Source organism: Ambystoma mexicanum, chromosome 13, assembly GCF_040938575.1.
Source record: "Ambystoma mexicanum isolate Mex_15411 chromosome 13, UKY_AmexF1_1, whole genome shotgun sequence".
Classification (NCBI taxonomy): Eukaryota; Metazoa; Chordata; class Amphibia; order Caudata; family Ambystomatidae; genus Ambystoma; species Ambystoma mexicanum.
In genome coordinates, this window is record NC_090938.1 from 733,219,883 (window position 1) to 733,291,971 (window position 72,089).

A 72,089-nucleotide genomic window follows, 5' to 3' on the forward strand; every position below is an offset into this window, starting at 1 on the left:
GGCTTACCTGGTGACAATCTATCCCTTCTTGTCACAGGGTACTGAACCCCAACACCCTGCTGTCATCTACCTCCTCGGCATGTCGGAATAGTCTTGTGCTAAGTGAGACATATCCCATTGTCCTCTCCTCACTATTACTGCCCTTCCTGATCCGCCACCTGCTTGTACCTCACGTTGCCCCGATTTCCTTAGGTCAGACTTGTAAAGTGCTTGCACCTCCCTTCCTGTTCCTCTCCGCTCTCCTAGTTTCTCCACAAATTATCTCCTGCGTTTCCATTCCAACCATTTGTATTTGTCCCCAAACGCCTTCCCTATGCCGCTTCACCTCTTTTCTTCCGATACCTCCTTACTCCTGATCTTTTCGCCTTCTCACTCCTCTCCGCCTACTTTTTACTTTCAAACCTGCTTGTACCCCCTTCCCTCTACCCTTTCCCCTCCAGTCTCCTTCCTCCTCCAGCAATCTCCAGTATCGCTTCTCTCCTGCCAAACACCCACACAACTATAGGAAAACCCAAAGTTTATGTAGGGCCAATGCCCCACTCCCTGTCCCTCCTCAATTTACCATCCACTGGCGTTTGTTTGGATTGGATTGGATTTGATTCAATGCTGCATTGGTTAAGCTGGAATAGTTGCCAGGTTGTCTTCTGCCCGAAGCCCCGACTTCTCTTGCACGGGACCGGGGGGGGGGGGCTTGCAAAGCCTAGATGTGGGACAGCGACCATTTTGGATTTCCATTCTGCCAATGCATGGAGCAAGGTTGCCATGGTAGAACTCCACCCGGCACCGTCCCACATGGTATGACTCGACTGCCTACGTGGCTCATCATACTGAAGTCGTTTCCGTGTAGGACTGCATGCATGTGCCATTTGATTAGAGTAATTGGGGCTTCTATTCACCATCAAATCCTTGCTCTCCGCTCATTCTTTTTTTGTAAGTCAGAATTCATGATGCAGCCTTCCCGCCTGGTCGAAATAACTATCATTGCCCTGCAGGAGCTCATGGAGTTGGGGGAATATCCAAGCTAGGAATGGTCCTTAAAGGGGCAGAGGGATGCCTTTGACTGCTGTGGCAAGCACCCGTCTACTAGTCAGGGCATGTTGTGATGGGCCAGGAGATTCTCCCTGCACCAGCCCAATGACAGCAGTGTTTTGTAGCTGGCAGCAGCATCCTTTGCCTTTAGCCCCAAGCCCTAGCCAGAGGGAATTCACCAGAGGGGTGAATTACCGGGTGGGAATTGACATGCAACTTCCCAGACCAAAGGCACAAGGGGAAAACGTGCTCATTCGCCAGATAAACTTACAAGACTGAACCACCCCACACATCCTTCAACTAAAAAAAGCCCATTTGTGTCAGCCAGCCATATCCTGCATTTAGCCTAGTTGTGTAAGGTAGCCTTACCTTGCTTTTAGCCCATTTGTGTCAGCCAGCCATATCCTGCATTTAGCCTAGTTGTGTACGGTATTATGCATTCACCTAACACTTATATCGCCTGTGAACCGTAGCACTGCGCCATCTAATAAGATGGAACCCAGGAAGTAGACATTGCTAACTCCTTTGTCCACACACACACACACCTAAGCGCAGGGCACAGGCTCACTTCCACTCACATATAACAAACACTATTGCACATCGTTACCATTACTGGTATCGTGCGGAGCAGGACAAGCCTTAACACATCACCTCTGCCATAAGAATGAAGCTACTTTTAATAAAAACTGACCTATAGCTTCCCACATAACCATCTCCATAAACACAATCCCTTTTAGTCCATAGTATACCTCCACTGTGCCCATAGTATACCTGTGCCGCAACCATACACACTCCCATTTAGACATGGGTTACTAGTAGGGTCTTGGCCACCTCCATTAATGGCTGAAATACACACATAATGGCACCTCCCAAATTGTCAGACTCCGGTCCATCTGAGGGCATTCAATCAAAAGAGTTTTGGGATCATAATTATGGTGAAAGGCACTATAACAAAGGACAAACTAAAATACTAATGGGTTGAGAATGTTCATAAATAAAAGAGTCCACTGTGGTGTGTCAAATCCTACATCTGTCCCTTGCACTTCAAACTAAGGTCTCAACTCAAACTTCCGGTCCCCAGGGACTCCCTTCTCCTGGTGTTGGATTAAAAAAGTCACAAATTAAACAGGAATGTCTCCTCTTGCAGCCACAAACCAGGGGGGGAAATGGCACCCTTCCCCTGGCTGGAAGGCCTTCGTAGCGTTACAGTGCATACAAATAACCAGGGGGAATGCCTCCGTTCCCCTGCCTTGGTTTACCAAATGTTCCTGGTTGGCGAGTACCAGGAGATTGACACCCTTCTTGTGGTATGACTTGGCATGACCACCAAGTCCAAGGGGAACAACTACCTTCCCCTGGACTTTCTCTTTGCCATTTTTCTTCTCCTCGTACTTGAGCTACCAGGTTCACTCCTATGCCCAGTACTGCCACGAGGAAGAGGACTCATCACCATGCAGATTACTTTGCATTGGGTCCACAACCCTCGATTCTCTTCTTTCAGCTGCCTCCCTCGGTGCAATCTCCTGCCAAGGACTGCCACGAGGAAGGTGTCTCGTATGGTGGCTTCTTCGGGTCCTTCTGACCCTTCCCTGGTGGTCAGTGGTATTGCTTGATGTTCAGGAACTCATGGTGGCAACAGTAAAGACAGACACAAGTGATCACAGTTAAGAGGGTGAAACTGTATAAAAGGGTAAAAAAAATGCCTAATTTAACATGAGAGCAAGCTACAACCATCAAATAAATAAGGTAGTCCTTGTGGCATCTTGTCAAATAAAAAAGGGACTATACTAAGAAAATATGATTGCCAATCCTTACTGCTAAGTTACAAAATAGTGTGGGGTCGTTTTCACCAGAAAAGAAAGAAGTGTTCACAAAATGATAAGTCAGGATGGTATGGCTGGAGTCTCTCTCCCCCACGTTTTAAGCACAGGAGAAGGCAGGACTTTGAGCACAGCACACTCCTGTACCTCGCTAGCACAAGGTTACAGTTCAGTTCCAGATATCGGGGCATTCTGTGGCCAAATCACTTTTACACAAAGTCTCTTGCCTCATAGGACCTTAAGTGCCAAGAGAAACTAAAAGTTCCTTCAACAACTTTCACGTTGGACGATTATCCCTCACCTTAAGATCCCCCTCTGTCGGGTTTCAATCCTTCGCTCAGTCGGCCACCCTCCACCGGGTTCCCTACAGCCTTTCAATCACAAGTTCAACAATCATTCACTGTGGATATCCCTCGGCCGGGTTCACACTTGCCAGATATCACAGTACGGGATTCACTCTTGGCATCCCTCCGTCAGGTTCACAAAGCCATTAGAACGCAATCTCATCAGAAAGCGGGGGTTTCCCTCCCCCTAGCTGGAGTGAAGGACGGTAACACGATAGCCTGCATGCATCCCTGCTTGGGCTATCATTGCGGGAGAGCCCCCCCCCCCCCCCCCCCCCCCCCCCCCACCCCCCAGCCCCTCCCCAGCCCCCCCCATGCACAGTTGACATCTGCTGCGCCACACACCGGCTGTTAATACCAGTCTTCTGATTCCTTCCACAGAGGCTTTGCGGGTCTGGGTTGAAAAGGGCATGGGCACTTTTCCTTATCGTTCTTTCAGGTCTCGTCAACTGTCATCTCAGTTCGAGCTGCAGGTTCGCAATAGCTGATGCCTCGTGTGGGTGGGTGTCCAGAGATTTGGTCGACCTAAAACTGGTCGAATGACATTTGGTCGAATTTTTTTTTTTAATTATATATTTATTTTTCGGGTTTTCGTTTTTTACAAAAATAGGTTTTTAGAAAAAGAAAAAAAAAAAAGGGGGGGTTGGGGGGACCCCCCCCCCCAAAAAAAAAAGTGAAAAAAAAAAAAAATTGACCATTTGATTTTCGACCAAATTGGTCGACCAATTTTTTTCGACCAAATGTCTGGTAACCGTGTGGGTGGCCTTGCTCATAGTGTGCTCTCGTGCTCTGCCTTTTATCCCTGTGGGGGAAGGTAAAATAGGTGTGTGGTTACTGTCAATTGCCTGACTCTGCCCGACACTTCTATTTGAACAGGTCAGGTCAACGGCTCTGGTGTTAGTCTTTCAGTGTCGGAAGGGGGGGGGGGGGGTCGAGCTTGTAAATATCAGGATGGAAAGGACAGATGTTAATGGGAAGGGGTACCACATCTCACCCTTCAGTGTCCCACTTCCACTCTGCAAAGACCTACCCCCCCACCCCCCACCTGCCAATCCAGGCGATCCTCCCCCACTGGTGCACCTCAGGAAATGGATCCAATAGCGATGGCAGTTTCCTGGCCACCTGGATGACAGATCTCTGGGGACTAGTGGGCAAGACACCTTCAGGTTTCTCACATGGACCACCCAACTGAGTAAGATTTCCTCTTAACCCTCTTCTCGGTTTCTCTGGGTTCCAGACCCTTCCTCTCAGCCCAGCGACCCTTCCGCAATGCTCCAGAGACCCTCATTCACTCCCTGTGTCCATTGCGGCCCTGGACTGGAGCTGGTCTTCCACTTGCTTCCTTTGGTCGTCTGCTTCAGCAGTTGTCTGCTCTGCATGGTTTGGTTCATGCAGTATCAGGATGAAACCGGGCAGTCCCTCTTCTCACCAGTTGAGCATCACTGCCTCACCTGTGTTGCTAGACCCATAGCCTTTGTGTCCTGGAGAACTGCCTTCTGCTTCCTGCCAGCGTACTTTGCTCACTGGTCTTTGGCACACAACAGCGCCCACCGTCTACAGTTTCCATGTTGCTGCTACTCCAGGGCAGGCTCAACCAAACCCAAGTCCTTCGTTGCTCTTTATACAATGTTGACAGCCTGGTCTGGGCCCATTGTTTAAGTCCTTCATCTGTTTCACAGGACCCATGTTTATTATAACTCTGGGGCCCAACTCATCCCAGTACTTTGGTTCCTGTAGCTCTTCTTTGTCTCAGTAGTTTCCAGAATACTAAGGTCTTATGCCTGGCAATAAAAGATGGATCTGGATCTATGGTCTACAAAGAGGTTCGCAGAAGAAAGAGGGGCCAGAGTGTGCTGTTCATGGAAGGGCTGTAGCCTAGAAAGTCGTCCTTATCCCCAGAGGTGAAGGGCTCCCCCTCAGGGAGAAGTGACATATACCGACTTGCCACAGTTACTACGCTCCCATCTCTTACTGACCTGAATCCTGATACAGCTCCTTCTGGCCTGGCAGTTGCTTCTGCTTTCTATTTCTCCTACCATCTGTCTTGCTAGGCTCTCCCACGTTCTGATCAATTTATAGATTGATCTGTAAATAACAAATATGAGCCAATAGTATAGCTCAGTGGCAACGCGCTCATCTTGGAAGCAAGACAGAGCAATACAGGAATTAATCCCGGGTCCGCGCTTATAAACTTCTTCGGGATCACGTGCATTATAAATAACCAATTGTAACAGCAGTAGGCAGTGCATCTGAATTATGATCCTGCAGCTATTTCTTTGGGAGGTTCCAAGATTACTTCTAGAACAGTCTTTCTGCCGTTGTAAACTTGCAACTACAGAATCAAAACGTTTTACAGCTAGCGGGTGTATTATGCAGATTTAAAAAGTTCCGGAACAGCAAATGTTCAAGGAAAAAGCATATTGCTACATTTGTGGAACCACACACGACCAAGGGAAACTTCCTTGAAGCTCGCCAAATAGTGCTAAGACCAAACTCGATTCAAGAAAATCATTAATATGCATAAAGAGAGACATGTAATACAGTCCAAATAATGATTGTTATTTACTGCAAATACAGGAGATTAGGAACAAGACTCAGTGGAGTAACTTTGCTGAAAATGTTGGGGGTCAGGGGTGCGGTGGAGGGAGGACAGATGGTGGCTCTTATGTTTTGGGCTATTTGTTTGAAAAAAATTGGTCGATCGTAGATTTTGACTGAATTCAGTCACCATTAGTTCGAAGCCGAAGATACTTAACATGAAGAGCTGGGGTTGTGGGGGGTGTCCCCCATGTTCGGTATTTTTGGCTTTGGCAGTTGCAGGGGTGTCCCCCGCTTCCCCAGTATTGGTGGCAGGGGACCGAACAAAAATAAATATAAAAAGTTGAAAAAGGGACCCTGCAGCATCAGATCTGACCCACGTTAGATGGATGGATCTGATACTACAGGATACAGAAAAGACGGCGGATGGAGAAAAGGTAAGTAGTGGGGTTTGGGGGTGTACTGGCGGTTTGGGAGAGGGGTGTGGGTGGGGGGCATGGGCTTGTTTTTTTTGTACCAAGGTAAAAAAAATATTTGCAGCGAAAAGGACTACAGTCAATTTCCCTGTGATATTGTACCTCAGTCAAACAACCTAAATCCCTGAGGGATAATACTAGACTACTACACCACAAGAGTCATTGCCAACGCTCTCTTATAACTTTCATAAGACTAGTGGCCTATCAATTGGGCCCCCACACATCTTCAGCCAGCCTGCAATGCACCCAGTGAAACATAACATTCACAAACTTAATTACAGTGGAACAAACAATGCATTATTTATCATGCATTCCGACACAAAAGTCACACATTTACACTCACTCACAGAAATGCACTCAGCACTTCCATTGACATACACTGTGTGCACACAACCTTTAAATGTACATATACAATAACACATGGCAACAATGGTATAACGTCCATGGAGCAGACCAGACTCTCACTCTTTGATCCCTGAAATGTTGGGCTTAGTTGACCTAGCTGAACTATAAAGCCATGGCCAAAATGTCAGCAATTCCCTTGATTTTTCCTTTCATTCAATGGCAGATGGCAGAAGCCATCGGTTAATGCAGTTGTTGACCAAGTATACTTGGTATAAATGTTTAAACTTGGGTTCTGCACAGCACCTCATGTGAACATGCCGATATATTTTTTCTACAAGATTCTGACTGATTAAAATGAAGGCATCTTTTCATGTGTTCAAATGGCTGCAAGTGGTGTAACGCGCCGGGAGTGGTGGTGGGAGTAGCGGGGGGGGGGGAGAGAAAATGCTGCCCCCATGGCGCTTTAGAGCCAGAACAGGACATTTGTCATTGGGACACCTCTCCCATTCATCACATCAAAGAGGAAACCCACGGGCAAAGGTGTCCCGCTGGCAGGACAATGTGCATGCTGAGCAATTCCTGCTCAGCACGCTCATTGTCCTGGCAGCAGCACACCTTACCCGTTCCGAATGGTAGAGGGGACCCGCTGCCAGGACAATGTCCCAAGGAGCTTCGGGCAGCAAGGAGTCCTCACGTTGCTCTGTATCAGAGCATTACAATGTGAGCCATTAGGCACTGATGGGAGGGGGGCAGGGGTACTATTAGCAGGGAGTTTTGTCCCTTTAGAAATGTGAATGAGAGGGAGAGATCAGAAGTGAGAAGGGTGCATAATGTTGCATGCTTTATGAAATAATGACTATGGCTTTAAAACCCAAGGGGAATTTGTTGGCTCACATTAATCTATTGTGACTTTGCATGCAGAATGGGGAGAATAAAACTAAAACCATACTCCCATTGCTCAACATATTTCTATGTCAATGCATATAGTGTGTGGTTAGTTTACTATGAAAGGCTAGTTTATTATGTAATGTGGTTTGCTTCCAAGGCATTGCTATAAATAATTATTTAAAAACACATGAAATGTAAGGCAAAACCTTAATATCTATATCAACTAAACCTGGAAAGATGTGCGCAGTCGCTTAAAATTGTCCACATCCCAGTTTCACCATTTAACCAAGTGTGTGATCCTGAGCAAATCCTGTAATCACCTTGTGCTTTATCTGCAGCTCTGCAAGTGACTGATTCACTTCAAAGCTTATGTTAATGTATAATGGAAAAGCCCAATGACCATAAAGTGACTAACATAACAATTTAGGTATTTTGCACCAATGGTATTTGTCACTTGGTTTATTTATGGCAATCTATTCTAAAGTCGCTCCATGGGGCCTCCGGGTATCAAAGACTGATGATGCGCCTTGCAATGTCCTTTTCTATGAAGTCACTTCTGTTGGTGCAATGCATTAAATTAGGAGGTTTGCATGCATTTTTCCTCAGAGGGCTTGGACAGAGCTCTAATAAGTGAGGTTCCTGCATCTGGAATGATCCTGCAGTTTTTTTTTGCTGGGTGTTAAAATGCCATCTCCCACTAATGTTACCAAAAGAGTTGGGGCAAGGGTGGGCGGTTTGGGGTTGCCAATGAGACCATGTGGAATTCCACACTGCATTTTGTTGACCCCCCCCCCCCCCCACTCTTGCAATGCTGGATACTCCCCTGCTTAGTTTGGGGAGTGTAGCAGTTTTAGGTGACCTGTAAATTGAACCATGATATGATAGTTTATTTATATAGCGCCTATACACAATGTGTTTCAAAGCGCTTCAAGGCAAGGGAGGGGCAATAAATTACATTCTTACAGGCCATGAACAGTAAGGATGTGAAAATTAACTATCTTACTCAGCCTGACAACATTTCAGATAGTGCAAGAGCTAAGACATAGATGAGGGGGGGGGGGGAAAGAGTGGGAAGGAAATGGAAACAGACAGGCGACTACCGTACTATGCCTGACGACATTTCTGGTAGAGCCAGAGAAAAACAAAAAAGGTGAGGGAGAGGGGTGCAGAAAGGGAGGGGATGGGACACCCATTTACTAATTTGCACCAAACCGTCCTGAAAGTGTCAGCAAAACTAGAAATACTTTCTGCCAGTTGGGTGAAAATTATTTTTGGAGACAGGGGGAAAATTTATACAAGGCTCCTGAAAATTTGCTTTTAACACAAAGTCCCATACGGTTCCTTCTGCGCACCTAGAGCAAAAACTGCTTAACAAAAGTTCACCATGTTTGTAAGGCACATATCACTCAAATTCATTTCACAGAATTTGCAGATTACGACAGTTTTGGGTCACAGGTTCTCAGCTTGACTCCTTCCACTCTACTTGGGGAGGGCACACCTTCCGCCAACTTCATTTTGAAATTAGGATGGTGGTGCTTTAGTAGCGTCTGAAAACTGGCAAGACTAATTTTAGAGGTGTTGCAGAGCTGTGGCTTGCCACAGAGAATGCACCATTTGTTATTGTTAGTGTGTATTCATACCTGGGGCCTTAATGTGTACTGTGAGCTCTGCTCACATTGTCCAAATGTGACATGCACCCTGACTAGGGTCAACCCGCAGCCCAGCCCCCCCCAACAAACATAAGTACCTCAAATGTCACCCAGGCCACGTCTCATGTTACACCAACCTAACCTCTTAGCACTCACGCAACCCCAGACAGAAACCAGCAAGCTGAATGAGCGTCCTAGTTCCTGTCTGTCGCACGAACACAAAGCCGGAAAGTGATTCTCTGAGCGTGGCCCCTGGAAGTGTTGCCGCTAGCGTGGCAAGACAGGCGGACAGGCCTTGCAACACCAAGTTCAGCACCCTGGCTGCTGACTTTGAGTCAGGCCAGCCAGGGTGACGGACTGAGCCACGCAGGGCATGCCGGCCCAGAATGTGTTGCAGCACGGCTGCCAGACATCTCAGCATTATATAGTGAGACAGCACAAGCCTTGCTGGACACCCCAGCTGGGCTTTCGCTGTCCAACTACATAATTGATGATTGCGGCCCCCTTGCCCTCCCTCCAAAAGATGGGGACAAAAAAAAGAATGCCACAGAAGTTGGTTGGGGGATGGGGGGGGGGGGGAACAAAAACCCCTGTCCCCCCTATAATTACACCCATGACGAGACTCAACAGCACCAATGCATTTCGGACTGATGTCATCCAGGCAAGGCTTGCATTCTCATTAGGGGTGTTGCTAGGTCTGGAAAAGATCAGGGGCCAAGCATAATGTTGGGACTGGCTAGATTTGGGGCTAGCTATATCCTTTTGGTTGTAGTCCCCGAGCTTCTATCCAGGGCTACAACCAAAAGACCAGGGGCTATAGCCGCCCCTTAGCAACGCCTCAGATTCTCATATCGTAAACCTGATTCTTCGATGTAGAAAAGATCGGAGGCTGTGCCACCTGTGTTGACTCTTGAAAAGCTCCACTGATGGGTAAAGATTTAGAGCCAGCTCTACCCACAGAAAATCGAAGGTGGGTCATCTCACGGGCCAAGTGTCCCAGATCGAGAGCACTAACTTGCAAACACTGCCTCCTTTGTGCAAAATGGATGTGGATGGCTCCAACAGGGAGATATCCTCTGACACAACTCCTTAGATTAGCAAACGGGTGCAATCGCTGGATTCTCTGCTCGTGGAGAATGAGGGACTGGCGAGCATGGATCAGGCTTATGGTAAAATACCCACAGTTTTGAGTAATCTGTAGGGTGTCAGCGGTCTGGCCTGCAGGTTCTGGGTGTGAGCAAACAGGATGGCTGTAGTTCCCGGTTGAGAATGCCGACAGGTGACCATACCCCTCCACCCCCGAAATGTGGCAGAAAAGCTTGTGTGTCTGTTGCCTAGGAGAACACATGTGGCTACGAGGTGTGGCAACATTACAAGGGACGGTTAAAGCGGGTACATGTGGGGGAGGCGTTACATGATTGCAGACTGTCCACTAGCATCCCATGCATTGCGCCAACTGGAGTAGATCTCGAGAACAGAGGAAGGAGGTGAGCAGACACATCTGAGGCATCTTGGCTCAGAAGCAAGAACAAGCGACACCCAAGATGGGAGATGGAATGTTTGGGAATTTCATCCACTCAGGCCTAGAGAAGGATGGGAAAAAGGCCTACCTCTCACTGGACACAGACCCCATTGGTTTAAGGAGGTGGGAGTGCAGGCAGGAGTTCAGTACTATGCCTATGGAAAGTGAGGCCTAGCAGAGGGTTGCGAGCAGAACTTTATCAGTAACATTTCCTGGATTTGGGAAAGGTGTTTAACGCTGGGGTCTGGTTCAGTTGGTGGTTGTCGGGTGGTCTGACTGTTAGCTTAGAAGGTGATCAACAATTGCCACTTTGCCCTTATAATGGAACCAATGCAGCAAACTCCAAGACATGCCTTGCTCGAGTTCGCCAATGGACACTGAAATAATACCCAAACACAATGCTCTACTGTTTCCACAGACTTTTATTCCTCCAGATACAGCATGTAATCTTCAGTCCTCAACAGCAGGGTGCTGTAACGCATCTCCAACCCACTCATTCCCCGCCGGACGGGAGTTCTGAGCAGGCCTTCATTCTCTTGCCACTAGAACTGAAGAGGTTTCTGGAAGCAGAGTGGCCTCGTTTCTACTCATACCATGCGCTCGGCGGCCATTGCACAGCCCAGCAGCCCAAAAGACACAGAAATAGGACCAGAATGACAATGCTCGTCACTAGTGCAGGTAATCATGGTGGCCATTTTAAACTTATGACAAAAGCTCACCCCTTGGGGAAATCTCAATGACACTTCTTAACATGGTACTTTGAACATGCTGCAGTATAAATTAAAACTAACACATGATTTTGTATTAATATTGCATACTGGATTGATAGGTTAGCAACTGTCATTAAAGGTTTGTTGTTGGCATGGAGGGGTGGCTCAGAAAGGCAAAGTAGACTCAGTTCAAAATGGCTGCCGGGCGTTCTTGTATTCCAACTCTCCTTGTGGGTGCTTGCCATTTGGAACAGTTGTCTGCGTCTATGCTGTCACTTGGGATAGCAGGGAGTGGTGGCTATCCGGCGCATGAGCTTTACCCTCAGGATCCACCACTGCAGCGCTGGACTGCCATTTCTGGGGGCGGGCCAGGCTTAGGGTCCGAGGACTCAAAACTCGAGGAGGCCGGTTGGTACTGTACATCTTTCTTACGGCCTGTTAGGGGGAAAAACAAAAGAAAGTGAGTGGCGAGGGCACCATACAGGCGAATACTCTTGAGGCTTTTCATTGTCAAAGTTTGGGCCTAGTACCGTACAACCAATTGCTTCAAGTTTTAGCTGAGAAACAGAATGAATATGTCCATCCCTCCAGAACTCAGGCATGTGCCAACCTCACACCAACCCATAGGGATTACTGAGCCCCCACCACCCCTGCCTAAAGATTTAGGCAGCTGAATCCAGTGCGCAGGTGTCTCGACCCAGCCATGACCCCATGCTACCCATTTAGTCTAGCACTCCGTCATCGATTCTGCACCAATATTAGCCCATGTGTTTGCCACCATTGTTCAATTCATGCCACCATTTTGTGATGTTTGCACACTCCCGCCATGGGGTTGTCATGGCGAGCAGGATTGTTTAATATGTGGAAACCTGGAGTCTGGCACCGGAGGGTCTGCTTGCAGTGGCATGGACAGGCGTACATCCCTCATTGTTTCTAAGCGAGCGCACAGGGAGAGCCCGGGAGACAGCCCCAACCAAGCAGAGGAGAGCTTCCTTGTAAGAATGATGGAATTGTGTCACAGGGGCAAGGTACGGGGCAGCTGCTCTCCACTGCCAACCGAGCTCTCCCCCAATGAAAGACTGCCAGCACCCTCTTTCTCATCACCAAATTGTACACCACCACCAGACCCCTACACTCTCGCCTCAGCTTCCAATCATATACTACAACAAGGACAGGGTTTGAGGCTGGCCCGCTTTGCTTAGACTGGCTGTTCCTGGACTGATGGATTCATTCATACTTGGCCTCCAGCTGGACTGCCAAAGTGTCTCCCCCTCTCCAACTGGACCTCTACTCTGTCGTGTTATGTAAGCAACAAGAGACCACCTTTGTCCAACATGCATAGACTAAATGAAAATATTCTGCACCCCATAAAAGGTTGTCCTCCTGGGCATGGCATGATTTTCCATTCTGCCCACTAGCATGAATTAAACTTGGGTCAGAATGAGGAGAAGGAGAATTCGGATAATAAGTCCATTACATTGTTGGTGTCTGTTGACAAACACCACAAGCAGCCTTTGTTTATTTTCAGGGCGAGTCAGCATCACCTGAATTTAAATTCAGGGTAATTTGGAGATTCTGTACAATTCAGTTAAGATTCAGGCAGACGACATTGGCAAGGATGTCATGTAGTGTTGACCACTCCAGCACAGAGTTCCCCCTTAGTCTTTGGCAGCATGTGACCAATTTGCCACCACATTGGTAAGGATGTATCAAATCTGTCTGTGAAGGACCAAATATCTAGGAATAAATAAATGAACACATCCACCAGGGTTCGAAATTGAGGGGAGCTGTGAGCCATTCAGCTCCTGGTAGGACATAAAAGAGCCTGTACCTCGACACCAACAGCTGCCAGGAGCTACTTTTGGCTCCCCAAGCCATCCGATGCCAAACAAACAACTATGTGAATTTACCTCTGTGCACTTGGGACAATCTATAAACATTCAAACACATCTGTGCAACATTTAGAGCATAAGAGGTCATAAATAATGGACAAAATGATATCTTTGCATTGTATGTGGAAAGTTAGAAGTACTAGCCCCTCGTTGCCCAGTGGTAGCTCCTGGTCACTGGTTAATTATGGATACCAAGGAGCTGATTTTAGCTCCTGCTTATCCAGTCTTCATTCTGATCCATCCACCTAGGGGTTGGATAGTCGGCAAGGGCACTTCTGGCTGAAAAGTCTTGTTACGTGACTTCGGCACTTAACCAGGAGCCTGCAGGTGCAGCCGAATATCCAAAAAAGGCCACTGAATCCCGAACAGAACTACATCAGAATTCCCCACCAAAGAGATAGGAAGACCCATATAACGATGGGCATTCCGATCACCCTGGTGACCAACGTCTTAAACGTTCACCTGACATGAAAAGCACAGTGTTTAGGTTACCCTCCATCCCTAGCCGCACTAGTACAATCACGTATGCCAAGGATTAGCAACGTCACATATGCGTTGGTGCCCACTTAGCCACTAAATGCCCAGGGCAACATTTGAATGGCTGAACATAGAAGTTGACTGTACTTAGAGAGGGTGCGTTTTGTAATAGTGACATTACTTGAAGCCTCCCACCGCATCACAACTTGGCTTGGAACACCCTAGTTTCTTGGAAATATTATGAGCACACTTTCACCATTTGCCAAGTCACAGTTGAACCTCCCTAGAAGAAAGCGGTCCCTTTCTAAAGGGAACAGTATCTAATCCAAGCACCTTTTTGCAGAATTCCCCCCATCCATCAAGGGTCCCGAGAGCTTGCACGTAGCCCCTCTGAAGCCTGCATCTACACCCCGAACCCTGCTTTTACCCTACTCTAAAAACATTTTATTCGTCCTGAAAACCATGCATCTATAGAAACTTTTTGTATGGCGCCTATACACAGGGATTTTCAGGTTCCACAAGACAAGATGGGTGGAGGGGTGGGGGGGGGACAAGGGAATCAAAACAAACGGTTATATTGGCCTTGTGACAATCCTACCATGCAAGTGCATGACACGGTGGTAAGTGCAGGGGGAGTAGGAGGGGGGGGTAGAAGGAGAAGTGCTGGGGTGGGGTTGCCCCCCCCCCCAGGGTGGATGAGTGCTGTGGACAAGGACCAAGCTGGGTTAGTTCAGGGAAGGGAACCAGAGGGCAAGTGCTGGTAAAGGAGCTTAGGGTACTGGCAAGGGGTGGTCTGGTCCCTGTATGACTCAGAAGGGACCAGGCCCCAGTCGCAGCAGAGTTAGCAGGGAGGCAAGGAAGTCAGTTTCTGAAACTTAAGAAGATCGGCTCAAGTCTGAGGGGGGAGAAGGGGGGGGGTGGCATTGCAGACGAGGAGCCAGCTGAGGAAAGGGATCTCCCCTACTCTCCGCTTGGAGAAACTTTTGACCTGCAGAGAGTTGGAGCCGGAAGACCGAAAGACACTGGCCGGGAGGCATTTAGGGTGGGAAAGCTGGATGTAAAGAGGTCCCAGGCCCCAGACAGCCTTGTGGATGATGCAATGGGTCTAGAATTTGATCCTGGTGGTCACAGGGAGCCAGAGGAGAGATTGTAGGGCTGGAGAGATGGCCAAGGATAAGTCTTGCAGTCCTGTTCTGGATTAGTTAAAAGGGGGCGGCGGAGGCAGGCTGAGGAAGAGGCTGTTACAGTATCAAGCCTAGAGAGAACCAGGGCTCTGGAGACATTGAGCTTCTGGGGGGGGGGGAAGGTGGGGAAAGGTAGAATGCCCCTGAGGAGGTGCAACTTGGCAAGGTCCATGTGTGGAAAGAGGTCAAGTCAAAATGATCCCAAAGTTCATTGCCGCAAAGGTGGGTGAGAGGAGAGGACGCAGGGAGTCCGGCCAGAGAGTGGGAGGGGGGCCGGAGCAAAGGGAAGGCGTCCCAATGAGAAGGATCTAGGTCTTTCTGGCATTAAGGCAGAACTCCATGCCTGACCAGCAGTAAGGCAGTCAGGTATGAGGGAGGAGGTAGACAAAGGCAGCCTGAAAGAGCTGTGTGTAAAATATGATAGACACCGTTACCTTTGTCAAATATATGCACATGTATTGGTCTGTAAAAAGAGCATGGACGGCTACTGTCTTTACTGTACCAGTGGCAAATGCTTTCAAATGTACAGCGCTTTAGCAAACAACGAAAACAAACAATGCCGCCCACATGCCCGCCCGCCCCCCCTTGAGATAGCTGAAGCACTCACCTTTGGCTAGACTACAGGATCCTTTTACCGCCGGTGAGGCCACCGCGGGATCCTCGCCGCCGCTGCGGACGGACGAGGCAATTTTACGTGCCACATAGCGGCACGCTGTGGAAAGAGAAACAGACAGAAGTTATAACCACAGCAACCAGCAGGGTCATTATCTGCACACATCATTGGTGCTCACTGGGAGGCATATGTTCAGAATATTAGAACCTACAGGTGGCATGGGTTATACAGGCTTTGGAAGCTATGGGCGGAGCCGGCTTACAATATCTTGTGGTACCATGAAATACACATCTCTTTATGAAATGAGCCTATCACCACATCAAGATTAATGGAGAAAAAAAATCTGGATTAATATGTATTAATCAGCACTAATAAAAAACAGTGATGCCACTACCAACAGAAAGTATGGAATGTACTTTTGGGGAGGTCAGTATCAAAGCCCCAAGAAGAAGGAATAATAGTTTAATGGCTGGGGGAACGAGTTGTGTTACAAGAAACATGTAACCACTTGATAAATCCATCAGAGCAAATATTTCATTTTGGCATGCTTAGGTGGCGCTTTAGCCCCAGCCACATGAGAGATAAGGTACCAGATGTGTAAAAATGAAGGTTGGCTAATCAGAAGCAGATGAAGATCCTCTTTGCTTACATTGAATCGTGCCTCAGTCGCAGCAATTTACAGCAAAGCATTGAATTTTATTTCTCAACCTATTGCCAACCATCGTTGCCCATGGCCAAACCCTGCCAGACCATGCTTGGCCACTGCTAACAGTGGCCATGCCATGCCCGACCATATCTTCACTGACCAGGGGTCTACCATTGCAATGCTGTACCATAGCCACGTCATACTGCAGTATCGCGAGACCATGGTTGACTATGTCCAACTGGCACAGCGGCTTCCCATTAGCTCCTAAAAGTAAAACATACAAAAAAATATGGCTGCCATGACATGGGGAAGGGACTACTGGTAGTCTATTTTGGGGGAGGGTGGGGGACCTTGGCTGGGTTTAACGAGCAGGGAACGTCCAGAAGTTCGGGAAAGTGAGTTCGGTAGGGAGGCCAGCGGGTGATGGGAGCCTGAGAAGGATGCTATCAGAGTTCGCTGGGAGCAGAAAGCAGGAGTGACATAGTGGATGGTTGCAGGAGGTGCGCCTCACCAACTGAGGCTTGGATTGAGGGACCAAAGTAATCGGAATCTGGGGTGGTAACATTTAAAGATCAGTGAGGTTTGCACTTGGCGATGTGGGCACTGAAGACTTGGTGAGGAATCATAACGCTCTGTATGGGCAGAGTTGTGGGTCTATAATGCTATTATAGACAGTGTTCGATAATAAAACAATGGCCTGTGGATAGTATACAAATCCACCTGGGCGGTATGTGGCAAATGTGGGCAATCTGTCAGCTACTTCAAGCGTTAATTGATGGTAAGACTTGAATTAAGCGAGCTCAGATATACCAGGAGGATGTGCTCTAGGCAGGGAGGGGCAGAAGTGAGTTGGAATGGCCATCAGGATTGCCATGGGTAGCCAATGGGTGGGTAAATAACCAAACCCCTACAAACTGTCTCTCCACATATGCCATTTCGCTTTAGCAGTACTCCAATGAACTAGTTTTGGCTGATAAGGAAGGTTCACATATAAACTAAGGTACAAGGTCAAAAGGAGGAGCATGGGCCATAAGGGAAGACTGTTCAAATGGTGGCTTGGTCAAAGCACCAGAGAAAACAATGATGCTGAGCACTGTAAATTGGCCTGGCTTCCAGGGACCCTTGGTTATTTACAATGAGCTTAATACCCAGAGGTTTCTAAGCACGGACCCGGGGATCAAACTTGTGTTGCTCCACGTCGTTCTTGCTTCCAAGGCGAGCAGGTTGCCCCTGAGCCATCCTCCCGAGACTAAGGGTCTTAAACAATCCCAGCAAGAACAGTACAAAGGGGGCTTGGGAAGTTCTCTACATTATCCTTGAATGAGGGTGGGCTATGCAGACTCAGAGGGAACCAACATTTGGGATTTTTCTCATGAGACAAGACCTCATAGCCCTAGATGCTCGAGGGGGTGGCTTAGGATAACACAAGTTATATCGGAGGCAGCGACAAAAGCAATCAAGGCTGTCCAAGCTAGTGGGGGGCAAAGCAATCATTGGAGACATGAAGCCCTGCAGGGTTCCATCCTATCCCCAGTGATCTTCAATCTATACATGGAGCCACTGGCAGCCTCAGACACACAACAGCCACATCCACCAATACACAGAAACACAGCTATACTTCAAGATCAACTCCATCAAGAACGACCACAGGCTCAAAACGTTCCCCTCGTTGATCCAGTCTTTGATGTCCAGTGCATACTTGAGGCTCAACCCCTTAAAGACGGAATTCCTACTCCTCAGCAACAACACCGAACACCCAGACATACAGACCTGGCGATCAACCATTAATTCCGAGGGCTTCACACCAGAGCTCCCCTCCAGCGCCAAGTCCCTCAGGTTCCACATTGACAAACACCCCTCCAAGATACACATAACAAGTAGTATCAGCCCTTCCTCGCTCCAGACAGCTTAAGATCCAGCATTCAAGCACTGGTTCTATGCCCTCTGGATGGGGGCAATGAACGCCTCAAAGGCTTCCAGTCATTCTCCATCGTCATCCTCCCTTGTGCCCCTGAGAAGTATCCTACATGCAGTTGCACGCCCCATCAAGGGTCTACGCAGATACGACCACATAACCACGGCACCATCGACCTTCACTGGCTCCCACAAATCACCTTCAAGTCTTGCTGCATCATCTAAGGCAGTCACCCAGCCACCTCGTGGAGAAACTCAGCTCCGACGGACAGTGCACCACCAGAAGCCAGGATATGTGCAGACTTGAAATCTGCCGCTGCAAAAAGCAAAGGACCAGAAAACAAGCCTTCTCTGCAAGACATCAGAAAAGGTATTCAAAACCCACCTCTTCAAGGAGTCTCTCCTTCTCAACACCTAGGCCATCACGTCACCCCCCCACCCCCCCATGCCACCCGACTAGTTTTGCCATCCGCCCCTCTCCTCCCTGCCACCCTCTGTATCCTACCCTCGCTGTCTATCGGTTCTCGTTACCTCCGAAAAGCGCTCCGTTATGCATCTGTATTGTTTCATAGCACTGCGCTGCTTCTTGGAGGTAGGTATGTGCTCAATAAATAGCATAATAATATGTTTATTGAAAAACCATGGATTAATATTTTAGCAGCTCAGGATGCCCCATTATAAAGGAAAGCGTGAAGATGGGCGCCATTTTAGCGACAATCTACAACCATTGAATGAATACATGGCCATCTTCAATGAAGCTTCTGAAACCACAGGTGCAGAAGTGTATGCCTACACTTGCTACTTCAATCTTTCAGTAGCAAAGCACAATTCAACAGTGAACTCCATGTCCCAGTCACATCCGGTCTATGTGTTAGTTTAGTTTGAAACGTAGTCGGTCAGCAAGCATAGCCCAGTCATGTGACATGCCCCTCTATGACCCACGTCTTGTCCCCACCTCCTCTTACTTTGCTGATCTTTCAGCCGATAAGTACCCACTCATTACAGCTCCATTTTTCCGATGCGATTGTAGATTAATGTCACGCTGGATATGGTTTTATTTACTAGAGACATCCGTTTTGTGTTCGTTTTATAAAAAACTTGCAAGGAAATGTGTTCATTAACCCTTTCGTGTGGGAACCATCCCATGGAACAGGTTATTTGGCAGTGCAAGTTCTCTGTAGAAGGGCTCTCCAGTGTTTGCAAATTTGGGGATTTAACTGAAGTTACTACAGAAAGCGAGATGTGGACGCCTTTTGTACAGTGCGCAACAGCGCTTCCCACATGGCACCCTCACTCGCTCCGGGTGTAGCGAAGGTCCGTGTCTTACACAGCACGCAACAGACTTTTCATATTATTGGATTTAAAGCTACTGCAGCCTATGCCTTCCTCTGCAGCTCCTTGAAACGGTCTTACAGGCAAACCACCACCAGCTCTTCAGCTAGACCTTGGTCCTATGTAGAGTAAGAAGAGCTGGACGAGGATGGGAGCAGGCTTACAGTCTACTCCCACCATTTGGAGGGTCAGGACTATGGCCATGCTCCAGATGCTGATGGGGATAGCACACTGGCCCAGAGTTTGAAGAGGGTCGTGGACATGTCCGTGGGCAGAACTGCGTGTTCCGCCGTGCTGCAGTGTATTAACCAGTTCAGCTCAAACAAAGTAGGATTAAAATCCAATTTCCCACCCAGCACTTACTAAGGAAGCCTACTCCCAAAGAGACCCTGAGCAAGAGGTCCGTGCTGCCAGACAACAGCATCAAGGTAATTGTAGGGGGCAGTAACCTACCCGAGAGGACCTCCTCCCTGAGAATGCATCAGCCTTGGAGACGCTCAAAGCGACGCTCATACGGAAACATACACTGCCCAGCCTCAGGCCCTCAGCTGTGGGGGGGGGGGGGGGGGGGGAGGGGGAAATACAGGTGCACCCCACTCCCTTTGGCAGGACAATCGATGCACGAGGAGAGGATCTGTACTCCACTTTGGATAATGCGGATGAAACGTGGCTCACAAGAGGATTGGCGAGATCACAAGAGCAGGAGAATTGACACTACAGTTCCCTGGCACATCAATCTCGCTCTCCAAGATGGGCTATGCTCAACCCCAATGCTAAACACCACCCAAGGACATCACAGTGTATCTGGTTGCCTAAAGAGACCAATTGCATAGCCTCCAGGCTGATAAATTAAATAGACATGGTAAGGCCCAAGGTCGCGCGCACCAGACCCGCAGGAGGGCAAAGCGGCATCTGCCCCAGATATACCACAAACATTCTGTGAAGTCCTACAAAAGGCATGGACTGCTCTTGGAGGTCGTCAGGATAAATTGTTGGAGCTTCTCGGCCATTTGGCAAAGATTATGGATCTTTCAGAATGAGCGAAGGACATCAGCGAGCCAGATGACCCCGCCATTCTAGCTGGAATTTGTGGGCGGTCTGCCTTTTGGGCAATGTTAACTGTGCCATATCGACTGGACATCAAAGAGGTGCGCTTATAAAAAATGAATGCCAAGTTTGGCGAGTGTGCTACTTGGAAGCTAAAGTCGATGGGATAGTGTTTGGGACCCTTCTGTAAAGTTTGTGAGCACTTACAGTTCTGGACAAAAGGTCACGCCTTCTCTAATGGAGTCTCTCCGTCCCATGGTTTTTGGTGGTACTGGCTAAGCAAGGCTGCTCAGCTAGCTGTACACACAATACCTGTCAGATTCCAAGGAAGCCATACCAAGGGGTGGACAGCGCAGTTATTAATTATTGGTGTCTAGTATCAGACAATGATTGTGTGTTATTGTCAAGTCTTCACCTAATATTGATGCCCAACCCCACTCTGGTTTGACCCCTTAAGCCAGTGCATTTATTTTTCAGCAGAAGAGAGATAATCGAAGGTCAGGGAAGTTTAAGCTCCATCTGCAAAAGGTAAGTGGTTCAGGCTCTCCGAAATCCCACGCGATTCCTGAGCAACTCGTTTCTCGAGCACCAAAAAGGGAACATATGGCCAGGCATAAATCTGAGGGTGTTCAACAACTGCATGTTGTATGTGAGGCATCACAAGTAAGATTCAGACACAGAGACATACTGTGGATGGTTATAAACTTATTCAAAGAAATGGGTTGGAGAAAACCCCATCTTTACCCATCTCCATGAGGGGGATTTCCCTGCCTCAACAAAACTATGATCTCTGTCAAGATGTCCACAGTAAAAGTCTTTTGTACTGTGTCCAAAACCCTAAACTGACCCGCACATGCTAAACCCAGCACAAAAGGGGTTAATGTCCTCTAGCTGCAACCTGAAGCTGTACTTCACAAGGTCAACTCAAAGTGCAAAAAAACAGTGCCAAAGAAATAAACAACCAAAGTTTCACAGTGATGAGAAGGGGGTTCCTTTCCCCTAAGCGTCTTAGTTTATAGTGTCAAAATTGCCAAGAAAGTGCTCCCCTCTTGGCTTTTCAACTAAAAAGGAAATAGATCATAGTGCCAAGAGAGAGTATCTTCTCCTTACAATCTCTTCCTTCTGAGGGACAGGAGTCCCTTCCCAGGGATTAAGCACATTCACGAGATTTGCTTTCTGCTCTTACTTGTTTGCTTTGATCAATAGAGTTCTAAAGTACATCTCTAAATTCATGAGCAAGGGGCCCGATATACTTGCTTGGTTCCAGGATTTGGGTGCGGGTCCCATACTTGCAGTCAAGGTGCCTGGTATACTCTCCTGACAGGACTTTGCCAATATTTTTAACAGTTTCACAGTTCTATTCTTCTCCACTCCAGCATTGGGGCTTTCCCTTACTTTCTTCACAACTTGCCAAGCTTGCCCGCTAATCCCAGCTCCCCTTTTCTGGTTCTCCCAGGCTTTCCAATCTGTCTGCCTGCAGTACACGCCATGAAGTGACACGGTATCCCGCTTTTCCTGTATGGGCTCACCGGTTTCCCCTGGCAGCTTCAGCGTGGTCCGCACCTTCCCCAGTAGTAACCTTTGTCTTCGGGTAAGCGCCTATACATGTGTATAGGCGTGTTATAAATGCCATATACCATATCCCCCTCAACCCCCGGTCCTCACACTGAAACAGCTTTCATTATTGAGCGACTCCTGCTCTTTGCTTCCACGCAGCGGACTTCAGGTGTTGCAAGCCTGCTCTTCCGATGCTGCCACGATCTTGCCTGCCGTTCGGTTTCCCGAACGGCATCAGGAATGGTGTGGCTCCCTCTTCCTTGCTGGTCGGCGTTTTAAACTTGTCGGCATTGGTCACTGTCCAGAATGGCTAGCCTGCACTGTGTGGTTGTCAGAGACTGTAAACCTCACTACTCAAGCCATCTTCCTCGGCCAAGTAAGCCCTTAAGAACAAGTGGGCATTAGTTTATGGTTCTTAACAGGATGTTCTACTTAACAATGTGCCATAGTTGGTGGGAAAGCAATGGATGCTGATCATCTTCTATAAGAGCGGGGCATGCCAAGTCTTCGTCTCGTGAGTGATTTTCACCCCACGAGGTTGGTCTACCTCAAAGTGGTCCTCCCGCAGATAGCCACCCACATGGTCGAAGTCCAGTAGCTTCTGCCCTTCCCTGGACACATGGGTGAAGAGTTTGCCCAGGAAGTTAGAAGAGTTTCCCGAGGGAGTTAGTGACGATTTCTCCAGAGGCGTCACATACCACCACAAGACTGTAGGCATACACATGCTCATGGACAGTCTCCTAAAGACTGTGTGGGACTGCCTTGATCTCAAGGATGCCTACATCAGAGTTCTGATCATTCAGTATCTGCAGTTCTCTTGGCCCCACTATACGGGTCCACATGCCTCCGCATTGGGCTACCCTCAGTCCTGCGGCGCTCCAGGAAACTCATGAAGCCCATCATAGCATCTCTCCACGCCCAAGGAAGTAATATCTCTCTAAATGCATTTTATTGTCTGTTAAAAAGTGTAGAATAGATAAGAAGGCACATTAAGGGGCCAGTTGTACGCAGTGTCTGCAAATTTCCCATCTGGTGCAAACCACATTAAGAATCTGTAAAGATAATTTGCAAAGCTCCAAAAGGTGTTTTCATAAACACCGTAGCTCTGCGAAAAAGTGGTGCAGTGATCAATTTGCAAAGAAGGAATTTATATAAATTCTTGTGCGAATACTCGCAACAAGGAAAAGCATTCTAAAGTTACCACTACCCTCCTCCCCCATAGTTGGTGTTAATCAGGTGCAAAGTATAAAAATAAATATATACATATACATATACACACACTCCTGGAAAGCCTTCAGGGCACTCAGGACGGCAGACATTTTGTGGTGTGGCGTATGAGGATACAGAATGCCAAACATGGGACCAGGCAGAGGAGAAGGGGGGGGGGGGTGACTGTGTACACAGGAAAGCAGGTATATCGGCGATACAGGTAGAGCAAGCAGGTCGTGTATGACAGGACCCAGGTTTTAGGCCCAGTTAGGTCAGGACAGAGCGCAATAAGTCCATCCCAGTACATAATCGCCTACACCTGCTCACCTCAGGGAGATACTGGTCTACAGTGAATACCACAAAGTGCTGAGTCATGCTGTCAACTCTTAATGCTACGTTCGCTCGCAAGGGTACTTATGTATTCAGAGCTGCAGTGACTGAAGGAAGATCAATATGCCGTGGCCTACATTTGGCATCAGATCAGCCCCAAGGAGAGGGGGAGGGGGGGCGGGGGAAGGGGGGTCAAAGTTGAGATTTGATGAGCAGGCTCTAAAAGCAACGCCTGTGTATTGGGCATCACCTCATAGACAGGTTACACGTTGGTAGAACCAGGAGCTAGTACACAGTGCATCGCAAATCTAACTAGCACATGAGATGCAAACACTACATTTCTGTCCATGATGTTTATTCCATTCCGCTTTAAATGTCCCATAGATTACCACATATACAGAGTTAATATCACATGTATGTTTGGACGGCGCCAGTTGCCAACTGATTGTGTCAAGCTAACCAAGCTCCGCTAAGCTTGAAACAGGAGCCAAATTGCGAACCCTGAGCATGCATGGCGTTTATGGATTACAGAAGCAGCTGGTCTTCACTGGTAAAACGCTATCTCAGGATCACTGCTCTCCAAATCTTGGATACTGAAAGGAGCATGGTCCAGAGAATCCACCCCTTCCTTTCAATGCTCATCAGCCATTGCCAGCAAAGCTTCAGCCCTCACAAGATGGCCTCCAAGTTCCCCTTATAGATGCAAGAGGTGCGGGCTAGTGGTGTATTGCCTCCTAACGGAATGTTGTCACTGCTCCTTCTGCCAGTGTCAGTGTCAGGATGGTGAAGAGGGCAGCTAGGTATGCCCTACAAATAGCGAACATCACCATCAGAGATCAGGTCACAGGTGCGAGGGCGTCCATATTCCTCCGGCATGCACACCATCCCACCGCAGGTCAGCTTTCTCACAGCGTTTCCTCCAGCAGTCTAGCTCACCCATCCCATTAACAGAGCTCTACAGCACAGCACTGCTGCCACCGTGCTGGAGAAGCACGGTATGCCTCGTCAACGATGGGATGAGGGCTGGACACTACAGTTCATCCACACAGTAGGGGCCCTCAGCAATGGCCCAAGAACTGCTGCGCGCATTCAGACTTCCACATCACTCACTACAACAGACCCATCAAGCCCCATAGCTGGGCCAGACTACACATGTCAGGAACCCTTCCATGGTGGGCACAACATAGAGTCCATCTTGCACTCCATCCGGTTCTGACCCCACACTCAACTATGTGGTTCATCACACACACACACAGCATCCATCAGGTCCTGGATTTGGGGTGAGATAAACCCTTTGCCCCCCCCACTCCCCTGCCCCCACAGACAGGCGCCTTATGGGAGGAAGTCTTCCCACACAACTTGTCATGCTCTCCACCTCCACGACCAGGATGGTCAGCTCCTCCTTGGAGGAATGTGTTTGCACTGAAGGGTGGGTGTTTTTCTAGATTCAACTCCCAAGATCCTTCACCAGGGTGGCTGAGGCTATTGGGAGTTGTAGTCCACAAACTCTGATGGCCATATAATGTGTAACCATGTCCCAGACCCTCTATGGGTCTTTCCTCTAGGTCCAAGCTCATCTCCTGACTCTCGCGGAGTTGCACCACTAGCCGTGATGGACGATAGCAAACAGCATTTAGCAGACGCTTTCTCAACTAACCAATAACAACTCTTTTGTACTGCTCTGAATGTTTGTGAGACAGTATACTTGGCCACTCCCTCATACATTTCGGTTACAAAATCATTATTTGCGAGTCTCAAGCGTTTGATATTTTTGCATGCCAACAAGGCGAGTTCATACACTTGGATCGTCTGGAGAGATGTTCTCAGGGGAGGCGAGGTTTCCAGATAAGAATGGGAAGAGAATAGTATTTTAGGGATTTTTAAAGCGCAATTCTCACCCTAGGGGATATTGGCACCAGTGAGGACCTTGAGATGAGACCGAAAGGTGGGAAAGAAGGGGCAGATTGATGGCGTGCATAGCCATGATTGCAATGGGCTCCTGAAGTCTAGAGCTGGCGGATGCCTGTTGGAGGAGAGTTACAGGTACTGCACGCCAGGACTGAGAAGATGGTCTCCTTTTCTTGCGAGACAGTACAAGGACTCTGGTTTGCAGATCCGACCGGTCTTATTTCTGTGTTTGTAGAATTTCTCCAGGTTGAAACTAGGCCTTGTGCCATTGCCCGCGGTAACCTTGAATTTGCTGCTCTGCAGAATGATTAGGCAATGATTTAACAAGCCACGTTTTGAATTAGTAGGAGCCTGCAGATTTGGGTCTTGGTGCAGCCCTTAAAAATGCTGTGGTAGTAGTCGAGATGAAATTGCCCACAATTATGGATTGGGAAGAGGTTAATTATAATGAAGTGATCTGAGACAGGACACAATTTTTCGTGAACAAACTGATTAGGGCGTCGAAAGGTAGCTTAGAGTCCATAATGATTACCAGTTTGGAATTTCTACACTGGGATGGGGCAAGGGCCAGTTTAGCAACCAGGTTTGTGGGTCAGGAATAAAAGCGACAATCTCAGTTTTCGTCATATTAACAAACCGTCTGTGAAGATGGTGGTCGAGGCATCTCTGAGCGGAAGGAGTAGCTGTGTATCATCAGCCTATGGGAGGAAGTGGAGATTGTAGGTAGGCACTCACGAGTTCAGCCAGTGGTCACAGGTAAATATTGAAGGGTGGGGAAAGAATGGAGCCTTGTGGGACTCCAAAGGGTAAGGCTAAGTACTCAGAAATGAAGGGAAGTAGAGCGTGGCTGGAGTGGGGTCTCAAAGGAAGGATTTGATCCAAGTGAGGGGGAGACTTTGAATCTCTGCAGTGTAGCTGGATCACATTGTCGACTATCGAAGGTGGCAGAGGAGAATTAAGGCACATGGACATACGTATTAGAGTGTCCTGATGTTGTCCTTCACTACTAGTAAGAGACTAGTCTTCTCCCGGGAAGGAAGCCATAGTGGAATAAGTTGAAACTTGCAATGACATAAATTACAGATCTCTCAAGAGTTTTCCAGAAATGGCACATGCGAGATGGACCAGAAACGGAGGGTTTTGTTGGAGAGGGAGAAGTACTGCCTGTTCCTTTTGGAACAATATTTGTCAGGAGGGACCTGCTCACTAGGAAACTGAGGTTGTTCTGGATGAGAGGGGCCGAGGAGGATTGCAAGACTTTAGGCAGGCACGGTCTCCAGGAGAGTCACAGGGTTTGCAAAAAGTGAACAAGATGGCCAAGGACTCATTGAGAGGGAAGATGGGGCTGTATGTTGCAGCGGGGGATAGTGGCGTCTGATTGGGGACAGGAGTGCCTATTATGCAAATGTGGGGGTAGCGCAAAGCAATTTTTTTTGTGATTAAAAACGTAGCTCTCATGCCAAACTAACATTTTAGGCTTGAAAAGATGTATTCGAATATGAAAACAAAATGTTCCGTCATCCATTCTTTGTAGCTGGCAGTTGCTACAAATGGGGCATTTTAATCATCTCTTTAGACATTTTCTTCTGCAAACCAAAGCCCGATGCCCCCTGGCAGATACACAATAAGCCAATGTCAAGACAAGCCTAGGAGCTCAGAGACTATTATGCTGCTAATCTGGCACCGTGCAAGACTTGCAGCTTAGCGGCTGTCTCCAGTCACATCAGGCAGTACTAAAGGGGAGGGGCCCCAGACGGTGCCGCTCATGTCATTGGTCGGAACACATCACCTGAGCAGTGCCGGCGTCACAAGTGGGTCAGACATATGCACACCTGTTACTCATTTTTTTGATTTTAGGGAGTAAAATACGGTCTGCATGACAATTTAATGTATTATGTGACTGTATGGAAAGCATCTATACATTTCACTTATGAAACTGAAGGATGCATGTACTATAGTTGGATAATTTAAGGTTCCTTTTGGAAATCAAGTTAGAATAACCTTTCTGATATATAAAATGAAGGGCAGTCTATTTTGGTGAAGACTTCAGTTACAAATGGTTTCTTCTGGGTACTGGTGCAGCACATGGGCTTTACACATTGGGCTCTTGATGTCCAGCACACGTACACATGGGGGGTGGGGGAAACAGCAGGGTTCGGAACTGCTGGGAGCCACTTCGCTCCTTCTAGCCTAGGAGAACCTGGTTAGCTTGAAACCAACAGCAATTTCTGACTCCCCAGCGCAGCTGCTGCCTTATAAACATACATACGTGACATTAACTGAGTATTTGAGAAGGTTAATAAGGAGTCATGGACACAGCTAGTACTCCTTTAAACACAATGGATCGCATGATGAGCAGAAAGTGCATGTTTGCTTCTCCTGTAGAAGTGAGATCGGCACTGCCCTATGTACACGCTCCTGGTTGCCCTGCGGTAGCTCCTGCCTACTGGGTGATGCCAGACACCCAGGAGCCGATTTTAGCTCCTGCTCATTGAATCTTAATTTCGAACCCTGTAGAGGTTATGCTGGATAACTAAAAAAAAAATACAAACTGGCGCAAGAAAAACAAAACAAAAGGACGCCTGTAACCAGTTGCAAGATGAGCCCGGCATTGGCACCCTCACTCTTCTGTGCATAAACTGGATCCCAGAGTACCCATTCGGTGGCAAGTTCCGTTGGCCATTTACAGAGTTGTACTCCTCGTGCCTAAATGAGGAACCTTTTTTTCATTACACAATATTCCAGTGCTTCATTTACTGAAATTAGAGTGGGATGTATTAGAGTGGTGCAGAGGGACCGGGCACGACTGAATATATTTTCACAAATTGAAGCATTTTAAAGGCCAGGAAACCAGGGGAAACTAGTATCCCAAACGGATGAAAGCCCCCATCCCACCCGATGACTCACCACCACCATTTCCACAATTTCTTAGAGGAACCCTTCGCTCTGGCTACAGACACTGGCCCTGCGATTTTCTCCAGGAACCAATTAACGCCGGCGAGGAAGCACATTCCCAGCAATCATCACCGCGCATTTGATTTCTCTCAACTCTGCTTGACTCAGCACGGCTATGCCCAAATGCAGACAAGCGTTTTGCTTATGTTGTTAAGACAAGGTGCACTTCCATTGTCAGTATTTGATACCCGATACTGCTTGTGTATGGTATATTGCTTTCGATTATCCATACCATCCTACTGACCAGTATTCGTCCTGCAGCAGTGTGTTAGGCTAAGGCAGTTGTACACAGTGTATTACAACAATCCAGTGCCATTCTGCTCCGAAGACTTCAAACCTTCTTTATCCCTGATGAATTTCCACATAAATAGTTTAATAATGAAGATGGAAAGAAACAGGTCGGTCTTTTGATTTTTGTCCTGATTAATGTGACAAGTTTTCTAGTTTTGGGAAACTTTATATTTAGCAGTACAGTGCTGTTTGTCACTGGCTAGATTTTGTGAATGGTGTTAAAATGTTTACGTATTTCTTTGGCAACCATTGTATTTTAGGTGTGCATGAGTGCAGTATGGATGAGTAGTTGGTGATGCGAGTAGTTCTGGGTCTGTTGCACTATGTGTGGTGAATGCTATTAGGAATTATTAGGTGCATTGCATCTTATTGTGGTTTATCCTTTATTCTATTTTTTGATACATTATGAGATTTTATAATCCTTATGGTATATTTTAGTAAATACATTTATTTTACCAATATGTTTATGGATGTGAATTGAATCCTTTCACCTCCCATTGAGTGATGTGTGTACTTAGTTGCGTTGATAACAGGTTGTATAAGCAATGTTTCCTGTCCTGCCTTTCACCTAAATAAGTTTGCTTATCCCGGGCTCCTAGTTTTTTTATACACTTGTTCTTTCCAGGCACGGCCGTGGATACACTTGGCCTGGAGTCCACATTCTAGTGCTATTCCTTTTCACCACCACCCTCCACCCCAGTATGGGGGTGAGGTGTGCCACTCTCCCTCGACCTTGGCTTTGGTGACAATGGGCACCCATAATGCTGCAGAGCTCTGCACCAAGGTATGTGGGGGCGGCTCCTGGATCTGGGGGCCGCTTGCATTAGACGCAAGTGTTCTTCACGTAGCTCAAACCTACAGGGTTCCAAAAGTTAAGAAAATTGTCCCCACGTTTTCTACGATTAGAATAGTGAATTGTACTGTGTTCTATTGTTGCGACTACAGAGGCCATCCCATCACCTTGACTGGTTCTGGGCTCCCATTTACTCACCCCATGGCTCGCCCTCGGCTCCCGCCACCCTCACCTGTCTGTAAACACTATTCTGCCAACTGGTTTACGCTCCTCGCGCTCTGATAATTTCTCCCAAGTTGTAAAGCAGTCAACCATTGGATTGCTTCCATCATGCTTTGTCCCATGTGCCTCCAAACAATATCAGCACGATGCATATGTTTTGCAGGGAAGCAGTGCTTGGAGGGGTAATTATAAACGTATAAAGTTAATACCCAGAGGTTTCTAAGTACAGCCCCGGGGATCGAACCTGTGTTGCTCTGTGCCGTCTTGTTTCCAAGGCGAGCGCATTGGCCCTGAGCTATCCTCCCGGCGAAGCTTGCGAGTGCCCTGGTTTTGTTTAGTGTAGTTTGGGGGGGGGGGGGGCGAAGAATACAAAAATATGTAAACATTTTTTTTTAAATAGACTGAGGCAGGCTAGAACAGTGGGTCTGCCACAGGCACACTGCTGCCCGACTTCCTGTTTCCTGTCCCACCCCTCTGCAACTCATTGGTTGATCCATTTCCTAGTTGAGGGGTGCCATCATGGAACTGTGTCGAGCAGTGGCGACTTGGGTCCAGTTTGCCAGGTAAGTGTGCTGGCTGCGCCATGCGGTGTTCCACCATCTGATGCCATGTTGCAACCTACGCGATGCCCAGCCCCCCTACGTCACCATCCAGTGCTTCACACGCCCCAACACCCCACAGCATCATGACCATATCCCCAATCCCCATCACTCAATATGTGACACTGGAACGGATGGTGCGTGAGTACTGGTGTTGCAACAAAGACCAGCAGTTTCCCATCCTGCTCTTCCACCATCAGCCCTATCCCGTAGGTGCAAAGCTGCTCTATGCCATGCGTGATGCCTCAATCCAGTCCTGGCTCCAAGAGTTGGGCCCCCCACCTCCATTATAATTATGGGCCTTTAAGTCGCACCACACAATGGGTAAAACCAGGACTGGATTGAGGTGCCACGCATAACAGGGCAACTTGGCAGCTATGCCACCAGTGTTCCCCGCCCCAAGACACTTCATAACTCCCCCGGCCTTCCAGGGGAGTTAAGGATTAGGAGACCGGCAAGAAGTTGCCAAACCATTCGTTTCTTCATAAGATGGAAACTAAATCACTGATAAAACGGTGAGAATAAATTTGCGCAGGCATAATCTCACAACTTGTAGTGGACCTGGGATTTGAACACAGCCTGCAGTGCCATCGCATAGTGCTAGCTCAGGTTTGTTCAATTATTTGTGAGCATAGCCCACAAAATTCCATGGTCACGGCGCCATTTTCCTGGCTTGGCTCCTGTCTGGACCGGTCCTTTGGCTCACCTTTACCCATGAACTCCCAGCACTATACATTTGGGGCAGATGGGGTACATGGTGGGTTTTTCTTATTCGCGCATTTCCTCCTTCACCCTTCTGCTTTCTCCTACTCCACCCCCCCCCCCCCCCCACCCCACCCCACCCCACCTCACAATTCCCCTCTATCTCCCGTGGCTTTGATGTAGCTCCAGATGATACAAGTGGTAAATAAGCAACACAGTAACATTATGAGGCCACCTCGCACTCTCCCGTTTACTTCTTCACGCCTTCGCCTACCATGCTCATCTCTACCCTCAGCGCTTTGAAGCTGCTCCATGGCTGTGGAAGCGCCACATAATCACCCAACAGTGTCCTCTCTGCTACCAACTTTACCTCCCTTAGGTGCTGAGGCTGCTCGTCCTATTTGCATAGAATTTCATAGAGCTCAGCATTTAAGGGGTTTATCTCAGTGCCTCTTGCGTTTTTAAATAATTGGTGCGTTATTGCCTAGTTCAGTGCAACCCATTTTATCTCTGTCAGAAGGATGAAAGGCTGAGTCAGCCCCAACCAGATAGAAGCATGCTTCTGGCAGTGCTCAAGCGGAACTTGCCTACAGACATTTCAGGTCTGTGGAAGGGTATAATTACCAGAGCTGGCAATGTACCCGTGTTAGCAAGTGATACCAGCTTTATCAGACCGGGTGGCAGAAGCAGACTTTGGCCCTAGCACTTCTAGGCCATGTGGCAGAAGCATAGACTTTAGCCCTAGCTCGCCAGGCCCGGGGCGGACCATTCCATGCAGAACCGGCGTCACCAATTCAGGGCACTCTGCTGCCGAGTCTAAGACTCCTCACAATCAGCAGAGGAAGTGGGTCTGAACAAGAAGAGTCTTTCCGTGGAGGCCAGAGGCCCGAAGCATGCGTGTTGGAGTATTAGGGGCTATTGAACCACTTCCGGGTCAGACCCTATCGAAGGTGGGGGGGTGGGGACGACTGCTTATGTGCTCACAGAATCCTACCACTGTCGAGCGGTCCTAGTTTGTACCGGGGCACCTGCCTGGTCACTGTACTGGGGCTCACTGAATAAAGGAATAAAACTGTTCATTCAATACCTTTTCAAAGTTAGGGATACCGCGACAGGAAGTGACCAGATACGGCATCTACATGGGCCTTGCGTTGGAGTCATTGTTCGTGCTCAGCTCATTAAGGTTGAAGTCTGAAAATATATAGGGAAAAGTCTTTGGGAGGATCTGGGTGCCAACATCTTTGGGCTAGCTCCCAGCACGTGCAACCAACCATCTAGTGGACGGCGTAGATCGTTCTAGATGGAGAATTGCCAGCGTGCCACAACCTTAAGAAAACGTTTCTCTCTGTTCAAAGGAAACTTCTTCTTACAGATTAAAAAGACACCTATAAGCAGCAGTGGGGTTGCCAGGAATCAAGTTTAGGAGGGGCACAGAGGGGGGCCAAGGACAAAAGTAGGGGAGGCCACAGATAAAAAGGGGGTGGGCTGCCTATGAAAGGTAATGTGTGAGGTCACAAGCACTCCTGCAGGGAGGCTTGTGGCACACAAACTACCCCCACCCGACTGCCCCTCCCCTCCCATCAGAATGCAGGCACGAAACCATTGAGTGACTAATGGCCCATCATTAGCAGTTTCATGCCCTACCTTCTGATGGGAGGGGCTGCAAGTTGCTCTGCACACTATGGAGGTCGCTGTGCAGAAGCCGGGCAGGAACACCCGAGAAGTGGCTCGTGCTCATGTTCATTCCCATGCCAGAATGCATACCAAGAGCACTGCTAGTTTTTAGAGGAGTATTTCCCTTGGTGAGTGTCACAAATACCACCACGAGCAGAGAACCGGTCACGGGTGCAGGTTTTCAAAGGGGGGCCCAGGCCCCCTCAGCATCCCCCTACCAACGCCACTGGTACACAGGACTCCTCTCTCATGGAGTAAATAAAGGGGGACCACTGAAATGTAGGGATCCTTGTAAAATGTTACCTTAGAAATCAAAGGGGCACCTCGCTGTTGAGTAAAGGATGATTCTGGGACTACAGAAATCATAAAGGCCATCTCCAACCGCCAAGTAACCATGACCTCCCCTAATTCAAAACACACAACGCCAAGAACCCAAACAGACTCGTACCAGCTCCTCTGCAAAGGCAAACTTTTAATCTCTGCCCTAAGTTTCAGAACAGTTGGCCATGTCCTGGTCCTCACCCACCTGGATGGTGACAACGCCCTACTGACTGGAGAGGAGACCCAGATGCCACCTTGGCCCCTCTGGAAGCCATCCAGCACACATTAATAACAATCGCCCACAACAACCCACCTTCAAAGAGCTGCACTGGACAGCCCTTCCATCGCATACCATGCCCCAAGCAGCCTGTGCCACCTACAAAGCAGTCCCAACCAAAACACCACTTTACCTGGCCGAGAACGTCCCTACCATAAGAAGTCACAACATTGCCAGGCAGGAAAGAAATTCCAAAGGCGGGGGGGGGGGGGGGGGGGGGGCGCAGGTCGACAGGAAACATGTATTTCCCTGTTATGTACTATCTATAGGGAAGAAGTTACCCACACAGATAAGAAAGACTGTGCCCCCCACCCCCTTTCTACGCTTCAGGAAGGACCCGACGACCCTCCTCTAGCCGAATGTATCCCTCCAGGGCTCCCCTAACCATTCCTTATCTACTACCCCTGTTGCGCATGTATAGCCAGCATTCGAAGTGGGTGGGTACGACGTTCTTCAGCTTTTGAGGACAGTCTGCCGTCGTGCCCTTACTATTTGTCACTGAGAGCACTGTTCCTGGACAGCAAGGAGAGGGCACTCATTTGGTTTGCTTCCCCCTACTGGGGATTCTAACCTGGGCCCTGCTTAGAATGCTTTCTCTAGCATCACATGTTGTCTGAGCCACCTTGCAGGCACTCGTTTGTTTTTGATTATTTCAGCAGCCTGTTGGGACACAACGACCACTGTTGAGCTCCTCCCCCCCATACCCGCCCCAACTCTGCAGAGTGATCAGCAATTGCCTTCTGTAGTTAATCTGTATTAACATGACATTGCTGCAGGCAGAGCTGTGTGTGCAGGTAATGGGCGGGTGCCAGCAGTCCTGGGCATGTCCCTTGGGATGTGACTGGAACGGTGGGCGGGTGTATGAAGCTGCATGCGGTGGGGGACAATGACTACACTAATGAGGCATTAAGATGCACTTTCTCTGCTTTTCCTTCAGGCTTGATAACGAGGATTTACAACCGTCCTATGGGTGGGGTGGAGGGAAAGCAGGACCCATGTATAAACTTTGTATTGGGAAGAGGGCGGATGGAGTCAATGAGGGGGGGGGGGGCAAAGGTGCTACCAAGTTGGGTTTGCGCCTTATACACCCCATGCTGCCTTTTTTAAAGGTGACAGAATGCCTCCTACCACCAAGGTGATGCTTTATGACCATACGACACAATGCTGTGATACTGGAATAAGCGTTACAATAGCAATCTGGGCCCTTTGGCCTCTTCAAAAAGATAAAAGGCGTAGTTGGCCCCCTCTCGGATCGCAACCTATAATCTGCAAGATACACGACGCACCCCACAGTAGGCACACTAACCGACTGAGTTATCTAGTGCTATACACCATTAACCGCCTAGAGAGATTTCTGCGGCAGGCACATTATCCCAATGAGCTACCTCCCGGCACAGAGAGGCGCATTGTGTCTTACTGGGATGAAACACGAAGATCTCGGTAGGAGGCGCATGCACCCACCGAGCCGCCTCTAGCCCGCGCTCCTGCATGTATCCCTTACCGCCGATGATCAGTCAGACCATGCTGCCGGTTGCCCTGGCCCGGTCTCTTCTGGATAAGCCGGTCTCCGTATCCTCCTCCGCACGGTCGGTGCCGCGCCCTGTATCCTGGTTACTTACACAGGGCACTGCTTATTTTTATAGCATCTTCCTGTTTCGTAACGCGAGCACGCGCTTGGAGTCTGCGCAGTCCGCCTTCTACGCCCCCTCTTCTGTTTCTTTTATTTTTGCTATGCGACGTTTCTAACACTCTTTAGACAAGGTACACCTTCTTGTCACCTTCGCAGAACAGCGATATGTGAATTAATAAAAACGTGGATAAGAAATATTAAAAAAAATTCAGGCAACGAAAGCATATATCGGAATGGCTGTGTCGCCCTCTCCCTTTTCTAGGAGTGTGAAGGTTTTCGACAGGCATGGCTGAAAATGTGTGCGGGCGGTTTCAACAAGATGGTTGCCCTCCCACCCCTTGCTTAGCGCGAACACAGTCTGAGGCACCAGCAACAGCACACAGCAGAAATCCAAGGATCAAAGCACACGAGTCTGTGCTGTGCCAGGAGCAGCACACCGGAAGGTAATCTGCCTCCTCCTGGGAAAGCCAAAGCAGCACTGATCTCTAAGCCTCATACGGTTTGTAGTTCTACTACTGCTGCATAGGAATAGCCAGGGAATTAGACCCGTCACTTGGTGCATTGTGGGATATGTAGTTTGTGAAATTAAATAATGAACTAGCAAAGTTTTGCAAACGGAAAGTAATGACAAAAATATGAATATCTATTTTCTGGGGAAGACGATGGTGATGAAGGAGTCCCAAATAGTCCACAATGGGTGCCAGTTGGTGTTTCGAGTGGCACAATCGTGACAGTAATCCTTTTAGCGGTGGGGAAAGATAGGCCTATTCCTTACAGTTTAAATAAAAGAACCCTTAAAATGTCCTTAAAGTGTCTGACTCCTTCTTCCGACCCGGCACAATCCCAAAATGCAGAATAACGAAAGTCTGAAAAGTCTCCTATTTAACAGCACTGTATACTTTCAGCGGTTTAAGTTACTTACGCAATAAAGTAAGTTGTGTAATGAACTCACGTACGGAGAACTTTTGTTTCCAACTTCCACCTTGTTATTGCGGATGACAAGAACTGTTTGACTATCGACATGAAAGCACACCTCTTTCTTGTTATGGCTGTCAAGCTAGAAGAGGTGGACACCCACACATCTGTCAAAGGGAGATTGATTGTGTTACTGCCTTTAGCTGCCCCAGATGGTCAAGGTGACGGGTGCTGTGCAAGGTCTTTCAGCCGGAAATGGCCCATCCTGCATAAGAAAGACTGTGCTGCTCAGGACAAATGGAAGGCTTTGGCGTCGTCATTAAGGTGCGGGCTGCTGAGCCACAGGTGCTCTGAAGGTCTGAGCCTGGCCGTGCTAAATAGGCACCACTTGATCATCTAAGCACAGCGGATTCTATATGTACTTGAGTTTTCTGTGCCTCTGAACTAAAGGAACGCTATTAAAAAAAATGAACTAGTGGTACGGGGTACCAATGATTTATAGTACACTTCCACCTGGGAAAGCATAAGGTTGACAAGCATTTACGCAAAGGGAAGCTGATTACAGATTCTTACAGCTATATCTGCACATCAGTGACCCCCTCATCTCCCTCTCCCCCAGCCCCGTATGGTGGCGAAAAGAACGAGACATGGGGCCTCATTCCGAGGTTGGAGGTAAGAAACGGTCCTTACCGGCATGGCGTAAATAGCGTTTCCGTGCAGTCATTAGTCACTGCTTATAAGTACACGAGATGGAACGTTAGGGACAGATGTGTCTGAAAGGTGCGGTGAGAGCAAGCTAGTTTAAGTCAATTCTAGCTTCCAACCGCTGAAGTGATTTGTGCTACAATCGCATTTACAAAACCTCCCTGCAGTATTCTGCATCCTTTGCAGAGTCCCAGTTCCCCGATTCTCCCGGAGAGGCCGTCATTCAGTGCATTGGTGTGCTCCAGCATTGCGCTGACAGCAGCACCTATCACAAGGGCCCAATGTGTAGAGCCAAGCCGGGGAGGTCGCTGCCTCAGCATTTTAAGTGGGTAATGGCGGCTGCAGACAACTGCATTGATCTGAGGTTTCAGAGTCATGTGTTCATCAAAAATGAATTCTTGATTTTAAACCTTAGGTCTTGGAGCAGGGTTGTCCAACACCAGGCCTTGAGGGCCAGAAACAGGTCGGATTTTCAGGATACCCCTCATTAATATTCATGAGATACATTTGCGTGTGATGATTCTAAATGTATGCAAAATTCTCCTCATGAGTATTAATGAGGGATATCCTGAAAACCTGTCAGGATTCCGGCCCATGAGGCCAGGATTTGGACAACCCTGTCTTAGAGGAAGGGAGAGGCTAAGCAGTGGCAGGATGGGAATTGAGGATAGTTCCTGGTGGACAAAATGAGTCCAGCCTTGGATCCATTCAGTAGGGAGTTTCCTCATCTTAGAGCACATTGAATACTGCAGGGAAATGTTGTAGTCCAAGTGTAACACCAATGGGAAATAAACAACCAGTCATAGTCCCCGTCTAAAACCCTGGCCATCACGCACAAATGCCTTACACATCTGTCCCTTACGTTCCGTCTCGTGTACTTAGAAGCAGTGACCATGGGCCTCTTTCCGAGGTTGGGGGTAAGGGATAAACAGTGCCGGTAAAGGATTACCGGCATCGCTTACCGCTACGGGCTATTCTGACCAGCCAAACCGCATTTAGCGGGATCGTAAATTATGGTGCCTCTAATAGCAGCGTGGGCAAGGGCACGCGGGCCATCGTACCGGTAATAGCGGCATGCCGTAAACTGGAGGAGATCACAAGTGAAGCGAACATGCAAATACCGCCATCATGAAGGCGTCAAAAGTGCTTTCCGGCATGCCGTAAATACCGGCATCACTGACCAACCTTTAAATGCCATGTGCAGTGTTCCCAACTGCCACAGGTGCACAACATCAGCACAGGTAGAGGCAATGGAGCCTGTGCCTGACCAAAAGGAGCACACCCACACACCACACCCCTTTCCACACCAAGATCAATCCAACAGTAGCATCAACACTTCAGCTGGAGGACTGTCACGCCTCAGGGAACCTGGCGGCTTTGGAAGAAGTGGAAGCTGCACCCGCCATAGCGGGTTCCATCACGTTTTTGGGAAGCGCGCTGTGCAGGTCTAGCTGTCGTTGCGACGTTCCTGACACCGGTATTTAATCCTTTCACTTCCGGGGTCGGGTGCGTTGCAACGTACAGTGTTTTCGTCCTGTTTCCAGCGCTGCTGTTTTTTTGTGGAGTTTCTCTTTTTTCCACCGTTGTCCTTCCTTTCCTTTTTTTCCCTTTCCTTGCTCTCCGTACCTTTAGCTAGTATCTCTCCTCGCCTTCTTGACTCCTCCTCCATTGTCTGTTCCGTTCCCGTCTCGTATCCTTCCTCCCTCCCGTCTCGTGCTTTTCTCTCTATACTTATTCTGTTGATTCTTGCTTCCTTCCTGTATTGTGCTTACCTCTCTCTTCTTTTGTCCTCCTCTGTTCCTAATCTGCTTACATCTCCGTTTACCGACCATTGCCTGTCTTGTGGATTGCCTCGCCTAGCCCTCATCTGTTTATCCTGTATCAGAACTATTTCCTGTTGATATCCCGGTGTACCGACCTCAGCCTGTCTTGTGGATTGCCTCGCCAAGCCCTCTACTGTCTATCTGTACTGGAACTTTTCCCATTATCTGGTCTCATACCCGACTCTCATTGGAATTTCTTCTATTTCGGGACCGTGTTCACCAGATTTCTCTCCCTCTGCTGCTGCCTCCGGAGTGTGTTTACTACTACCTCTCAGCGTTTGAAGATCCAAATCTTCCGGGGTTTTTTGTGCCACTGGCTTTTTCCCCATTGACCAGCGACCGAGGAGGGTTGCCACAGATCACCCAAAGGGTGTCACTGTGGCGTCCTACCTTGGTCGTCCCTATCTTCAAAAAAAAGGGGTGAAGACTCGAACAAAGGACAATCCAAAGCTGACTCAACGCCGGAGACTTCAAGGTGAGGAGGAAGGGGAGGAAAGGGAGGCTGGAGCATCTCAGGAGGAAGACAAGATTACAGACCTTCCTGACAAGGACATGCATGCATTGCAACACCAGTAACAACACCAACAGCAGGCACCACAGAGGAGACACAGCAGGAGAAGGAGGGTGAGACAGGCCCAGCATGCCCCACCAGTTCAGCCAGCGTAACCACACATGCAGCCCCCAATCCCGAACGTCAGAGCCAGTCCCTCCAACCCAACCCTGCAGCACAACCACACCCTGTACAGTCTGGACCGGGACACCATCAACATCATTGTGGACATGATACACGATTGTCAGCCTCATTGAAACACGCACCGCCACCCCCCCTCTACTGAAGGTAGGGTCGGTGCTCCACTTCCTTTCCACAGCCACCTACCAGCACACAGTGTGGTACATGCATGGCATATCACCACCCTCATTCACTTGCATCCTGAAGCAAGTGCTGGATGCCCTCCTCAAGCACACAACGGAATACATATCCCTACCACAGACTCCCCAGGAGATTCTTGAAACAAAAGGTGGCCTCCATGCCATGGAGGTGGTTTACCACAATCACAAACTATACTACTACAAAAAGGTGCAGATGGACGGCGACGCAAGCAAGATCATCACACATTGTTGTGCCCGATATCCCGGATCAACCACAAGAATGCTGCATGTTACCATGGGAAAATTCAGTGCAGAATGCCTAACACAGCAGACCCTACTGCCAACGCTCCCCATCAGAAAATCCTACAGAGCACAACACATCACTTCATTTACACAAACACAGCTGTATGCGTACACAATGCATGAGCTACAATACGGTAGAGCACACCGTGTATCATCTTGGAGATGTAACCCACGCCATCATCCCATGGCACAGGACTCACGGAGGGCCTAAACATGGCATACATACAACCAGGGACATGTGCATGTGATCAACGATAAGCTGCCAACATGTGTGACTAGTATAGCTGTCCATCATCAATCGACTGACATATAGGTTTTAATGCCTCCCATGCAGGTGACAGTGGCTATCCCTTGATGCCTTGGCTCATCACCCCTGTCCAAAACACACAGAACAGGCATGAGGAGGACTACAATCGATCCCACACCCTTACCCGTGTGGTCATTGACCAGACCTTTGGCCTGTTGAAGGCATGGTTTCGCTGCCTTAGGCCGTCAGGTGGGGCACTCCTCTACAGGCATAAGAAGGTGACCAAGACCATCATGGCATGTGTTATGCTGCACAACATGTTATTCCGACGCAACGTGCCCCTGACATTGAACTGCTACCACCTGGGGATGAAGAAGAAGTGGCTGCACATCATTGCGGTACCGATGCACAGGAGGGACGTGCTGTGCGTCAGTCAGTGATTGCACAATATTACTACCGACATGGCTGCAGAGGGTGACATGATATTCTGACTGAGGCCACTGGGTGTGTGGGTACATGCACACTATGCACTGTATATGAATAAATGACACATGCGCAATGATGAATGTCCACTCAGGTCTTGCTTTTCACACAACGGGTGTATTAAATATAACAATGATAACGAAAGTGCAAAAACCCTCCATCGGCAAATATTTTGGCCATGGAGGTGGTGTTCTCCGTGATGGACCTGCCTAGCGAGGCAATGTTCTCCTGCCACTCCTGTCTAGCCAGTGTGTTGTCCCCAACAAACTGCCGCACAAGGGCAGTCAGCTGTTCTGACCGCTGCGGCCCTGCGGGTGCACCTATGGAGGTTGATGGTCCCTGGCTGTCCTGCTCAGCCTGCTCAGCCTCAATACTCGGCAATATGGGACTGAAATGCCCTTCCATTTGCTCCTGCCCAGACTGCTCCGGGGTGGTGGCGTGGTCAGTTTCAAGGTATAATATTTGGGGGGATGCCGGTAGACTGGGCGTGCGGACCACTTCGGATGCATCGTCCTCAACGGGCACCCATATGTCAGCCTGTGGGTCCTCCACAGCCTGGGGTGCTGTGGCTGCCACCTCCCCAGCCACACTGGACTCCTCAGAGTGTGGTGCCTTGCCTGATTCCTCAGGATGGCCAATGGGTGGTGGTGCTTCGGACTCTACGGCCCTTGGCGGCACCGGTGTACTGGCAACCTGGGGTGTCTTGCCTGGTGGTGCACGGCAGCCCCTGGGTTCTCCCTTCGAGGTGGAAGGGCGGTTGGCGTCCTCCCGGGACCTCTTCCGGGTTGTGGTCTTTGCGGTGGTTGCGTCCTGCCCATCACTGTCATGGTCAGAGCCTGTGGGGGTCGAAGAGAGGGACGGCATGAGTGATGTTTTGATAGGCATCATACATACATTTGGACAATTGATCATCCACACAATTGAGGGTAATAGGCATTTTAGTTTGGATAAGCAAGTTGTTTGATACATGGATTGGTTATGCAGGCATACGTCAGCGTCTCTCATTTTGACCAAGAACTATGCTATCTGACATGCATATTTGTTGGGGCCTGCATGCTGTGTGCCTCATGGCATTTACATCTTTGTGTGGTATGTGTCAGGTACGGCATTGCCTTGCTGCAGGCATCTGCATGTGTCTGTGATGCGTCCACCTACTTTGCTGGGAGTGTGTGTGTGTTGGACCATGGCTTGACTCTTTGGACTGACATATTGGTTGACTTTCATCAGACTCGGCATTACAATGTTTTCTTAGGACACTCACCTCCATCGGCCGATGTTATGACGCCACACTCCATCTCGCCAACACCTTCTATCCCCTCCATTCCGATCATGCTGGTGCAGATGTCCTCGCATGGGGTCAACTTGATGGGTGAGCTGGGTCCTCCTCCTGTTGCCATTGCCTGGCTCCTGTTGACTGAGAGAATATTTCTCACTCTGAGTCGCAAGTCGTCCCAGTGCTTACGGCAGTCTTTGGTGGTTCGTGGGGTGTTTCCCACAGCACTAACTTTCTGTGCCATAAGTGCCAAGATCTCCTTTTTTTTAATTTGGCCTCCCTCTTCATGCTGTTCGCAAAGATAATACCAGCATGCTCCTGCAGTGTCCCAGCCAGTATCTCCAACTCATCCTCGTTGAATCTCTCCTTGCGCTGGCGGGCAGCTCCCTTCTTAAGGGCCTTGGGCATAGTGGTGTGTTTGGAGAATATTTTCTGAAAACAGCAGAGTCACACAGGTCCTGTGTGGTCAGGATGGCAATGGATTGTGTTTTTAAAGATGGCCGCTGTGCTCCTTCCCGTTCCTGTGCAATGACGCTACTTCCGGTTCCGCTTATTAGTGGTCACCGTTATTAGCGGTGACCGCTAATAATAGTCACCGCTAATGCCGCATTGGGCCATGCCGGTAGTGCTATCTGCTCTATGCATGATGCCGCTAAGGGCATTTTTCGTGCCTTTAACAGCCTGGCATTAATGCCCTTACCGGCATGGCGCAAAGCTCGTGCCCGCGAAGTCGTAATAGTCCTCTATTAGCGGACTAATGACTGCACGGACACGCTATTTACGCCATGCCGGTAAGGACCGTTACTTACCTCCAACCTCGGAATGAGGCCCCATGTCTCGTTTTCTTCGCCACCATACGGGGCTGGGGGAGAGGGAGAGGAGGGGGTCACCGATGTGCAGATATAGCTGTAAGAATCTGAAATCAGCTTCCCTTTGAGCGTAAATGCTTGTCAACCTTATGCTTTTCCAGGTGGAAGTGTGCTATAAATGATTGGTACCCCGTATCAATAGTCATTTTTTTTTTTTAAATAGCGTTCCTTTAGTTCAGAAGCACAGAAAACTCGAGCCCATATAAAATCTGCTCTGCTTGCATGTAACCATTACGTTTTTCAAGCGCCCAGTTACCTCAGGGTTTGGTGCGTGATACAAATAATAAACAAATACAAAAAAAATAGACTCTCGTCTTCTTTCCTTGTTGCAAAAATACTCCACCTGGAATCACGGGCGTAGGACATGGGAGGGCAGGGGGGACAAACCCCCCCCCCACAATTGTAAGTGGGGGGATGTAATGTCATTGATCCCCCCCAGAATATGTTTGTTGTGTCATGCAGGGATCTGGTTTTGAAGTTAAGGGAAGGGGGCTGCTTACTATGTAAGCAGCCCCCTCCCCCTTCCCCCAAAGCAATACCCTGGGGGCAGATGGGTGATCATCTGCCCCCAGCGAAGGGGGCAAACAAAAATATATATATTTTTGAAACTTAGTTTTGGGTGAGGGAGGGGGTGGGAGCAGGTGGGCCCACTAGCCACCAGGGATTTCTGCAAGGGAGTGGCCCTCTCCCCCCACCCTAAGTGGATGGGGGCACCTTATGTAGCCCTACCTGGGGGCAGATTTGTGCCCCTAGGAAGGGGTACATGAGATGCCCCCCATCCATTTGGGGAGGGGGGAGAGGGCACTGTAAATATTGGCAGAACCACCTCACCAAGATTGGGGCAGTACGTTGTGACCCCACTGGGGGCAGATGGCCACACACATGTGCCCATTTGCCCCTAGAGAAGGAGAAAAACAAAAAAAAAAACATTTTTAGAACTTTTGGGTGGGGGGCCTGGTGGGGCCCACTAGACCACCAGGATCTTTTTGCCTTTGAAAGGGGCCCCTCTCCCCCCAACCTAAGTGGATGGGGGGCACCTTATGTAGCCCTCCCTGGGGCAGATTTCTGCCCCTAGGAAGTGGTACATGAGATGCCCCCCATCCATTTGGGGTGGGGGGAGAGGCCACTGCAAATATTGGCAGATCCAGCCCCACACATGTGCCCATCTGCCCCTAGGAAAGGGGCAAAACAAAAATAAAACAAATTATAACTAGTTTTGGGTGGGTGTGGGGGGCCACTGAACCACCATGGATGTTATTAGTGCAAAGGGGGTGGCCCTCTCCCCCATCCCAAATGGATGGGGGCATCTCATGTAGCCCTCCCTGGGGGCAGATTGCTAGATTGGGGTTATCAGTGGGTTAGCCTTTTCCCTTTGCGCCCAGGTAGGTGCACCCACACATATGAGGTACTGTTTTCGTCTGGACACCTGTGGGAACGTGGGAAGGTAGGACATCTATTGTTGGCAGCGTGTTTCGGTGGGTGGGCAGAGGGAAATGTCTCTGAAATTTAGTGGAAAAAAACACAATTTTCAGACATTTCACTCTGGACACCCACCGAAACATGCACCCAACAACACATGTCCTACCAACCTGCGTACCCACAGGTGTCCCAACGAAAACGGTACCTCACATGTGTGGGTGCCCCTACCTGGGCACAAAGGGAAAAGGCTAACCCACTGGAACCCCAAGCCTTTCGGCAGAGCAGATTTTGCTCATGTGGACAACATACAGATTTGGGCCTACGGTGTCGAAGTCACCAATGAAAACAGGCAACCTCATGCATTTCCGAAAAGAGGACACCTGTGGGAATCCACAGAGGTATGACTTGCGCGAATCGCCCCAGAATCTATTACACACAATCCCCGGCAAAGACCAAAACATTACGACCACCTACATTTGGGGAAAAAAGGAGCCAAATCTGGCAGATATATCTTATGTAACAAAAATGTTACAAGGGATTGAATGGCAACATACCGAAATTACCCAAAAAGGCCTTGGCAGAAATACCCATGGCAGTTAAGGGGTTAAGATGGTAAAGCCCCAGAAGAGATATCATTTGTAAGGTAGCTCAGTGAGTTAATGCAGATTGTGCACAGGAATATGTAACACCTGCGTTCAGCACCTGGCCTAATCTTCCGGTGGGATAATATGCAGAGTGAATGCATTCAGCTTCTGATGCAATGCAGCATTTTCCAGGTCAATTGGTTCAGAAAACGTGGTGGAAAACACTATTACTGTCGCTTTTTCTAATTGGCCGGATTTTTGTGCATTTTCTGGGTGGAGTTCGGGAGCCGAGTGGACACACCAGGACCCCCTGTATTTCCCGCTCCGCCAGATAAATGCGGCCTCACTGCCAGCATGGATTCTCATGCTGGAAATAAGGAAAGGGATTCCTCTGGGATCTCCTTGGAAATAAAAGCGGGCGGAGTCCAGAAGAAGCCATTGTCAATTCCGCCAGCAATCGCTAATTGCACGAGGTATTTACACTCTTGCCGAGTGGAAAAGCAATGTGATTTCACCTGCCCTTTACACTAAAATCTTCCATTTTGTGGCGGAAAAGTAAAAACCTGCGCCAATGGAAGTGGTCCACTCCATGCAGTTTACTTTGCGCCTTGATGCTTGTGAGTTTTGCGTGGTGCTACACATGTAATAAATAAAGAAATACATTTAACATGACCCCAGATATATGGCAATTCGTGATCAGAATGAGTGAGCATGGCATGTCGCTGGTAAGAGGGTGTCCTGTGCTTCTTGAGTGCGTTGGCAAATGCCCTTAATTGCCATCTCACATTAAACAGGTGCTTAAACCCATCAGCGTGGATTTCGCAATAATAAGTCGACAGTGGTATTTCAAATGGCCAATTTAGCTCTTTGGATGACATTGTCAAAGTGGGAGAATGTTGCCCAGAATGTGCCACTTTCTCTGCAGAGTGAATTGTGCCCACCCTGAGGAAGACATGTGAAAAACCCACAAGGGCATCGTGCCATGCTCTTTCTGTGTGTGTCTTCCCCAAAGGGCGACAGATGCCGACTCAGACATGGGTAAGTCTCAGGGGGCAAGCCTGTACCCTAGTTGTTGTTGCAAAGGATTCCAGACTTCCGAGGCTGATAATATTAGTAGCATTGAGTTACATGCCACCTGACAGTTATGTATGATAAAGTTGCAAAGCAGAGTTGTTAGTGAGCTAAAGCAGGAGGTAATGTCTGCCCACCCTCAAAGGGTACGTACGGCCAAAAGTAATAGGCCCCTCCCCCCATTATGGCTGTAAGGGCCAGGCTCCAAACCAGGGCAAGAATACCCTCCAATCATCCATGCCCACGAGTAGGGTACCCCTCGTGCTCCAGGAACCCTGTTGAGCAACCTCTGTGCTCTCCAGGTTATACTAATATTATTTAAAGCCAGAAGTCTAAAAGGTAATCGCTTAATTGCAGCTGGAAATTAGCTCCTGGCGTGATCAAAATGTCTTAACCAAGTGTGAATCCATCATCTCCTTCATTTATAAGCAATATGTGTGTTCTCGTGTTTCTTCATCCACTGAATTACTGTTAGAAACAAAGGCAAGAGTTGTGTCTCTGGTGTAGGCATTAGGAAGGCAGTTGCCAGCCTCTGGCATAATATGCCCATGTTCTTCCAATATTGGCTAGCTGTTTCCCTCTTATGGCCAGGTAGAACCATTATGGCAGTGACTGGCAAATGCCTTTCCCCAGCAAACAGTAAAGCGGAAATAAGAGGCGAATTCAAGACACGGAACAAATAGCAGTTAAGACAGACTGCAGCTGCCTTTGCTGTGTTAGGGAGAATATGTTCAGTGTTCAAGCAAGGAGGTGTGTATTAAGCAAGCAAGCAGTGAGACAAGGGAGAGGCAAAGAAAGGCCAGAGGGGCTCTTTGAATAGTGTAACAGGGCAGAGGACCCATGCTCTGCCGTCCTAGTAACATATGAGAGAATCAAATAAATCAGGCTTTGCAGCAATGTTAAACGAGAAAGGAACAGAGTCCAGCTCTGCATTCAGAATAACAAAGGCAAAGAAAGGCTAGGCTCTGAAGCCAGCATGAGATGGAATAAGAGGGACCAGACTCATTGTGAGACGCTGGCCCGGCCCTCGCAGGGACGCTAGAGGGGCAGCCCACATAGCGGGCTGTACCTCTGGCCACCCCCCTGGTTCCACATACACCCCACCTACTAGGCATCCCCGGGGTCCGACGCATCCGGCCGCGGACCTGGGGAATGCTTATAAGGGGGTGGGCTTGCGATCGCTCCTCCTCCTTGTTTGCTGTACCCCCCACCCCACAGAGGACAGTCAAAGCAGCAACATCACACACCTGGTCCCTCTACTCCAATATCAGGGCTTACTCAGAGGTACAAGCAAGATTTCCTCTTTCTTTGAAACCCCCCATCCTTCCATCCCAAGAGACAAACACGTCTCCTTGCCCCACACAAAAAAGTAGCAACTTGCAGTTTGGATAAAAGGCTGCACCTCCTTTATTTGGCAGGAATCCACTTACAGGTCATCTGCATCTTAACAAGCTGGCATCCTAGCTGTGGCCCAATGGAAGTAATTGTTATTTCCTCTCTCTTGCCATGAGGTCATAGTGAGATTACAAATCCAGAAATGCAGCATATGAAGACATGTTCTTTGCTGCTGCATCCTTTAATTTTCTTCTGTTTTCTATTCTTTTTTTCTCTTGTTTTATACAGTGATATTTGTAATTTAACACGTACTGCTATTTTAATTTTAATGTTGTGAAAAGTCGAGTTCTTTGACTAAAATACAATAGATACATTTTTAAAGAGCAAAGTCCCCAAGGTGTCCCCTGTCCCCCCCAGATTTTATGTGTCTCCTACACGCCCCTGCCTGGAAGATGAACATTTGTGGAACCCTTGAACTTGCTCGACCTCTGAGCGAATAATCCCAAATGATTTGATGCAATGTAGGCTTGGACGCTCTTTGACCCAACAGGTGATTTTGGCCTCATGCTATCTGGTGTCAGGCCATGGGAGGTTTGGGGAGAATCCCCTTGCCTCCCCAACAGCACAGTGCCAGGCCACCGGGGATCCCAGCGGGCCCTAAGAAATAAGCTAGCCAATTTTGCAGGCCCTTTTCACACCATTATTGTCATCCTACAGACTTGGCAAATCCCAGAATAGAAATACCCAAATGATGCTCCCAGCATATATCCCAGGCAGTCGAGTGAACGCAGAGCAGAATGAGGCCCTGCTGGCTCCGCTCCTAGTTCCTTACGTGCGCCCACGTGAAAGAATCCAGAAACCAAGATGGCCGACCAGCCTGATATAGGCTCAGCCCAGGCCACGCAGAAGTCATATTAGCACACCTGAACTAACTGTCCTTGATGATCGCCAGGGAGAACGCGCTTGCCCAGATGCCACACATTTAGTTAAACCCGGACCAGGGGGAGAAGATAGGCACAAATAGACACTGAGGACAAAACTCATGGGTGAGGCCATTTGGAGTGTCACGTCAGCAAGCAGAGTCGAAGGTGGAGGTGAAGAAAGGAGCAGGAGGTGGGGAGAGAGCAGAAGAGGTTGGAGGAGGTGAAGATCAATGAGGTGGGGAGTGATCAGAAACATCTGGAGAAGGTGACAAACAAGAAAGGGAGGGGGCAGAAGAGGCCGAAACAAGTGAAGAAGCGGAGAGCGAGAGAGGCAAAACCTCTGAAGAGAGGAAGACGGGGAAGTGGCAAGGAGGAAGGAATAGGAGTTGGGAAGAAGCAGGTCAGTGGGAAGCCCCTCGGAGGTGTAGAGATTATGATCGCCTAGTGCTGGGCTCTGAGAAGTCAGTGGAAGAATGAGTATGAGGTGGAAAGTCGAGGAGGTTGGATAACAGCCAGGCACATAGGCACGTCTGAGCATCAAGCTAGCGAGGAGGGAAGTAAGACAGGGTTGGGAGGTGGAGGGTTCAGAACCCTGAGTCTGGGGTGTGATCTAGAACCTGATCATGCATCTGGAGCCCCTCCCTATCTGCATCACCTCTGGGAGGTGCTATGGAACCTGCTACAATAGAGTCTCCCGCTCCAACAAGAGTGCCTAAAATCAGTTAGTGACAGCACCCAACCAGTGCCCCAGGGCGGAAGCCCTCCCCCTACCGCCCCCAACCAGTATTTCATTCATTGGAGCAGCTCTGCTCTAAAGTCTGTCAGTCACACCAAAGAGAGACTATTTGCATCAGAGTCATTATTATTTGGGAAAAGGGAAAGATCTGATTGTGAACTGATCTAAAATGTGGATTCCTGGCCCATAAAACTACTGGCGGACAGAGAGGTTCCATAAGCTGGACAGAGGAAGCTTATTTCCCAAAGGAAGGTTTACACATGTCCCAGGACACATAAAGTGAGTGTTATCAGGGAGATGAAACTTGGAAGAGACATTTAAGAACACACCATTCACACCAGAGACTGACTGATCTATTAAAGTGAGCAAGGTGAATTCAGCAAGACGCATATTGGAGTAGGGGACAATTGACAGGGAGATGTACCCCCTGGGCTTTTCTAGTTTGTTTATAACTCTCTGCCTGTAAGAGAGGGTCCTTTCCATAACATTCCTATCTCCAGTAGCTGTGAATTCCAAATAAAGCCCCCTTCTAAAACTGTATTCACGTGCCTGGAGGTGTTTTCCAGGGTCTTCGTGTCAGTCACATGGTGCAGATTGAAGGCTTAACTAAGAAAATTCCTTCCATCAGCCTATGGGCAAGAGGATCTTCCCCCACTGCTAGATTATACAATGGACCAGCGATGTAGCCCATCTGTATATGTAGCCCCTGGATTTCTGGTCCTGGCCCGGATGTGCACACTTTAAACTTACCCCGGGGCCAGTATTGAATCACACCGAACCAGCTGGTTAGGTGAGGCACTGAGCAACTTGCAATAATTCAAGATGTTAACAGGAGTTGGGCTACACCCTGAGCTCTTGCCTTATTCCAATGCAACACAGACATCAAGGTGGACTTTAATGGGATACCAACAGGGACCCCCCCTTTATTAATAAACAACACAAACCTTTATGAAATAAGCTTGCCTATCCCCTAACTTAACATTCCCTTCTAAAGTTACCGGGGTGTGAGCGCTTTCTGAAAAGGGATCTACTCTGTCAGCCCACCCTTCCTTGCAGGGGATCACAGGGAAAACCAAAGGGTGGGGCTGGCGCAACAGACCCCTGCATGATACCTAGCATCACCCACTGATGCGTGAGGTCAGATGATGCCCTCAGTGGGTGGTCCCAGCCCTAGGCTGCCTCACGCAGGTCGCGAACCTCTGCTACCTCACATCAGGGTCCTTACCCCCTCTAATCCCTTCTAATTATTATACATTAAATATTATATGTTATAATCTACATAACATTGACTACTTACCATTCCCCTTTTCCTCACACTAAAATACCCCTTAATATTCCTATTCTGCATATTAAACATGATTATAAAACTATATCTATATATAAATAAAAATGTAAATGTTCGTTTGTTCAAAATGTTAAATCTCCGAATGTTCTTCACCGATTGCTTTGAAATTTTGACACAGTGTTGCATTCGAATAGGCGCCTGTTTTTATATACCTACTATACATAGATGTCACACCTGTGTCAGGTAAAAACATGCTTTTTCTCAAAAACAGCGCCATCTGTTGGACGTAAAAGCAACACACGCTATTTAACGATTCCATTTCAATGTTTCCGATTTAGAAAGGCACAAATACGTGCTGAGGAAGCAGCAGAGCGACGAGCAGCCAGACTTTAGGATGTACGGTTGCGAGCACAGCGATTGCGTTCTGCAGCTTCAGATCTGCTTCGTTCTCAACAGAATGAACGCGACAGGCTGAGAGTGGCTAAAAGACGTCAGCAAGAAACAACAGATCAGCGTCAAAACACGACTCTGTGCTCAGCAATCATGCGATTACAATCGCCTTGCATTCTGGTACAACCTAGCTGATGATTATAGTTTGAGCCGGCATGTTCTCATCGGCACCATGACTGAAGTGTGTCCTTATTGCAAGGCTCTGAAATTTAATGGGGAAACGAAAGGAATGTGTTGCGCCGCCGGGAAAATTAAACTGCCTCAACTTGTAGAACCGCCAGAGCCAGACTGAGCCACAGCAACGCGGGCCAGGGACAGCCAGTATAAATAAAAATGTTAATGTTTGTTTGTTCAAAATCTTATATCTCCGAAAGTTCTTCACCGATTGTTTTGAAATTTTGACACAACGTTGCATTTGAATAGGCGCGTGTTTTTATGTATCTACTATACATAGATGTCACATCTGTGACAGGTAGAAACATGCTTTTTCTGAAAAACAGCGCCATCTGTTGGATGTAAAAGCAACATATGCTATATTGAACATTTTACTGCAAAACAGCACCATCTGTTGGACGTAAACGCAACACACACTATTTCACGATTCCATTTCAATGCTCAAATACGTAATGAGGAAGCAGCAGAGCGACGTGCAGCCAGACTGTAGGGTGCACGGTTGCGAGCACGGCGATCACGTTCTGCAGCTTCAGATCTGCTTCGTTCTCAACAGAATTAATGTGACAGGCTGAGAGTGGCTGAAAGACATCAAAGAGAACGAACAGATCAGCGTCAAACACAACTACGTGCTCAGCAATCACGCGATTAGAATCGCCTTGCATTCCATTACAACCCAGCTGATGATTATAGTTTGAGCAGGCATGTTCTCATCGGCACCATGACTGAAGTGTGTCCTTATTGCAAGTCTCTGAAATTTAATGGAGAAACGAAAGGACTGTGTTGCGCCTCCGAGAAAATTAAACTGCCTCAACTTAGAGAATCGCCAGAGCCATTAAAAACTACCCACAAGCATTGTCAAATTAAACATATTAGAAACTTGCGCTTTCTCTTTTCTTTCTTTTCCATTCAACCAGACTGAGCCACAGCAACGCGTGGCCGGAGACAGCTAGTATGAACATACATTTAGAAATAAAAAACAAGAAATACAACGCATGTATATCCTTATGTCACAATGGGGGTGACTGCAGCAGTCAATCAGCACCTCACAGAGCCTTTATGGGTCTGTCCTTGTGTGGCTGGGTGAGGGGAATGCCCCTTCCTGGTGTTGGGGCCTGGCCCCAATGTTCTTTCTTCCGCCATGTGAGACCAACCAAAGTCACACTGCGCATGGCCCGTGCCTTCAAAAGTCTTTGGGTACCCGGGGCACACTGGAAAATCTGGGCGGCCCCTGTGGACCGGAGGGGGCCACCAAACATCGACTTCGTAACCCACTTCCATTTTCCAATCTGCTGGGCGGCCCGTGCTGCTGGGGAGGCAACCACATTACCGCTGCACCCCACGGCACCATCTTTACTTCAGGTGGTGTCCCTGTTGTTATGGGGAACGGCACTGTACTCACCGCTGCACCCGCAGTTCTGCCAGAGTCAACATGGCCCTTCCCCCTTTGCATTTGTGCCAGAGGGACGCATTGGATAGGCTGCTTCTTTTCAGCCTGGCTTCTTCACAGCCTGGGGCTTTCCTTCACCTGGGCTGCCACGACGAGGCAGCCTGGGACCACTCCGGCTTCCTGCTGTTCGCCCGGGCTACCTTACAGGCAGTCCGAGACTTCTCTTCACCGCTCCATCCTAGGAGTGTTCAGGGGGGAGGAGGGCGGACTTCTCCTGGGCCGAGTCCGGAGGGGTTCGGTGCAGATCCCGCCTTGTCATCAAGGGGCAAGGCCTGGTTGCCTGGTTCTTGCCACTCTCCACATGTGGCCCAGACTTGGCAGCTCTTGTCTCTTCAGCCCGGGCAACCCTGCGCATGCTGCCTAATCCCTTTACAGTGAATGGGCCCGTCCATTTGGCCCCCAGGTGGGCCGACAGGCACCAGTGCCCCTTGGGGGCCCAGGCCCACGGCCACACATGTACAATGTCTTTAGACTCTGGGGGGGCGCTTGAGGCTGTCACCCCTGAGAGAGCAGATCTGTTTTCTTCTTTCTCACCTTTTCTTTGTACTCTCTGTCTCTTGTTTCTTGCTCTCCCTTTTCTCTCCCAACTGTACTCTTAACGTTCTCTTTTTCAAAACCTCTGAGATTATTTTCCCCCCTTCTCAGCCCATTCTTGGGCCGGGGAGTTCTGTCCTTTTGTTTCTTTTTCATCCTTTTTTCTATTCAACATTCCATCCAGCCTCATGGTGGGCTGGATGAACTAGTCCATTGCACATAAACATACACACATAAATCCAACACACACCACTTTATTTAACCCTGGTGTCTGTGTCTTTCTCCTAGGTTTCCTTTAGGGGACAAGCATACATCCCAATCTTGCCGACCCCTTATTGGGCCATGGGCTACATTAGGTTCACAGTCCTATAGGTCTTGCCCTCCCGGGCCAGAGCCGAAAGGAAGTTCACTACCTGCACACCATCTACCATGGAACGGTCAAAGTCCCTTTCCAGACACCAGCTAGCCCAACTGCCCCAACCTGATGTGTAAAATGTCACGATGCCATGAGTCCTAGGATGAGGCTTCCAGCCTCTTATGAAAGTCCTGGCTTTCTCCGGTTATTCCAGAACTCTTCCAGGCTACCGGTGTGAGAGAGCTGTCTAGTAGCATGTTTGGTCTTGGATTATGTGGGTAATAAGAAGCAGGGGAATCGCAGCGCTCAAGAGGAGCTCCAGGAGACCCTGGAGCCATGCTTTTACAAGCCACAATGGTGTGACCAGGACTAGTGGTACTCTCTGCCTCCTGGCATAGGCCATTGCACGTGTGAACATCATGAATGAGGCAACACCTGCTCGGCCTCCGGTCCTTATTGCTGGATGAACGCGTCCATCACTGCCGCCACAAGATCTGGTCTCTCCAGTTGGCAATTGAGCCTTGAAGCAAAGAGCTCTGTCAAGGGCGGGCCCAATTTACTCATCAACCACAGGAAAACGTCTGTGTGCAGCTTCCAGTGGTTGGAATCTTTCATAAATCTCGAATTCCAGTCTGCTACTGTATTCGATAACATGTGGAGGTATTATTGAGAAATGTTCTTCTCCAGGCAGTAATGTCAAGAATCTTTGGTTAGCTCCACCAACATCCGTGATGCAACACCTAGGTAATGGACATAGCGCACCGCTAAAATGTTGTCGTTCCTGAGTAGTACTCAGCATTTCTCTGCCTGCACTGCCAGACTTCTGATCACAAATTATCCATCAAATCGCTCTTTACAGTTTATATGTAGTTCCAGTTATTTTGGAGCAAATTTACCTCTTGTTCTCGTGGTGCCGCACCCTGGCCTGATCTGCTGGCGCCTGACCCGATGACAAGGTGCAGGGAGCATCTGAAGATGACTCTCCTGTTGTAATGCTTCATTCACCAGATCTTCTCTCTCCTGGGATCGCTTGTGATCAGCACTAGCTGATCATCCCCCTGGTCCCCTCAGCAGATGTATCTTTAACCGACGTAGGGCATAGTAATGCAGGGGCACTGGGAATATTGCTGGAATAGATGAGACTAATAACCCGATTCTTCTGGCAAGGCTCCTGAGCGATGTCATCTACACCTCTTCCTCAGTGGTAGGCCGAGAGCCTATGCCGCCGTGTCAATGGAGAAGGCCAAGAAGTCCTTCCTGCAGGAAGTTACAGTTCAATTGCCTAAGAGGCTCAGATTCTGTAGTGGAGTCATTGCTACCTGCATTCAGGGTGAGAGGATTCCCTAGTCGGTGACACAAAAATCCTATGTCTTTTTGTCTCAGGAGGATAGCTCAGGGGCAACGTGCTTGCCTTGGAAGCAAGACGACATGGAGAACCACATGTCTGTGCTTAGAAACCTCTGTGCATTAAGAGTGTTATAAATAATCTATCATATTATATTGTCTTGGTATGCAATCATTTTAATTTCTTGATCGTGTAATTTGGTAACTGCTGGTATGAGGAGTTTGGTAAAACACAGGCAGCGGTCGCAAGGTTGAAGAGTCGATTGAGAACTCCTGGAATTGGCGTGCACAGATGAACTACAGCTAACACCTGTGTGTGCGGAAAATGGGTAATGGTAGGTAAGTATCTTTGAGGTCTAGAAGGACTAACCAGTGTCCTGGCTGCAGCAGGTCCCATCTTGAAATGCCTTTCAATTAGATGGACATTGAGACCTTTAAAATGTATCACCGGTCTCACTAAGAGCTTCCACTTTACCAGGAAGATAATATTGAAGAGACTATTCCGCTGGGAGGAGGAAGCCACTATTGAGATGTTCCTCACCAGCTCCAACGAGCATGCGCATCTCTTTGATGAAGGAATCTCGAAAGAGTATCCCCTCCGAGGTATCACTGGACTCTGAGGGGGCTAGTTTCCTGACCTTAGGGCTGATTTTCATCAGCACTTCCCTTCGTCTCTCGGCTGAAATGGCAAATTTGTGGTTCCATGTCCCTTTACCGACACACATTTTTTCGAAGTAATTTACTACGATTAAATTACATTGAAAAAACATTTTTTGTTTTTAATTTTGGCCCCCCAGCCTCCCCTTTCTCTATACTGTTAGCCCTGCCCCAAACCCCTCCCCACTCCTTTTAACCACTTACCGCCCTATATATTTCAATGAGTTGTTTAAAAAATTATTTTTTCGAAGAAAATTACTTCGATAAATGTACGTCGGTAAAACAACGCAATACCACATTTGTATTCCTTGGAAGGTACACTGATCTCTGGGCCCATAGCACTAAAATATCAAGCTCCACAGGGGTATCTCTGTCCTTGGGATGTTGCACCATGTCTAGGAATGTTCCCAATGGGCTTGCCATATAGAGTACCTTGTCCTCGCTCAGGTGCAAAGTTACAGGCAGTACTTTAAGTGCTGTGTGAAGTCGAGGGGAGGCTGTAACAAGCGGCATGTCCTTAAAGTGTTGTGGGTGGTCTACATAGAGGGGGCCATGGCCTAAAAGGGGGGACGACAACTTGGCCAAGGGCCCGCTGTCCCAACCCAAATAATATATAACCTAGCCAGGAAATAATGGGGTACTTTCTAATGTCTCACACCACATGATTGCAGATACCCACATATGTGTACAGACTGGAGGGGGGTGTCTGTACTTCTGCTCTCTATATGGTAGAGGAGAGGCACAAAGGACCCCAGCGAAGTTTCTCTATTGTGGTAGCAATGGACGAGCAATCAAGGCCTAGCTTCTCAGGAGGTGATGCAGGCTGGTTCTTAAGTACAGTGTAGTCCCCAAGCCCCCACAAAGGAATGTCCACACACTGTATTAGTTAAAACACAGTCTTTATATGATTAATATTCAAGGTTATGTACACTATCACAATAACTCACTTTGTGCTCAGAAAATCTACAATGGCATATATACAGTTCTAAAGTGGTACCACAATTATTATCAGATCTCATTAAAGTGCATCAACTATACTCTGGTCAAATGTCACACAGATCAAGGAATAAAAGTAACCAACAGTAGATATAGGAGGAAAGCAGTTAGTTAGAACAATGGGCAGAATGTTGACCCCTACCACCTAGGCACAATTCTGTGTGGAGATCCCCCCACCTGGGCAACCTGTAAATTAAAAATATATCACAAGCCCAGTCCATATATTGTTCTTATTTCCTTCTACAGGGTTTCTACCACCCCAATGTACCTGGTAGAGCAGAGTTCTTCGAAGAGGTGTCAATGGATCCTTCTTGAGTGACTCCCTTTAAAGCAGGAGCCACGGATCGTCGAGAGGCGTCGAAGAAGGTGAACTTAGCGTCAACGGCGTCAATGAAAAGTTTGATGGTGCCGAGACCACAGCGTCGATTCAGGCGGTGCTCGTCGGCGACGTCCTGCGAGGATGAGGTGTGCGGGGCACCTCAGCTTATGAAAAGTTCAGGACCGCAGAGTTTCTGAAGAACTGTGGCCCGACAAGAGCATCGAGTCGTTGAAGTCTTTGTGGACTTCGGGTGGCAGAAACCCACCGGCGGATGCTCCTCGGCGCGCCGTCGGCCTGGCCTTCTCCGGTGGGATAAGGGGGGCGGCTGTGCAGACGAGCGCTTTCAGGAATCAAAAGTCTTCGGCAAAGAAGCGTGCAGCTCTGGTCGCCAGCAGCACAGCGTCAAGCGATCCCCTCTTCTGGGCAACACGGCTTCGACGGGCCTCCAGCGGTTACGGTGATACTCCGAACCCTGGTCGACGGCAATGGACTTTGACGGCGTCGATATCTGGGTGCTTCACTTCGGTTTCCTTGGCGGTCCCCGTCTCCGGTCGGCAGCCTTTCAAGGGTCTGACTTCCAGGGAGCTTCAGCGAAGGTTAGCAGTGCTCGATGATCCATTGGAGCACAGGAAGAGGGCACCTAACCAGGTCCTCTCTCGGATCAGTCCTTGATGAACTCGACAGCTTTCGGATCGGGTCGAAGCAAATTCAGGAGCAGTTCTTCTTCTTCCAGCTGGGCGTCAACGATAAGCAGTTCCAGTTACTTTTCAAGTGTCAACTCAGCTTCTGAACACGAATTCTAGCAGTTAGAGGTCCCCAGATATACTAGTTGATTTCCCATTCATTCTGCTGGGTCACACTCAGGCAACCAATTGGTCAGAACAGCATTCATGCAGGCAGGCATCCAGTCAGGTGCATAGTGCATTCATGCCATTCACTACTCTCCAGACGCTCAAAACAATGTATGTGTATTGGGACAAGTACCCAGCCATTCAACACTCCACGCTGCATTCATACCAGTTTCGGGCAGGGCTGTCTCAGTCATTGTGTCAAACACCAGATACTAAACATCATGTAGAGGAGGTCCCAAATATAGCCTGCACTCCAGTCGCCCATTTTGAAGTACCAAGAACGTTCACGCCGAGATATGTGACGTATGATGAGCAAATAAACCAGCAGAGAGCCGCATTAGGGCTCTGCCCAGTGCCTATCAGAAGAACAATACCTAGTGAAGTACCAATAACCAGACAACCATGGGCAGTAAGGTATCCATTGAGACAACCCTACCAGCAAATGACATGAAATGAAGATTGTTTAAACACTGTCCCAGAAGAAACTCAAAAGGCCTTAAATGAAGACGAATGGTGACGCCCCGGACAGACTCACAAATGAAAGAAACGTCAATCAAAAGATGACACACAGAAACGAAACGTCATGAATAAGGACATCATGAATTTAGAAGGAAAGACGATGTTGAAATATAAAGAAACTTAAACTGTAAAGCAGGATAAAGCTATTGAACCAGCTAACATCTGTACATATGCTTGTAACCGCAAGAAGCTAAGAAAACAGTGCGGCTTGCTAAGCTTAGTAGAAGAATAGAGCGGCAAGCGCCAACTATATATCTACCTCAACGAAGCACACTATATAAGTGCGAGTCCACTTTACACAAAAGCAGAATTAACTCAGGTTACTAGGGGTCAAACGGGACAGGATTCGTACTCCAGCTAAAACGAAAAAGAGACGGCGGAGCCGAAACTCAGCAAGAGCAGCTCGTGCCAGGGAAGTCGAGGTCAGACCAAGAGAGGGAGGCGGACAATAACTTCAGAGAATCGAAACTTAAGAACAGCGCGAAACTTAAGAACAGCGCAGCCTGCCCCGTGAAGGTCGAGATAAGGAAGCCCGGGCAGGTGGCAAGCCGAATAAAGAATTAAATGCACAAATAGAAGGAAAACTAAGCAGATTCACAGTGTGCTAGCACGTGACCAGCCAAGCGAGAATTCGGGTCGGTACTTTCAAGATGGCGGACTGCGGAATGGTCTGTTCGGAGAGCAATGTTGCAGTCTTTACACGTTCGCCAGGGACGCGGCGAACAGCTCACGTGATCCCTTATACTGCACGAAGTTTGACCGCACTTCGCATCGTACTGTTTTGGCTGATGCTTCGTGAGTTTGTAACTAGGTGCTCTCATTTCACTCTACCCTTGGTTAAACCTTTCCTACAACTTACCTTGCTAATTCTGTGTTACCTCTAATTTCAGATCCTCTTATCAGCCTTTCCTGCTTGCCCAAACTCAGGGGTTGCTCCCTCCACCTCGTCAGGAGCCTCGGTTTCTATCCCGTTTCTCATTGTCCTTCCGGGTAAATATTCTTTACAGTTCAGAATGATATCCTGTCATCCCTTCGGACTCAATACTTACCCATTTCCAAGTGCGCGCACTTACCTCTCAATTATCCTTTAGACTGCCCGTCCTTCAGCTTTCTCAGAATCACGCTTTCCAGGGTTCACTTCAGGTATCCGAGAAGTTGCAGACTAAGAGGTTAGGTGTACTTCCTATTCTTACTGACCTTCTATATCCAAGCCTTTCTGCTCTCCTGCAACTTATTTCTCCCTGTTGTTTCTTTACCATCAGAAGAAGCCTTCCCGCATAGAACTGCCATTACCATCGGTGACGCTGTCCTCATGATTCGCTCGATACACCGGATTCCGCTTCCTACCAGGATTTTCTATCCCAGAGGGTTTCCCTGACGGTCGCGTACTTTCTCTCGGGAATTTTCTTACCGGGTAGAGAGTGACGCGGCGGTCGAGGGGAGTCTTTTCACTCAGCATTGGCTTCCCATTGAATATTTCCAGTCTGCCGAGGTGAGACTTTCTTATTTTTCCAATTTGTTGATGCTTTACAAAGGCATGCATTCTGGTTAGAGTTTACAGAGATAACAGATAACACGTGAAGGTTCCCGTAGACAATGGTAGCTTAAGCAAGAGACTGCAGTCGGGGCCTGAAGGGACCCGTTTTCCCAACACATCCCTTCCCATTCATATGGGCAGCTGATCGGGCTAAAATCTGAAGGAGGCGGTAACGAAGACGGAGATCCCGAGGGTCCAGAGAGGAACCATGAGAACGGTGAGTGAAGAAAAAATTGAGTGCTTTGGCGAACAGCGTACGCCTTAAGAACACGTAAAGGGAAAAGGTAACGAGGGAGGAGGAAAAACAAAATAGTCAGAAGTAGAGAAGACTTTATATATATAAGGGGATAACGACTCGAGAATAATTGAATAAATAGAGGTTACCGGAGTGAACACCCGAGAAGAGAGAGGTTACCAGGACGGACACCTGAGAAGTGAGAGAATTCGCCTTATTCCTGCGTTTTAATATAGCGGCCAGAAGAAACGTGTACCCAGAGTCCCACATAATGGGGAACAATCAGACTACCACCATGTTTAAAGACGTCGTGAAAGGGGTTTGTTTAGACTCCATGAAGAGGTAATGATTAGAGGCAGAGATATCTGTGTCCAGCTGGTGTCCGTCATAACTCCATTAGCACATTTATGCAAGCAGTTGCCAAAACATGGACCCAAGCTAAAGAAGTATAGCACCGAGTGGGTCAAAGGTACTGCCCACAAGATGTTTATGCCATGGCCACAAAATGGGTCTTTATCTAAAGCTGTCTTACAACACATGACGACATATTTGCATGCCACATATACAGGCAAGAAGCTAGAAAAACACCTTGCTGTTCTAGAACTTTGGAAGACGTACGAACAGATGAAGGAGGAAGAGCCGCCAGCAGACTGGATACTAAATGTATGCACAGAGGGGGATGAGATGCTTACCGCGCCACCTACCCCGCCCAAAACGAGAACCGAAGAAGGTAAGGACGAGGGATTATACCCATTAATGGAGCTTAAAGCAGCCACGGGGTACAGCAACCCCGCATATGAGTCACCTACATATAGTAGTGACGAAAATCAAGGGAAGGATAAGGACAAGAATCTTACCTCCGCAGTCCCAAGGGACAAAGGAAGACACGATGATGAAAGAAAGAATCAGGCACAGGCAAGTGCATCTCTCGACAAATAGAGAGATGGAAAGAAATGGAAAGGAAGTGAAGACAGAACTGATGAGATAGTATTTGCAAAAGACGAGTGGATGGGAGGACAAATCTTATTAAAACTCGATGGGAAGTGATGACGTGAGACCAAAGGAGAGGTTAGATGAGGCACAAAGAAAGGAGAAAGAGAAGGAGTTAAGAGACGAAAGGATAAGAAGGAAAGACAGATTAAGGCGAGAACAGCTATATCGCGACGAGCAAGAAAAACAGCTTGATCTCAACCCGAGAGCAGCACAAGGCTAACGAGGAAGGGAGAGGATACGAAAGATGACTCTCAAGGGAAAGAGGGATACGATGGTCAGGCACTAGCGAGTCCGCACCGAGGGCATCAGAGTCAGCCGCACAGTCTGACCAACATGAAGGAGTACCTCATGGTCAGAGGGGGGTGTCGTCACCACCCTATGTAGACAGACTGAGGACATTGCCAGGTAGACGGCGATGCAGGAATATTACCCCTGCAATAGACAGAACTATGAGAGAAGAGAAAGAGGGCTGCGCATTCCAATTTCCGCTACTAGAAAAGGGGGGAGCAAGACCACAATATATTCCATGGCCACACATGGATCGAGAAAACTTGAAAAACAAGCTTCCAATGCTGACATCGGGAGCCGGAAAATGGACATACGAGTTAGAAAAAATGACAGGAGGAAACACGCTAGCTATAGGGGACATTAAAGGTCTCCTGATCGCCATACTTGGTGAGAGAGCAGATGATGTGTGGACACAGGCAGGGTACCCTGGTGTAACCACAATCAACACCGTGCATGACGGAGCGCCATTTAACAATTGCAATGCAACAGTATGGAAAGCGCTATGAGTGCTTTACCCAGACACTTCCGATATGGGAGCTATAAAGACTCGAAAAATGAAGGAGTCGGAAGATCCGTTAATTTATATACAGAATTTCCAAGACGCGTGGGTGCTCGAAACGCATGAATCTTGGACGAAATCAATACCTGTGTTTTACCATATATTGTGCCAAGGGTTGCCAGAACCAGTGCAGAAACAACTCAAGAAATTGGTAGGGGTTGAGGCTAAGCCTTGGGCTGAAATGCAGTTGACTATCGCACATTACTGTAGACTTTTGCAAGAAAAGAATCGCAAAAAAGAGACAACTCGAAACGGTGAGGAAGCGAAGCTGCTGCAAAAGAAATGATCAAAGTATGCTCTTGAAGGAGCCATGCTAACTAACGCAGCTGAACAAGACATGCAGCAGGTGGCTTATCCACAACAGAATAACCAGGGTAACGTAGGGTTTTACCCATGGGGAAGAGGGTTTAGAGGAAGAGGATGGCAGAGCAATCAGGGAGGTTTCCAAAATAATCAAGGAGGCTTTCAAAATGTGCAAAATGGTAACCCAGATATATCAAATGGACAAATCATCCGACCACCGCCAGTATGTTGGCTGTGTGGAATGACAGGGCATTTGCCGCGCATGTGCAGAAGTCAAGGCATGATGCAGAACGGCCAAGGAATGGGAGCAGGCACAGCAAATCCACCTGCAGTTTTACAACAGGGCGTTGCACAGAATCACACGGTGCAGCAACAAGCGCCAGGAGCACAACAAGGGGCGCAACCACAAAACATGGGGAATTTTCCACAAGGACAATCCCAACAGGCACGGCCGCAACTACCACAGACACAGAACCCTGGAAGGGGAAGCAACTCTAGGAATGGGGAAAATCTGCAAGTGCACAGTGGGCCAAACTTATATATAAACTAGGACAGCTCACTGGGAACCCTGATGTGCTCTATCCTATCAGTGACACCAGACCCTCGTAGGGAACCTAGGGTGGATGTCATTATAGGGGGTAAAGAAAATTCCTTCCTAGTGGACACGGGTGCAACAAGCTCATGCATAAGTAAAGGTACGTTTTCCTTGTTCGGCGAAGCCATAGATACTCAGAGTTTTACAGGAGCTCACACTCGAGTTCCCTTTACAGACGCACTCCCAGTCTCCAAAGGAGAGTGCAAAATGAATGTACCTTTATTATATTCGCGTCAGACCCCAGTAAACATTTTGGGTCGAAACTTAATGACAAAGTTGAACATGACAATTTTGTTCACGGAGGAGGGCATAGTATGCTCCACTCCAGGAATGCACGATTCAAATGTATGCAAAATGATTAGAGCATACTCAGGACACATAGCCATAAGGGCCATACCATTGGAGCCAGAAATGTTCGCATATGGCATGCGTGTGCTTATGGCAGGATTCCCAGGCCTTGCAGACAGAACCATGAGATCCCCTGATGGGTTTTTATTTAGACCACGGATACCTATGCATGAGGAGGAGGGACAAGTATTTCGCTTGATGATACACACAGCAGCAGTGCGAGGGAAAGTAGCATTGGTGGATGGGTACGATGATGAAGGCAGACAATGGTGTGCGATTATCGCCATCGAAAAAGGGTATCGAGTGACTGACGTCACCGATGATGATCTGCTTGAAGAAAAATCAGACACGGGAGAAACAATTGTGGAAGTAAGTCTCACCTTTTGGGTAAATATGATCAAAAGAGAAGTGCCTCAGAAAATGATGTTGGCGCTAAAGCGTCTGGAGTATTTTGATGATGATATAGCTAAAGAACCTGTCTCAGTGCCTTGAAACACTTGTGTATAGGCGCGTTACAAATGCCATATGATATCATATCATCATATATCATATCATATCAGTGTGGACTACAGGACCCTATGATGTAGGCCTCTTGAAGGGGGTGGGAGAAGTGAAAATTAAACTAAAACCAGGAGCAATTTTACTAATAGTCGGCAATATCCCATGTCCAGAGAGGCAGATGAAGGGATTTTTAAGACAATATCTGCTATGATGGGCCAGGGCATTTTAGTGACGTCAGAGTCACCAAGTAATACGGCAGTTTATCCTGTCAAGAAATCAAAGGGGGGGGGTCTTGGCGTTTAATTCAGGATTTACGAGCAATAAACGATATTGTTGAAGCCAAGTTTCCTCTAGTCCCTAACCCATCTACAATTCTATGTAATATACCAGTCGAGGCAAAATATTTCACGGTGATTGACTTAAAAAATGCCTTTTTTTCAATCCCGTTGCATCCTGACTCACAAGATCTGACGTCATTCATGTTCAGACAAATGCGTCTGAAAAGCACAAGGCTGCCACAGGGGTACTGTGAGTCTCCGTCTATTTTCAACAGAGTCTTGCAGATGGATTTAAGCAATATTGCATTAGAAAGTATCGTCTTGCAGTATGTGGATGACATCCTAATCTGCAGCACCACAGAAGAACAATGCAGGCACGATTCTGTTCAGCTACTGACTATACTGGCTGAGAAGGGTTATAAGGTTGACAACAAAAAGTTACAATATTGTCAACAGGAAATGCTGTATATAGGCCAACTAATCTCACATGAAGGCAAGAAGGTGACCCCAGAAGGGGCTGAAGCCATACTGAACATGGCTAAGCCACACACGATAAAGCAAATGCAGAGCTTTCTAGGCCTGTGCAACTATGTTAGGGCATGGGTTTTCGATTACAGCTCTTATACTAAGCCTTTACTTCAGGCCCTAAAGAAGGCCCAAGTGACAAAGAAAAGATTGAATGGTCTGAGACAATGGAGAAAGGGTTTACTGAACTCAAGAGAGCAATTTGTTCAGCTCCAGTTCTCGGAATTCCCAATTATGCAGAGGAATTTTACCTGTTTTCGCACACAGATGGCAGCGTTATGACGGCAGTGCTCGCTCAAAGAACCTCGCTGGGGTACAAGCCCTTAGCATATTACAGTGGGAACCTGGACCCAGTAATGCCATTTTAGAGAAACCAAAGGGCACATTCACATCTCAGAGAGCTTCTGCCTATGAAGTGATCATATCAAACCCATCGATTAAAATAGTCTGATGTAAGATAGTGAACCCAGCTATGTTTATAGCAGAGCCAGTCACTGAAGGAGAGCCGATACATGACTGCACGAATTATGAAGAATTCTATGATGAAATCCCCAGGGTAAAAGAAAATGCCTTGGCAGGAGGAGAGATCGTCTTTATTGACTGGTCTTCGAGGATCGACCAAAATGATGGACAAAGATACAAAGGCGTCGCTCGCTATGGCTGTGATAAAGCACACAGCGAATAGAGAGTTTCAAGTGCTTCTTAGTGCTCGATTACCATCTCATTATTCAGCACAGGCTGCAGAATTATTGCCGTTGATACTCCCCATTGAGAATCACGCAGACCAGGAAGTAACGGTATATAGTGACTCTGCCTATGTGACGTCAACGGTGCACACAGGCTTAGCACGTTGGAAAAGGAGGGGCTACCTCCGAGCGGACGGCATGCCAGTACAGCACGCAGCCTTATTGGACAGGCTGATAAAGGCATTACAGCTCCCAGTGGGCATAGCGGTGGTAAAATGCGCCACCCACATGAAAGGGACAGATTTTGTCTCACACGAAAATCACACAGCAGACACGGAAGCCAAGCGTATGGCATCCAAAAGTGAGACAGTTATGGAAGTAGAAGTGGCGTTCACCCATGAAATCACCCATCAAGAAACACAACATCAAATGCTACAACTACGCAGACGACACTCAAATCATCTACAAGATCGAAGACACCCAAGCCGATCATTCAAACTTAACCGACTGTCTAAAAGAAGTCTTCAACTGTATGAATGCCAACAACCTCAAAATCAACCCAGGAAAAACAGAAATCATGATCATATCCAAAGACCAAGAGAAGGAAACCGCCATCCCGTGGCCAACGGAAAAGGGATCTGCACCATCACCATCTAAGGTAGTAAATAATCTGGGAGTCCTGATGGACAACACCCTAACCTTAGAACCGCAAATAAACGCAACAGTCAAGAAATGCTTCTTCCTCCTCCACACAGCAAGAAAAATACTACCTTTCCTCTCCTTCACACACAAAACACTCACTATCGTCGGCCTCATCATGTCAAGTATCGACTATGCAAACAGCCTCTACCTCGGTATACCGGAATACCTACTGAAGAAGCTACAATGGATCCAAAACACAGCAGCCAGACTACTCCTCAAACTATCCAGAAGAGACCACATCACCCGGCCCTAAAAACACTACACTGGCTCCCAGTAAAATGCTGTATCACCTTCAAACAATGTGCATAACGCACAGGGCAATCTGCGGACAAGGAGCAGAATTCCTACAAAAGAAAATAATAATCTACAAGCTAACGAGACCGCTCAGGTCAACCAACGAAATCCGACTGGAACTAAAACCTCACATCAAGAAAAAACTCGGAGGCACCACCTTCTACCACTTAGCCACGAAAACCTGGAACAACATCCCAAAAGTAATAAGGAACACCAAAGATCACCTTAAATTCAGAAAATTACTAAAAACCTGGCTCTTCAACACCAGAGACTAAAACCGAAACAACAGTAAGACAAATGACTCAACAGGAAAGGACATTTACAAGCCCCTAGAACTGACAGAAGTACTCTGAGCACCAGTAGGGCTGACGCTGGACACAGGGGTCCACCTGTGAGACCCAGGGAGATGGAGGCAACAACCCCAGCCAATCCTTACCATCCCCCACCGCCCATACAGCTACAACTAGGTACCACGGGGTTGTGGAACAGACGAAATACCACCAATCACCACACAATCTGAAGTATGGACACTAGCAGGTGCGCTGGTCATGTGGGTGGGGGTGAGGAGCATGCGAAGTTATTGAGGGAGCGGACAGAGGGGACAGCTAAATGCTCAAGGGGCCTCGAATGCAAAACGGGCACGTACCTTCTGAGGCGCAGGGTGCGCAAGCACCCCGTCGTGTATGATTACACGAGCCCAACTGGTCAATCCAGGGTAGAGATACCAACTAACCAATACCACTAACAATTTCCTTCTCTGCATACACCTCTCAAACTCCAAACCAAACACAACCACAAACCTCCAGCACAACAAACCGCACAAACTTCACTACACTGCAACAACAAAACAAAAACACACATAGACTCGCACATCAGCACACGACGACTACCGGCCGCATACACCCCAGGCCCAGCAGACTGAACCACCGGGCTGAGGCTGCCAACAGCACATCAGTGCAATCTTGCACTTTTCCAGCCTTTACCCACTAACCCACCTCTCCCTCCCTCTTTCAGAGCCGCCAGCGCGCCAGGGGACCACTCCGGTGGTGATAGAGCGCGGTACAAATGACCTTTAACATTAACATTAACATGAAAGAATGATGGTTGCACGAACCACACCTGACGCCTATAACGATCTTGGGCAAACGCAACTAATGGAGCTCCAAGGGGAGGCACCACAGGAATAGAAAAACTGGTGGAAATGTCAAGGGTGTTCTTTAAACCCCTCTGACAGCTTGTGGTGACAAGACAGCACTGGTAAACCAGTAATGCCTGTAGCCCTACTAAGAATAGCGCTGGAACAGTTGCATTATCCGACGCACATGACAAAGGAGAATCTAGCAGCAACGCTCGCAGAAGACTGGTTCATACCAAATTTAGCTGAGCAATTTGCATTCTTTATGGTGAACTGCATAATCTGCCAACAATTCACCGCTGGGCACACATTAAAAGTAATGAGAGGAGTCCTCCCCAGGCCAAATGGGCCTTTTCAGCACTTACATGTCGATTTCGTCAACGTGATTCAAGTATGCAATGGGTACAGATATTAAATTGTCGTGGTGTGTCCCTTCTCTAGATGGATAGAAGCAGGTCCATGTACACACCCAAACTCTACATGTGCGGCCACATTTTTAGTAAGGGCAGTGTTCCCCAGGTGGGGGGTGTGGGAAGTGATGAGATCAGATAATGGGGCTCATTTTGTAAATGCAGACTTTGAGCAGATTAGCTTGCTGCTTGGTATAAAGCACATGTTCTCGTCGGTGTATCATCCAGAAGGTAATGGGATCTGGGAGAGGCTCAACGGCTTGTTAAAGGAAAGGATAACCAAGTTGAAGCTTACTCTAAAGAGGGGATGGTTGCACTGCCTTCCTCTGGCATTGTATGCTCTTCAGAACCAACCTGGCTCAGACCATCATCTTACGCCACACGAGATAGCCACAGGAAGGAGAATGAGGACTCCCCTGACACCCCGAGAAGGTGTCAACAGGAGAGGTTCTAGGATCTGAACTGCAAAATTATCTGAACTGCATGCATCTTGCCTTACTGTAATTTCAGACCAGCTGCAGCGACGACGAACAGGGTGCAGTGCAGCACAGAACACAGAAAGAGACACTACAACAGACTCAGCTCAAGGTCTACGTGTTCCACCCGTCTTCCCTGGAGACACCGTCTTGGTAAGGAATCACACAAGGAAAAAGTGGGACAAGCCAATGTTTAACGGACCATTTACAGTTGAAGATGTGACTCCATCCGCAGTCAAGCTGCAAGGAAGAAGAGCTTGGATCTTCCCAGGTGATATCAAGCCATACATCGGAGGAACCCCGCTGCTTGCACCCCACCGCGAAGAGACTACAGATAATGGTGAAGAACCACAGCACGTGCAGACAAGATCCATGACGAGGAAGAAGGATGCATGACCAGCAAAGTAAAGACAAAGAACTTTTGCAAGTTGTGGCTTAGGCTGGACACTTCCTCTAAAAAAGGGGATAAGGAAATAGAAACGGATACTCTGTGCATCCTAGTTGCAGGGTGAAGAAGAAAATTGCACGTATAAGCCACAACATGTTGTGTTGACTTGAACTTTTGAACTTTTGAACGAAGACACTCTCAAGGCGTGAGGAGAAAAGGACCATGACAAACTTTGATCAAGGATATTTACATTGGAAACAGATACAGCATCCCGATTCATCCAAAACTGACACTTTGTTTGGAAGCACTTACGGTGTCCCACAGTAGAGAGATCACAACGGACATGGTCCAATATTTCAACCTAGTGTTAAGATCATACCCGTTACTGGTAGGGAGGTTCACCAGTGTCACAGACTTTCTCCAAGATCCTGAAAATGAAAAAATAATAAGGCAACTGCTTACTGTCATTGCTGAACAATTTATCATACTCCCTGAGTACAGTGAGAAGGAAACAAATGCTTCCACCACAGGCTGAAATAGATGAACTCATCAATACACTTTTCTTTCGCATAATTGAAAACTGTCCATCTATTGTCAGGAAAACAACTGATACGTTAACATTCCTTTGAGATCCAGCTAACACCGAACATTTAAGCCTTCTTTTGAATAAGATTATTATCTTGATCGCACCCCACGCGACCTGACAGTGCAAACATTGTTTACGTCAAGGAAAGAACATATAATCCTGATTCTCAACAAAGACTGGACAATTGTCCCTGTCACCAGAAGACAGCAGATTGGCGCACAATGTCCTTTTTCGCCTAGTTACTGACTTTCCAGAATTAGTGGGAGACCTATCGAGGTTGACGTCCTCACCTTCATCAGAGATCCAGCCAATATCGCACAGATAGGAATGCTCCTGCATGGAATAATACTCCAAGTAGAACTTTCCAACCATCAGAGAGATTATCTGAGGAGATTGTGAAGAAACTTTCCACCGAGGGACAGATCGAGGGAGCAGAGTCAAGAACCTTATTTGTTATATTTGTTGTCATTTTTTCCTTATTTTTCCATACTGACCAGTGTCCGACATGTCCTCAGGACTGAAGCAGATTCGAGGAGTGGACTGGGAGTTCACACACTTTGAACATGCACAGTAAAGGTGTCTCATCAAAGTATTATTGTAATCTATTTTTCCCATAGTTTAGCAAAGGAACTGTATCCTGTATAAAAAGACAATCGTCACTCTCAAGAGGGGGGACACTTGTGAAGCACCTGACACTTTTTGACACAGAACTCGAAGAACGATATTGGGTGGGAAAACAATAACATTGACATTTGGCAAATGATCGAGATGGGGGCCCAGAGCAGCAACCTGGTCCTCCCACAAGCAGAGAGGCACCCCCACTTCTCTGGAAGAAAATGCTGCCGCCTTACATATCGAACTATAATGTATTCATGCATTGTATTTATCATTGTTTTGCTGTCATTAACGAATAGAACTGCATTTTTTATTGGTGCTCGAAGCGTTCCGATTTCAGTGCACCCACCTGATGATACACGCAAGAAACCCACAAAAGCACCCAGACCTTATATAGTCATTCCAGTCCGTAGAAAATCTGATGGTAGAGTAAATGAACTTGAAATTAACATGATTAATAGTGATATACACACACTTATGCTAACGAATGAGCAGGAGAACCAGAGAGAGGGTCGGCATGAAAAGAATGAAGAAAAAGCACTGACAACTGCACACACACACACACACTAAATGCACACGAACTAGGCCTAGCGTCAATGACCAAAGAACCTCAAACAAAAGCAGCAGAGAAGATGAGACGGCCTACCGCAAAAACTTTCACAGGAGATAGTGAGAAAAAATGAGAAGAATTAAGAGAAAGGCCAAAAGAAGCAGTCGTGTCAGAAGCCCTTAAGAAAAAAGAAGCGGCCTCAGAAAAAACTCTCCGCAAGGACACAAATGTTAGTAGACTTTCTATTTCCACACATAACCAGAGCGAGAAAACGACAAGAGGAACTGAAGAACACAACGACAGAGACTGTATTACCCAGCACGCATACTCCAACACGAGAGACAAGTACCAGGCCTACAATACAGCCATATACCAGACCAGTGTTCGGCTGTTTAGCATGGGCACTTGCACGCAGCAGAGAAAAGATGCATGAGGACCAGGTAAGAGCTGCCAGACTCTTGTCCACTCAAATGGCGCAGATGAAGAAGCCTGCACCATGGACCAGGGTACCTGAGAACGCTCCAGCAAGAAAAAGCCATACAGAGGCACTCAGAGATGTAGTTATAGCAAACTACAGGAAAACATTAAGAATCAAGAGAAGCCTACATGAAGATAATAATGAACTAAACGATATCCTGGACAGCACAGCACATCTAGGCAACAACATTTGGTACCAGCACATGAAAGAAGTTGGAAGACGAAATTCAGAAGGAGAATGATTTGTTTGTGCACTTCTACCGTACAGCATGGGGAAATCCAAGATCTTCGTGGCTGTAGAAATTGATGTCCCGACAGCACACTGTCTGTCACATGTGGCAATGTGCAACGCCAGAGGCCAGTTCATGGGAAGTGATGGCTCATTGATATGGGCAACTGAAACAGATTATCCCGATGAAGATGATTATGTTCAGGACGCTAAGACGAGAAATAGAGCACATACTAGGAATCACGTGATCAGGTACGAGAAACCTGAAGTTAAAGGAGCAGGAATAAGATGGGAAGTAAACCCGAGACTAAATGTCCAAGGAAAAACTCCAGAAGAAGCTCAAATTTGGAAAACCAGAGGCCAAATGCAGATTTGGGGAACAGTGCTTTCACCAAACGGATGGGAAGAAGGAGTAGTGATCTGCCGAGCATGGATGGTCCTTGGAGCCTGCAAGGAAGCGATAGAAAACTCACAGAGACTGTGCAAACCACTATGGCCAAAGCTTACAAGATTGCTGACATGGGTCGAAGACAGAGGAGGTCCCTTGCAGATAGTGCCACTAGAAAGCCTGAAATTGTGCTTCAGGAACAATGGCACAAGGAAGAGCGGAGAGAATCAGAACTGCATACGAAATTTTGAAGCTCCAGGAATGACTCATGGGACTGCAGTAATCATGGATCATTATTGGGCATGTGGATCCAAAGCATACATCAGACTGCTGAAAAACTGGGGAGGCATATGCATAATAGTGAATGTCTACGTTCCAGCACTAGTGATCCTGAAAAATGACCTGAATATTGATAGTTTCCCGAAAGCAGATGCTCACCTGAGGAAGAAGAGATCTGTGGAACTGACGACTCAAGTGAAGAGAGAAAATTATTTCTCTGCCAAATCAGAAGAAGCATTTCATGCAATCTCATATGAACACAGGCTGTTCAGCCTCACCTCATCAGTGTTCGCGACAATCCTCATGCCAAGATTCGAAGTTGGAGCAAATACTAAATAGTTGCCGATAACCAGATGGGAGTTACTGCAAACCATCAAATCGACAATAAAAGGATTCAACACGATCAAGGAAGAGTTAAGAGCCATCCGACTGATGACTCTCCAGAACAGATATGTACTTGACATGATCACAGCTACGGATGGAGGAGTTTGTGCAAAAATTGGAGAAACATGTTGCATATTTATACCTTCTCACGACGAGGAAAACTGAACTTTAACAGAAGCTATAAGTATGCTGACAAACCTGCTGCAAAACCAGATGATCAATGAAACCGACGAAGTTGATGATGACAGCTGGTTTGGATCACTGTTTTCATGGGTTCCGCAATGGATGGCGGATGCATTCAAGTTCCTAGGGGCCCTGCTAGTAATGATATTACTAGGGTTTTGCATTATCAAGATAATAATCTCGCAATGCCAGAAAACTGCGAAGAAAGCCATAGGGATGAAGATCATGATTGATGTCAAACCAGGATGAAAGCCCAGAGATCTAACTGATGATGAAATAAGAGACTTTGTGAAGGCCAGCGAGAAATTATGAAAAAAAATGTATTTATTGCAGCCCAAATGGACAATGTCAGCTAATGACATGGAACAAAGACGAACATGTAAAGACAGCAGGAAGCCTGAAAGGAGTGATAAAACATGGACTCCAAAAAGACACTCCTTCATACCATCATGTACAATCCCAGAAGATGAAGAAGAAATGGATACAGAAGAACCAAGTAAGATGAATCCAAAAGAGGAAGCGGAAGTGGTCGATGAACCGACCAGAGGGGGGAGTGTAGAGGAGGTCCCAAATATAGCCTGCACTCCAGTCACCCATTTTGAAGTACCAAGAACATTCATGCTGAGATATGTGACGTATGATGAGCAAATAAACCAGCAGAGAGCCGCATTAGGGCTCTGCCCTGTGCCTATCAGAAGAACAATACCTAGTGAAGTACCAATAACCAGACAACCATGGGCAGTAAGGTATCCATTGAGACAACC

At 47.9% G+C, this 72,089-nt stretch overlaps 1 long non-coding RNA gene across 1 annotated transcript; it reads right to left on the minus strand.

Moving 5' to 3' along the window:
- Positions 1–11,015: 11,015 nt before the first annotated feature.
- Positions 11,016–34,956, minus strand: LOC138521839 (uncharacterized). The gene is made up of 3 exons (XR_011283139.1): positions 34,766–34,956; positions 15,482–15,586; positions 11,016–11,756 (listed from the first exon to the last, which is right to left on the minus strand). It is a non-coding gene; the product is annotated as an uncharacterized lncRNA (long non-coding RNA).
- Positions 34,957–72,089: the final 37,133 nt, after the last annotated feature.